This window comes from Trachurus trachurus (genome assembly GCF_905171665.1).
Source record: "Trachurus trachurus genome assembly, chromosome: 7".
NCBI classification, from domain to species: domain Eukaryota; kingdom Metazoa; phylum Chordata; class Actinopteri; order Carangiformes; family Carangidae; genus Trachurus; species Trachurus trachurus.
This window is the reverse complement of record NC_139901.1, coordinates 5927884-5999972: the sequence shown is the minus strand read 5'-3', so window position 1 is coordinate 5999972 and position 72089 is coordinate 5927884. Positions and strand designations below refer to the sequence as shown.

At 42.0% G+C, this 72089-nt stretch overlaps 4 protein-coding genes across 5 annotated transcripts; 2 read left to right on the top strand and 2 right to left on the bottom strand.

Annotated features, from left to right (window-relative positions):
- The first annotated feature begins 686 nt into the window (after positions 1–686).
- actr8 (actin related protein 8) lies at positions 687–12590 on the top strand. Its single transcript, XM_083975864.1, has 13 exons — positions 687–911; positions 1954–2124; positions 2290–2400; positions 4340–4444; positions 4550–4723; positions 4915–5008; positions 5929–6061; positions 6252–6405; positions 6560–6655; positions 7012–7152; positions 8666–8975; positions 11052–11215; positions 12231–12590. The coding sequence occupies exons 1-13, from the start codon at positions 789–791 to the stop codon at positions 12372–12374; spliced, it is 1920 nt and encodes a 639-aa protein (XP_083831990.1). The 5' UTR covers positions 687–788; the 3' UTR covers positions 12375–12590.
- Positions 12591–13556: 966 nt separating this feature from the next.
- On the bottom strand, positions 13557–15512 carry selenok (selenoprotein K). Its single transcript, XM_083975593.1, has 5 exons — positions 15437–15512; positions 14965–15055; positions 14508–14582; positions 14078–14173; positions 13557–13899 (listed from the first exon to the last, which is right to left on the bottom strand). Exons 1-4 carry the CDS (start codon positions 15453–15455, stop codon positions 14083–14085), a joined length of 276 nt encoding a protein of 91 aa, XP_083831719.1. The 5' UTR covers positions 15456–15512; the 3' UTR covers positions 13557–13899; positions 14078–14082.
- Positions 15513–25730: 10218 nt separating this feature from the next.
- tmem81 (transmembrane protein 81) lies at positions 25731–28321 on the bottom strand (the record flags this gene model as incomplete). Its single annotated transcript, XM_083975717.1, has 5 exons — positions 25731–25811; positions 25944–26131; positions 26831–26946; positions 27842–27987; positions 28082–28321. 5 exons carry the CDS (start codon positions 28319–28321, stop codon positions 25731–25733), a joined length of 771 nt encoding a protein of 256 aa, XP_083831843.1.
- Positions 28322–41611: 13290 nt separating this feature from the next.
- On the top strand, positions 41612–71227 carry cry3a (cryptochrome circadian regulator 3a). Of its 2 annotated transcripts, XR_014595513.1 has the most exons (16): positions 41612–41744; positions 45174–45337; positions 56287–56395; positions 56537–56679; positions 57705–57889; positions 59846–59934; positions 60020–60160; positions 60269–60580; positions 62018–62169; positions 65670–65872; positions 66429–66539; positions 66646–66873; positions 68090–68170; positions 68335–68459; positions 69244–69961; positions 70078–71227. XR_014595513.1 is itself a non-coding variant. In XM_083975863.1 (15 exons), the coding sequence occupies exons 2-15, from the start codon at positions 45180–45182 to the stop codon at positions 69250–69252; spliced, it is 2046 nt and encodes a 681-aa protein (XP_083831989.1). In that variant the 5' UTR covers positions 41612–41744; positions 45174–45179; the 3' UTR covers positions 69253–71227. The 2 variants fall into 2 exon arrangements, 1 of the variants encoding a protein (XP_083831989.1); XM_083975863.1 differs by having other exon boundaries at positions 69244–71227.
- Positions 71228–72089: the final 862 nt, after the last annotated feature.

The following is a 72089-nucleotide window of genomic DNA, read 5'->3' as shown; positions in this document are numbered from 1 at the left end:
GCGTTGAATGCCGTGGTGGTAGCACTTAACTTGTGTGTACTTGTGCTACAGAACATTGTTTAACACTGATCAGACTGAAACAGTTTTGTATCTGTAGCCTCCATTCATGTGCACGTTACACACAGTAGAAGTAGGCCTACATCCTGGTAAGGTGTCTGTCACAGGCCCATCACAGAAAATCAACACCAACAGTGTCAGAAGTCTGTCTGAAGCTGGTGGCTGATGGTGAATCTTCAGTGTCACAGAGATAATGGTTTGTAAATCATCAACTAGATTTATGTTGAAAGAAAAACATGATTACGTTACAAATAATATTTGTAAGCTAATTGTAATTCTGTGAACTTTTTATTTAATCAGGAATCCAAGTTAGAATAAAATATTATTTTGAGTTCCTAAAATTATTTGAAAAAAAATAATAAGAAAAGTTCCTCAAAATCTATTCAGAATGTATTAATTGAGTATATCTGTGGGTCATTTTTATTTATTTTCTTGCTTTCTATTGGAATTATTGTTAATATATATTTAACTTATACATGTACTTATTTTGTATATTCTTTGTAACAAAGAATAAAGAATTTGAAAAAAAAAAAAAGTAAAGTAAAAAAAAAAAAAAAAATCCATGGACCAACCTATGGGACCAACAGAAACCGCGGCTTTGTACCATGTGACCAAACGCGGAAGTACAATCCGCCGCTGCTGCAAAAAACGTTGAACTGGGTTTGGAGGCTGTGTACAGCGGGAGTTACCATAGTTTAACTGTGAATATTTGGGCTGAATTCAAAGACAGGATGACACAGGCTGAGAAAGACCAGGACAGCGGGAAGGAGAAAGAGAAGGAGAAAGAGAAGGAGCAGCAGCGCGGGGTGAAGAGACCGATCGCTCCTCCGGCCATCCCAGAGCCAACACAGGAGGTGAGCTGAGTTCAGCTGAGTCCATCGGGTCTATATAGCCTATCTGTGGCTCACTTGTGAACATGCCTGCATTTTAATACTAATAATAGCCTAACTGTCCATTATTTTTGGATTTTTAACTGACTGCAAGTGTTGAATCCAGACGGTCAATACTTTATTGCTTTAGTAGTTACTGTAGTGTAGGTCACAACTGTCACAACAGAGTTATGGATATTGTTTAGACACCAAAAAGCAGCATTAAGACAGTTAATTAAAGCCCACAACACAAGACAGCATGCATGAGCTGAATGATTAAACCTCAGTTCTCTAAATGTAATAAAGTACAAAGGAACAGCCTCACAACAACAGTAACAACCATTTTACTCACAGGTTATAATAGAAGCTAAGCGCCACCAGCTGCTGTTATTATAGTTGTAGCCTAATGTAGGAGTCAATAATAACTTTAGGAAAACCTAATTTAACCCACATTATCTGAGGATCAAGGACTATTGCCATGCAGACAGACACTAACCTGTATGCACAGTCTCTGATCTCTTCATGGAGGTTCTGAGGCTGACTCTTTGTTTCATGGTTTTCAACAAAAATGTAAACTTAAATCAGTATTGAGGGAGGCACAATCGCATTCATCATTTTGTAGAGGTATACTTACTTAAAAAGCTAACCTGGAAATCATCCACTCCAGCCTGTTTGCTCAGTGTCCCATCTTTTTTTTTTTTAATTCAAGAATCCAGAACAGCTCCTGCTTCGTATTTATTGTTCAGTACTTTTTTTTGTCTTTTCTATTTTTTCTCTTATCTTATACTCAAATGGCAGGCCAAACCCCATTATAAATTACAATAGCTGATTTCCTCAGATACCTAATTTTACCAACTGTTTAAAAACCTGTCAAACATCCCACTCAAACTTTGGTCCATTGAGTTGAACAGTTGTCAGCTATCCAAGTCTCATATGATCCTCCTGCATGTTGCTGTGTATGTACGTTTGTATTTGTCATGACGTGATCAGGCTTCTGATAACTCCTGTTTATTTTCGTCTTTTACAGCAAATACAGAGTAATTTTGTGGTGGTCATCCATCCTGGTTCGAGATCGCTGCGTATTGGCAGAGCAACAGACACTCTTCCTGTGACAATCCCACATGTGATAGCACGCAGACACAAGCAGAGCGGACAGCCCAGATACGAAGATGCCTGGCTTTTGAGAGAAGGTCTCAATGTGAGTCTAAAAAAAAATCACAATTGAAATGGAAATCTAAATTGAACACGAAGGGCTGCAGTCCATGAACAGTCTTAGGCACTGTCTTACTATACTGTTCAAATTCATTTCATATCCAGGTTATTTTGCCCTTGACCTTCATACCCTCTTCATTCTTTCCACCAGAAGCCGGAGAGTAAAGAGCAGAGGCAGAACGGGCTCAAAATGGTTGACCAGGCTATCTGGTCCAAGAAGATGTCAAACGGTGTGCGGAGGACTCCTGTGTCTGCTGAGCAGGTGTGTTGTATGACAGAGTGGGAAAGAGACGTGAGAGAAATGACACTGATGCAAAGCAGTTTAAATTGTATTTCCTATACGAAAGGTGCAATTTTTTATTTTTTATTTTTGGGCTTTTTATGCCTTTATTGGATAGTATCCACAAGTTTCCGAACGTGATCTATGGTCAAAACCGGAAGCCGGTTTTGGTGGAATTATATGTTACGTTTCCATGGTTTTTAGTCGTTGTCATAGTTGCAGTAAACGCATGGATCTATTAACACTGGCTTTTAACACGGATGTCAATTTGTGTGATATCCACTGTTAAAAGCTGGTGTGATGATCCATGCGTTTTACAGATTTTCATTGAAAAAAAAAAAAATCCATGCATTTACTGCGACTACTGAAACCATGGAAACGTAAACATAAAATTCCACCGGAAAAGCAAACCCGGCTTACGTTTTTGACGTTCGGAAAAAGGTGGATAGTTGAGAGAGACAGGAAGTGGGGAGGCAGAGAGAGGGGGAATGACATGCAGTAAAGGGCTGCCCGATGCAGGATTCAAACCGGGCTCAACCCACTGCGCCACTCGTCGCCCCAGGTGCTATATTTTTATTGGCTTATATCAGGGGTCTCAAACTCATTTTAGTTCAGGGGCCACATTCACCGCAATTTGATCTCAAGTGGGCCAGACCGGTAAAATAAGAGCAAAATAACCTATAAATAATGTGTAGTTAACTCTTAATGTTCCTCTTTATTTTAGTGCAAAGAAGTACATTATTAAGATGTTTACATTAAATGAACAAAACATGTTATGAACAACCTGAAATTTCATGAGAAAAACACATGCAATTTCAACAATATTATGCCTCTTCTGTCTTTAATGTAATTTTCACACATGGCAAATTCATCCCACGGGCCGGATTGGACCCTCTGGTGGGCCGGTTTTGGCCCACGGACCGCATGTTTGACATCCCTGGCTTATAAAAAGCATGGGTGATTGGTCTAGTGTTTATATCAGTGCACAATGTGACCTCTGTTGCTTTTGTGGTGTATGTAGTGAACTTGTGGACAATAATTAAAAACATTTCCACACATCAAATAAAAGATAAGAAACCAGAATGAAGATAAAATTACAAACAGAGTTTTTAACTGTTACTTTTTACGACGTCACGTTTCCAAAAATACTAATAAAGCACAATAAAACACAACACAAGCTAGGCCCTTCATAATCCAGGGGTCATACTTTTTCATGTCAATACTTTATTTATTTATTATGTTAAAGGAGCATTATCGCAAATCCAAATTCTTAATTCGGCCACTAGATGGAGCCAGGCGGAGCATATCAGATATAAACAAGTGGGCAGCTGTCAGAGAGAGACAGGAGCCTCGTTTAGTCCTCCCCCTCCCCCCCTCCTCCCTCCTCCTCCCTCACCAGGCTGAATGAACGTGCAATCGCGGGAAAAAGAAAACTCGCTAGTGGAAGCGGCAGCTCTACTCGCGCACAACGGCAACAACAGCAACTGCAACTTCCTCCTACAAATGTATGATCGTTGGTGTGACGTGCAGACCGCAGTGGGACGATTCAGTGACTGTAAGCAGCCTAACACTGCTACATTACAATTTACTGTTGCATTTTTCCGGTTCGGAGGTCGGATTTGCCAGTTCCAAGTGCAATTGAACGCAGCAAGCGCCGGGCCGGCTTGGATCATAACAAAGACAAATGCTGCATTTGCCCCACGGACACTATACTGTTGGCGATTTTTTTTGTAAATTTAGTTATGGCTCCCCCCGACCCATCTTTTGCATATTTCAGCTTGTTTTATGCTATTACTGCTGTATTTGCGATAATGCTCCTTTAATACTCACTGTTGTGACAAAAATATTACATGAAAAAATAAAGCTTACAGTAGACATTTCCAGTACATGCCCTTATCTGCATGTCTGTGTCTTTGTGTAGGCCAGAGCATATAACTGTCAGATCTGTCCAGCTGTGCTAGACAGCAGCTCCAGAGTGAAGTGGACCAACACAGCCCACCATCCTCCTCATCTGGTGGGAGAAGAGGTCAGTGAACGTGTCTCAGCAAGGTTTTTTTTTTTTATCTTATATTATCTTACATTTACCTTGAGTCTCTCTCCCTCTCTCTTTCTCTCCTCCGACAATCTCCAGGCTCTTTATGTGAATCCTGCAGACTGTTATAACATCCATTGGCCAATAGTCAGAGGTCAGTTCAATGTGCACCCCGGTCCTGGAGGCTCACTGACAGCCGTCCTGGCCGACCTCGAGGCGATCTGGAGCCACGTCCTTCAAAAGCTCCTGGAGATCCCCCTCAAAGATTTAAAAGTAGGAGAAACATCTTCACCTCCTCGTATCACTTCACTCTGTGGAGGCAATGATTAAAGTGTTTCGCTCACCGAGAAGACATCTGTCAACACACTGAGTAGAGAAAAAGAAAACATGGTGGTCTGTAAACCTGTTGATAGTGGAAAGACTTCTCACATTAACATTTCACCTGTGCACTGGTTCCCTGCCAGTATTACAGATGCATTCTACTGGTCCCTGATATCTACAACAGACAGCATATCAAGGAACTCGTCAACATGCTGCTGCTTAATATGGGCTTCTCAGGTATTACACACACACACACACACAATGTACATGTAGGACAGTACACACAACAAAGATCATCTTTCTCTTTAAAGGGGAATTTCAGTTTTTTTACAATATGGATCTTATTTTTTAGCATAAAATATGATCATCTACCCACTCAGATAACTTTGGTGTCATTACAAGTTGTTCCGACGAAATTAGATCCAGCCGAGAGCCGCGTATATCTGTATAATGTGAGTCTATAGGGCAGCAGAATGCAGCCTCTAAATAACACATTATCTGCCGCGAAGCTCGTTCATTTGACCAATATTTTGTTCTGATAGGCTAGTGCTATTCCCCTCTGAGTCCGGGGTTAGCTGTTATCAACATCCGGGGTCTGTAGGTTGACCTACTGACCTCTGACCTGGATGATGTCATCTCTGAGCGCCGCGCGGCTCATTCTGATAATAATGATTCCACTTCGGCATTTGGGTCCATTTTCAGTGCAACTTGCCGGAGCTTTAGTAAGTCCAGGTTGCGGAGAGGAAGCCTGGGGAAGCTGAATTTCGTCCAGCAACAAGCCGCGCAGCGCTCAGAGATGACATTATCCAGGTCAGAGGTTAGTAGGTCAACCTACAGACCCCGGATGTTGATAACAGCTAACCAGCTAACTCAGAGGGGAATAGCACTAGCATATCATAACTAAATATTGGTGAAATGAACGAGTTTTGCGGCAGATAATGTGTTATTTAGAGGCTGCACTGCGCTGCCCCGTGTTCTCGCATTATACGGATATACGCGGCTCTCGGCTGGAGCTAATTTCGTCAGAACGACCAAAGTTACCTGGGTGAGTAAATGATCGTATTTTATGCTAGAAATAATGTCCAGATTGTAAAAAACTGAAATTTAATTTAACTTGATTTAATTTACCTTCCGTGTGTGTTTGTGTGTGTGTGTAGCAATCATCGTGCACCAGGAGTCGGTGTGTGCTACATTTGGCAGTGGGTTGAGCAGCGCTTGTGTGGTGGATGTGGGAGATCAGAAGACCAGTATCTGCTGCGTGGAGGATGGAGTGTCTCATCGGAACTCAAGGTCAGTCTGTTTGATACAGCTCCATGAAAAATGTCTTTACCTTGGTTTGAATACAAAGACAGCGCACGCTTCTATACCTGAACACCAGAACAGTGTTAGCCACAGTGTTTGTGTTTGATTGTGTTTCTATTATATCTTCATTTCGATGTGTGTTCCACTGAACGTTCCGCCGCTCTGTTGGGATCCTCAGGTTGTGTTTGGCGTACGGAGGTTCAGACGTGAGCCGTACATTCTTCTGGCTCCTGCAGAGGGCGGGGTTTCCCTACAGGGACTGTCAGCTCTCCAGCAGGCTCGACTGTCAGCTGCTGCAGCAACTTAAAGAAACCTTCTGCCACCTGGACCAAGTGTGTGTTTTTCTTGTGAAAATCGTTTGTGAGAATAAAGCATCAGAACTGTTTCTGCTTAAACAGCCATAGTTGCTCTTAATAGTGGAAGAGAGAAACCTGTAGGTATTCTGATTTATTCAAAAGGTGTGTCTCCTCTACGTGTTCTCAACAGGACACGTCAGGACTACAAGATCATGAATTCAAGACACGTTTCCCAGAAGCCCCAGCGCGGCTCTACCAGGTTCGACTAGGGGATGAAAAATTACAGGTACAGTTTTGAAAAAGTGTCTCCAGCTTGTTGAATAGAATTATTCTTCATCTATGGTCGTGTTCATCTGTCTCACGCCAACACCTCCACTTCCACTACCTTAGCAGTTTTGTGTGAGCCAGAACATCCTGGAAATTGTGTACAAAAGCATAGTGAGCCAGTCAAACAGCACCTGACATAGAGTCAGGTGCTGGTAGGCAGCAGGAATGTAAAACATAAACTTGAAATTGAATTGAAATCCTTAATCAAATCAATGAAACTGAAGGCACATTCCCACATTGTGGATGATTAAATTGTTTTATTTAATCCTATCCTATGTTTTACTTCCCCTGTTTGTGTGTGTGCACATGTGTTAGGCACCAATGGGACTTTTCTATCCAACCACATTTGGCATCGTAGGTCAGAAGATGACATCGCTCCAGTACCGTTCCCAGGGCGACTCAGAAGATCCTCATGATGAACACTACCTGCTGGCCACACAGAGCAAACAGGACCAGGTAACACACACACACACACACACACACACACACACACACACACACACACACACACACACACACACACACACACACACACACACACACGGACGTAATTTTAGGGGGGGACGCAGGGGACATGTCCCCCCCACTTTTTCAAAACGCCGTTTTTGTCCCCCGCTGTTTTTACCGTCCACAAACAATGTTACACTGTATTAACACTAGCACCGCCATTGCACACTATATACCTATAACCGCCATGAGTCGTTCATTGGACGAACTGTAATAAAGCGTTAATTAGTGCTGTATAGGTGTTACATTTGTCGTAGTCTTTTAACAGCTACTCTGGGCCATGAAGTAGGCTGCACCCCGCAGCCTCCGCGAGGCAGGGGGGGCGGGGGGGGGACATACCGTAGGAACCCCGCCCCCGCCTGTAAAGCCGGGTTTCCACCGTATAAACGACCTTTTTTTTCTCTCTCTCCCTTTTACGGCAACATCCATAGTCCTTAGTGATCTTTGTTTGATATGTCAGGTGGAGCTGCCCATCATACCGACGCAGGATTGCGCCCCCCCTCCCCGCGTGCGCTCACGTCGGCGCTTTACATGAAGAGCACAGCGACTCTGTTTTTACACTAGTTTGCTCCTAAATACTGGCTTTATAAAACGAATTTCGTTTTCTTTTGATATCATATTGATATTTCCCCCCTGAATGTAGGCTACACCTCTTCTACAACTAGTCTGTCCAGTCTGGAAAATAATTTCTGCACCGTGCGTGTGCATCTGCGCAGCCTGCGCACGTGTACACACAGAGATACACATTAACACGCACGCACGCACGCACGCACGCACGCACACACACACACACACACACACACACACACACACACACACACACACAGAGAGAGAGAGGGGGGGGGGGGGAGAGAGAGCGCATAAGCCCAATAATGCCGGCGCAAATCGGTGAATTCTCTGGTCGTCCAATGAACGAACGTGGCGGTTACAGGTAAAAATGAGAAAACATGATCGATATTTTTTTGTGTGAGTAATATTGATTGTATTTAACAAAACGGGGTGCTGCCCAACATCATTTTAGGAAAGGTCACAGACTGGTGGACTTCAATGTATTTTTTAAATAAAGTTATGCACAAATGAAAATCAAAGTCGTCCAATGAACGGCAGTTGGCGGTTCTAGTGTTCATAGTCACAGCCATAGTCATTGTTCAGTCATTGTTTTATGGTATCTGTGCATCCCTAGTAGAAAACTAAAAGAACTGCTAGAAAACTGTAAGAAACTGAAAGAGTTTGGGTTTTATTAAAAATATGTCCCCCCCACTTCTAAAATCAAAATTTCGTCCATGCACACACACACACACACACACACACACACACACACACACACACACACACACACACACACACACACACACACACACACACACACTCAGACATATATCTAGCACACTGACTTGTAGATAGACAGATGCTCTCTGCTCCCTGACCTCTTTTGCTCATTCTCTCATTTTGTTTCCAACAGTCCTCCAAATCTGCTGCCGATCGAAAGGGTGTCTCCAGGTCGGGTGGAGCTCTGGATGGTGAGATGAGCAGTCAAGGTGGGATGGGAGAGCTGTCTGACCTGCCCAGGGGCTGCGGGAGTGGTGGCATTGGAGGAGGGCTGCAGGGAGAGATGGAGCTTGGGTCTGCTCAGGGAGAGTGTCTGATGGGGACAGGAGAGGTGGATGAACCGCTCTCTGCTCACCTCTCCAGGAAGACTGCAATAATGAGCCAGTTTGAGAGCAAAGCACTGGGCCTTGATAAGGCCATACTGCATAGCATCGACTGCTGTGGTAAGTGGTATTTCACACACACACACACACATACAGTCATACATATATCCATACAGTCCTGTAAAAAAGTATTTCCCCCTCCATATTTCTTAATTTTTTTTGCATATTTGTTGTAAATGTTTAAGATCGTCAAACTAATTTTAATATTTAACGAAGATAACCCAAGTAAATATAAAATGCGTTTTTTAAATGATGATTTCATTTGTTAAATGAAAAAAGCTATCCAAACCTACCTGGCCCTGTGAAAAAATAATTGCCCCCCCTTGTTAAATCATGAACTAACTGTGATAAACCAAATTCTTTGGAAAGCTGAGTTTATTTTAACTACTATCCACACCGTGGCCTGATCACTGTCAGACCTGTTGAATCAAGAAACCACTTCAATAGAACCTGTCTAAGGCCCCGTCCAGACGAAGCCGTTTTTTTCTAATCCGGATAAATACTTTATCGGATTGGCCTCGCGTCCACACGGATCCGGCGTTTTCAGGGGGTGAAAACGGTATTTTTTGAAAACGGGTCCCAGAGTGGGAAAATTTGAAAACGCCGCCCCAGCGTATCCGTCTGGACGGCCAATACGGATTTTTTCAGAAACGATGATGTCATGCCCCCCGCCGCTCTACCTGTAACCTGACACACACACACACACACACACACACACACACACACACACACACACACACACACACACACACACACACACACACACCGCTGCAGCAGCTGCTGCACACTGACAGTCTATGCACGTAACAACAACAACGGCCGACTAACGTCGCGTCGCTCAGACGCTGCGGCTGAATCGCGCCTGTTTAATCATCACTGATCATCATATTTACTCTGACACGACTCCCTGTCAACATTTAATCCCATGTCTGAGTTTGAATACAGCGGGGAACTTCTTCTATTGAATTACAGCGGGGACTTCCCGTCTTCTTCAGCTGTCTTATGTGTGGCAGGCAGCGCTACAGCGACACACACGCTCCACACACACGCCTGCTGTATGTAGGTACTACAGCGTTTTGGGTCGTTTTCAGGTGATCGTGTGGACGCAGATATTTTTGAAAACGATGCCGTGTTTACGGAGATTTTTTTCAAAACGATTAAGAAAAAGATCGGATTCGGTGAAGCCGCGTATTCGTCTGGACGGGGCCTAAGAATGTGAAGTAGGCTAAGAGATCTCAAACAGCAACACATCATGCTGCGATCTAAAGAAAATTCAAGAAAAGATGAAAAAACTAAATCATTGACATCTACATGTATCACTCTGGAAAGTGTAACAAAGCCATTTCTAAAGCTTTTGGACTCCAGTGAACCACAGTGAGAGCTTTTATCTACTAACGGACCTTGAGGTCATGAACTGGCGGCCGGACGTTCTCCTTCAGGATCTGCTGGTAGAGACCAGAATTCATGGTTCCATCAATTTCTGCAAGTCGTCCAGGTCCTGAAGCAGCCGGCAGCCCCAGACCATCACACTACCACTACCATATTTAACTTTTGCTATGCTGCTGCTCTTTTTGTGCACAGAAATGCTGTGTTACTTTTACACTGATGTACCAGGACACACACCTTCCAAAAAGTTCAGCTTTTGTCTCGTCAGTCCACAGAATCATTTCTCCAGATTTTTGGTGATGATCAAGATGTTTTTTTTGGAGTGTTGTTTTTGCTCAGCAGTGGTTTTCACCTTGGAAATCTGCCATAGGTGACATTTTTGCCCAGTCTCTGTCTTATTTTTGAGTCATGAACAGTGACATTAACTGAGGTCAGTGAGGCCTGCAGGTCTTTAGAAGTTGTTCTGGGTTCTTTTGTGACCTCCTGGAGGAGTAGTCGCTGCGCTCTTTGAGTATTTTGGGTGGGCGGTCACTCCTGGGAAGATTCACAACTGTTCCAAGTTTTCTCCGTTTTGTAAGCATTCAATAAGGGGGCAAATACTTTTTTCACAGCATTGTATATAGACATAAAGATATCTGTCACATATTGCACACATGTTAGTATCTTATTGACAAGAAAGTAAGAAATAGAATATTATCTGATGCCATCTCATTATTATTATTGATGTTTGTATGATTATTGTTATTACAGCATCAGACGAAACCAAACGAAAGATGTACAGCTCCATCCTGGTCATAGGAGGGGGGCTCATATTTCGTGGTGCTCAGGACTTTTTGTTGCACCGGATAATCAACAAGATGCCACCGTCCTTCAGGAGGCTGGTGGACAATGTGGAAGTTGTCACCAGGCCAAAGGTAACCAGGTCTTTGTTTCACATCGTCTTATAAAAAGACAGAGCAGAGCTGCAGTAGTAGGTGTTCAGTGGCCTGCGCTTTAAAGGGATACGCCGACATTTTTTTTTTACGTGTCTTACCTCACTCCCGAGTCCATGACAAGCAGATAGACACCATCCTTTCGACTGTGCGTGCAGTAACAAGGGAGATACTGAGCCCGTATCGCCCGTAATTAGCTTAGCTCAAACGCTGGAAGTGCATAGGTAATGGTAGCCTGCCTCCACCTAAAGTCATCAGAGACACTCTTCAGCAACTCTTCGTCTCAGAGCTGACAAAACTCTCCGGTAAGGCATCTTGAGCGGTCAAATGCCGGTAACGGGACGAGATCGGTCAAAACGGAGGGTTTATTTTGGTTCAAGCTAGCTACAGTATGTTGAGGGTAGGTTAGCTTCCTATTTCAAAGTAAAAGCACAAACTCTATCGTCATGGTTTTCTGTATGTAAAGGGCAACGGGTGTTTTATTTTGTGAAAGTAACCGGAAGTGCGTTGGTCACAGCGGCTAGCTTGAGTAGCGCCGAATTCGTCCGAACAAAATTGTAAACAGCTGGTATTTAGACAAGTTAACGACACACTGCTGATCTAAACGGCTACTTTCTCGCCTAAAAACGTTTGAAATGTTGATAAAGTGACATATTTACAGGGTTTAGAGCTAAAATGAAATCAGCTTCTGACTGCTGATTTTAGCTTGGGTAGGAGGCAGGCTAACATTACCTATACTGTACACTTCCAGCGTTTGAGCTAAGCTAATTAGCGGTGTGCCAGCTCTGCCCGTATCTCCCATGTTACTGCACACACAGTCGAAAGGATGGTGTCTATCTGCTTGTCATGGACTCGGGAGTGAGGCAAGACATGAAAAAAAATGTTGCCGTATCCCTTTAAATATGACTATACTGTACATACAGCGTAGAGCGATGATGTAATGCTACACACAGCTCCTCTAATGTACTCTACACTGATTGATGTACATATATTCTAGGACATGGACCCTCGTCTAATACCATGGAAGGGGGGATCAGTATTGGCATGTCTGGATACCACCCAGGAGATGTGGATTCACCAGAGGGAGTGGCAGCGCTTTGGTGTCCGAATGCTCCGCGAGAGAGCCGCCTTCGTCTGGTAAAGGGTGAAACCAAACTCAGCAGTGCATTGTGGGAAATATGTTGACAGTATTACTTCAGTCAGTTACAAGAGTTACTGCTAACATCAAAACCTTCTTCAGTAGCGTGAGCTGGATGTTGGCCCAAAAACTGGCAATTAATTTGAACAGCATTTTAATGGGGAAGGAATTTGACATGTAAATATTACTTTAAACTGTCCATGTTAATGTAAGTTTGAAACTGTAAATAAACTTGTTACCAATCGATGATGGAAAAAATGTGTCTTTCTTGGAATTATGAGCATATTGGACTCTTATCTTTAATCCAATGCAAGTCAAGTGTCTTTGCTAGTTTCAGACCAACACAGTTGTCATTGTCTCATCCAGCACCCACGTTGTTTGAATAGGAAATACACCTGCACCTATCTAAACACCATGTGTTCAGTGTTTAAACAAGGCATGGTCAAGAGCATTGTTGATGCAGTGTGAAGTGATTGGATAACTGACCAGCAAAACCTTTATCTGAGGTCAGTGGTGCAGCATTTCAAGACACACAAACAGTGAGCTGAAAATTACCTGTGACGTTACTGTCAGTCAGGTGAACATTATCATGCAGTCTCAGAAGGTCAGAGCTTCTTTGTAATGTGTTGTATAATTTGCATGAGCCACAGAGAAGCTTCCTTCTTATCACTTGGTAAATCATCAGTGTTTCCACTTGTCACCTAATTGTGTTCAATTTTGTAACAAACTCAGGATTTATACTATTTTCATCATATATTTGCTCAGTGCTTATCTGTCAGTCACAAGTGGCCATGGTTAGAATCTGATTCCAGTTGTGATTGGTTTATTGCATGTTCTAACTAAACCGCTCTCAGGAATCATTCATGCACCTGTCGCAGGATGATTTCCCTGCACCTCATAGCTAAAAATAAACATCCCTAAGCATTTTCACCGTATGCTTCTGACAACGGGCTTTGGACTATCAAAATGGAGTTTTTCAAACCCAATATTGTCTACAGTGCAACCCAAAAATATTGTAACAAACCTAGTAATCCATTGCTTTTAAATCTCCCCAGGACTTGCAGCTTTAATCCACACTATGGCATACAGTATGTATGTATGCTCATTGGGCAGTATTATCCAGCTCTAAATAAAGGCAAGTTGGTCATTACCAGGCTTGAAAATAATGGAGCAAGACAAACTCAGTAATGTCATAACAGTGCACATTTTTTATTCAAACAAAGGGATACAAAACACAGACAAACTAGTTGAATGATTCCCCAGAGGATTTACCATAACCAAGATTTCAGTGAGGCAAGACTATAGTATAGAATACTATAGAAGACTATAGTGGAAGGGTAGAAGCAGGAAAAGGGAAGTATGCAGCTGGCTGCTTCATCAACCCTTCTGGCCCCTACGTGTAGGAATTCCCAGAAAGGCATCAAGGAGCTGCTCAGGGCAGCGGCAGCCAATGAAGAGGGGCTTCAGCACTGATGCCAGCAAATGGACAGGCAGAGCCCACGCCTACACATTCAGTGTAGACGTTTACCTAAAGTGAGGGGTTTAACAATGAAGTAATGTTGCATTAATGTCATGTCCAAATAGCTGTGGGACAATTAAACATTACATCAAACAAATTACATTTTGAACCAGATAAATAGAAGCTAAAGGATAACAAGCGGTTTATCCAATGAGCTTTTTTAATTCAGAAAACAACAATTTTCTACCTTCCTCATCCTCCTCCACCCATTGGTGGAGCGTTCGGCCCTGCATTGTGGTTTACTCTTCCCATACGCTTTCTGCCACCAGGGGGACCTGGAGGACTGCAGGAGCAAAACAGAGGCACAAAAGAGAAGAAATAGGCACAGTAAGTGAAATATTCTTAAGTAAGGCTAATTACAATAATAATAAAATAAATATTTTTGTATTATTTTCCCTAATGTCACATGCTTGAAACATGTACACAAGAGACTCTGCAGTCAACTATGTGCACTGGGGAGTAAACTCTAGCTCCTATGTATTGATCAGGTACATGCCACAACTGTAAGTAGGCTGCAACTCTCAGATTAAGTTATCTTCATTGTTTGGAACAAATGGAAATGAAAGGCAAGTCATATCATGTGACAGTAGGGGAATTACTGCACCCCAGGGACCTACCCTCTGCCATCAGTGAAGCGTGTTGTACTCGAGGTTCCATCCTTTGTCAGGTCCGGGTAAATCAATGTCCTGAAACTGGTAGAAAACACACAAGTGTTACATACAGGTTTACTCAATTCTTTGATTTATGACTGAGTATCTGATAAGTGTCATGCACATTGCCATCAGATAAATGATCAAGCTAAATTAAGCTAGTGATGAACAATACTGGACTTGCCAAACATCAGATTGGATTTACTTATACATTTCTTCTGATTACATAATTTCCATCTTATTAGACGATGGAACTTGTCTGCTGACTAACAACACCTGAAGAACAATATAACTAGACAGCCAGACAGCTACCAAAACATTTCATTCTTAATCCACCTGTGGATCGAAGTGTTTCCAATATCACGGATCCATTGTAGATAATAAGCTGGACATTTGGTAACATGATTGAGTGGCTCAGACTTACAACAGGCCGATAAACTCCACTGCGCCCCAGAGGAGATCGGCCAGCAGTGACAGTCGCCATGGCGACTGGGTCCTGCTGTCTAGGACCTGACCTGAGAACAGCAGAGATCAGATGGTGGATGAGACGTGATGTGAAACGCACTGTTTTAAAACTCGTCTTTGGTTTACCCTTTACGGCGTCGACGGTTCGATTTACTTATTGACTTAAACTGGCCTTCGATAACTTACTGTTTACCAAAACACACTGAAGAAACGACTGCTTTAACACTGAAAGTGAATGACGCTAACACTGGAGCTGGGTATGCTGAGGCTAAAAGCTACAGTAGCTAACAAGCTGCTAGGTAAAAAGGACCGCTGGTCTCACACATGTAACTGTTGTTGTTATTAATGGGAAATGTTAGATTATATTTGCAATAAAGATGGAAACGAACTGTAAATGTGCGAAAACTATTGAAACAGGAGAAGCCACTCACCATTAGACACGTACACCATCTTGTACAGAATAACACAGCTGGGACTAGCTGTTTACTATCGGCGTTCTACTTCCGGGTACAGCGTTGGTTGACGCGCATGCGTAGTACACATGGATGTATTGGAGGCGGAGCCATGGTAGTACCACAGTCATCTGAAGAAAAAACTGCTCGTTTGTTGGACCCATAGACTGTAAAAAGTGTTGGACCAAGTGCTTTTTATATCATAAAACAAAAGACGTACACTTGTTCCCGCGATAACTGAGTGATTTATCTAGAGATGATATAAATACAGTTACGGTTTATAAGATAAAATCCATATCTCAAATTCAAATTCAAAAGCTATTCATTCAATAGGAGGCAGGTGGTAGTGCCATTTTATTCAGATACAATCAATACAACCTACCGTCAACACATAAAACCAACAACTTTATTTTAAAGTGCAGTTCAATGGAAGTAAAGATGTTGTCTGCACAGAGCCTGCTGTTGCACCGCAGTGAACAGCTGTATAATTAACTGTGAATGCTCATAACAACTCAGGAAGTTGTGGAACAAGATTTTGCATAATATTGTAAAATCGGTTAAAAACACTTAGTAATCACCCTTTAAAAATGACATAGTGCAAGTATCAAAAGTGGGTGCACACAGTGAATTAGACAACAGTAACCCATTTGTTACTTGATTTGATTTTGAAAGTACCAGCTTCACATGTGCTAATAGCTTATTTACATCCCATTCTCCTGCAACAGCTATACCAGCATGCAAAATGTAGTAGACAGGATAATCACATAAGGTGAAGAACAGAACTCTCATCTCAGTATAACCATCATTGATGAACAAATCAAAGCATTATTTGTAACAACACAGTAACATATTGATACTGTTACACATTGGCTTGACAACCATTTTCCATTATTCTGGCTAATTGACAAATATCTACATTGAGGTTATGTTTGTTTGTAATCCAGGAAAACAATGAAAAGTGTCAGTACTGCAGTAGAAAAGCTGAAATACAACACATAAGATAATGTTATTCCATTCCACCCTCTTCGTATTTTTGTGAGTTGTGATCTATTTCATCAGTCACATCCTGTGCTCTATTCAGAGTTCGGGGTTAGCCTTTTGTGCGCTGTCTTCACTGACGAGGGCTTCTAGTTGTGTCCTCTCTTCAGACTGTGCTGGTGTTGTGCTCTTGCACTATGCTGGGGTTCAGATATTGTTTTGTCTCCCACAGGCTGCAGCTGTTCACCACTCTTTGACACTCTTACTCTCATCACTAGGTTTTTGTGTATCACACTCCTTGTCAATTTCAGGTTTATTGTTCTTTCCATCTGGTCTCTTTGTGACAGTGTCAGTCTGAGGTTTTTGATTGGCTGCTCCTCTAAAGATACCAGCTTTGTGAAGCTCACGTCGCACAGTTTTCACTGACACAGAGCGAGAGAGGTGTCTGTTCAACTCTGCGGTTATTTTTGTGGCCGTATACTCGGGGTGTTCATCGACTATCCTCAGAAGTGTCTGCCTGTCCTTCTCAGTGAGCTTTGACTTGCGTCCGCTGTTCTTCTTCGCCGATGCCGTTCGTCCATGTTTGATGTATACAGTCATAACTCTGGACACTGTTCCTCTTGCCACATTAAACAGCTGTGCTGTTTTTGTGACAGATGCACCAGAGAGTCGTGCAGCAACTATTTGGCATCTTTCAAACTCTGTCAAGTCACTCATAGTGTTAATTGACTTTAGTGGGGCCAAACCCAGAGGACAGACAGGAAGCAGGCTCTGTAATTAATGTAAATAGGTGGTCCAGAATCATCTACCATAGGTGTTGTCATTATACAGTCACAGGGAACTGTTGTTGTGGTCTCTCTTTGCTGCTCTGCAAAAGAAAGAAATGGGATGATTAGGAGAAAAAAAAAAGCAAATTACGGACACTTGCTGTCACTGTTCCCTCTAAGGTGTTTTACTGTGCAATTGCTCACTGCTCCCCACCTCTTTGCCCAGAAGACAAAAAAAAGTTGCACACTCAAATATCCCAGACTAGTTTACTCCCTAATGTGTGCTTCGAATTGTGAAATGTATGACCTTAACCGTGGTCTGTAGTGCAACTACGATTGAAGTTTTTGCTTGAGAATTATTATTACTGTTCATATCAAGAATGCTTCTGCGCCAAGAGTTGATGACACCGACTTGATGTTAGTTATTTTTTGACATAATTGTTCATATGGCAATAAATGCAAACTCTATTTTGCCAAAACAATATAGTATTTTGTTATCATTAACTGTAACTGGAGTAGCCTAGGTAATGTTGTCAAAATAATCTGTTGTTAATCATTATAGTAATAGCCAATAGTATTGATATTTGGAGTTGGAGAGGGGAGGCCATAGCACCAGCATGTGGGTGTACTGTGTATGCTCAAGCTTTCGCTCACAGTCGCTCAAGCAGGTCATCAGGGAGTTGAATTTCTGCTCAGGAGCTTTGAAAATTAGAGGGAACGTTGCTGTAGTCTATCACCATGAGCCCCCTGTCACTTTACACATCAGTGTAGTCAGCTGTCAGAGACTTCACCTGCTGTAAATAAACTTGACACGCTTCAGACTGTGAAGTAACCAGCAACTACAACGCATTAAATAAGCATTTCGACATAAAAAACCACTCGCCACCAGCTGTTTCCGCTGACAGTCAGAAAATGTTCAGTCAACTTGATGCACACGTCGATGTTCGATGCTGCAGTGTACGCTAGCGGTGGCGGCACGCTGGCGGCACGGTGGCACAGTGGTTAGCACTGTTGCCTCACAGCAAGAAGGTCCTGGGTTCGAATCCCCCGGCCGCCCAGGTCCTTTCTGTGTGGAGTTTGCATGTTCTCCCCGTGTCTGCGTGGGTTTCCTCCGGGTGCTCCGGTTTCCCCCACCACTAAAAACATGCCAGCTAGCCTGATCCTCCAGTCAGCGCCCCTGACCAAGGGCACTGGCTCACAATCTGGAGTTGGTCCCCGGGCGCCGCACCGTGGCTGCCCACTGCTCCTCAGGGATGGGTTAAATGCAGAGAAAGAATTTCACTGTACTAGCTGTATATGTGACAAATAAAGTACCTTTACCTTTACCTTTACCTTACCTAGTAGCCAGGTGTACGAGATTAGCTTCTGTCAGCAAACTGCGACGTCACAGTTAACTGTTATCGTTTTACCGCCATGGAAAATTATACATTTCTACGCAGAGACTTCCGCATTGAAATAATATTTGTTATATTTTACTTACACTTGTGTCCAGAGGCCAGCCTGTCCACCGCTCTGCCTCACCGAGAGTCTCATCCGTTTCATCACGGAGACCACACATCCGGTAAGATTTTTTTCAGAATAAAAGCACGCGGTCGGCTGTGACAGTTATCGCCTGCTCACTTAAAGGGGTAGTCCAACATTTTTGGCAAATTCGCCTATTGCCATAATCCCTATTGCCATAATCCCTATTGCCATAATCCCTATAGTTATAGGAGTAGGTTGATTACCTTTAATTATCGGTGCAAGTTGTTTTGAGATCGGCGGGGCAGAGATGCAAGCTGCTCAGTGAACACAATGGAGGTGAACGGTACAGGTCCCGTTTCCCTCATCAAATTTATCACATATCCAACAACTCCAAAACACTCTTGTGGAGAAGTTGTGACCTGCACATTCACCACAAACACTATAGCCACTCCTGAGGTTCCCTTTTCCAGTGGTGCAACAGGAGTAGACAAGGATGTTCATTCTAAGGTACACCAATTAGGGCTTTAATTAATGATTTTCACGCCAGTGGGAGACTTATCAGTTATGGAGAAACAGCTCTGCAGTGCTGCTTCCATTGGTCTACGAGGGTCAAACCCTTTAAAGGTCCTCAAATCAACTTTTTAATGCTGTCATCCCAATGGTTTATCAACATAAAATCAGAATTTTCATTAAAACTATAACTGGTAACAGAAAGGAAACTAGATAGGGAAGGGGTAAACATACAATATTTTTGCATCAGTATGTTTATATTCAGTAGCTCCTAGCTAAACAGTTACAACAGTAAAATGGTGATTATCTAGTGATGCAGTACAATTTAAGAATGCACATTTCAAAATCTCTTTCTCTGGATGACTGTGAGAGACCAATGAGGGTTATCTGAGGAATCAGTTTACAACTTAAAAGGCTGTGTTTGTAGCACTTCCACATAACTGACACAGGAGGGGGATGAATAACAGAAAACTTGTATTTTCTTTTGTTGAAATCATTGCACAATACAGATTCATGTGTAACACAGAGAAACATTTTTATGAGTTAAATAGACAAGCCAGGGTTAACTTCAACACCTTCAGCTTCTCTCTAAATTGTGTCTACCCCCTTTTAGACTTCTCCTCCTCTGTCTCAGACAAGATAGTGATGCACAGACCAAACTACTCCTTGTCAGTGGTCTGAGATTCAGGAATCTCTGTTTCTTCATGTTTTTGTGGGTCGATCCCTGGGTCAGATGATGGTTTTCCAGTAGCAGCTCCATCATTAACTCCAGCTTTTGCTTGTTTGATCCTTTTCCTCTTTGTCTTGTGCCTGTTGTTCCTCTTTGCTGATTCCATGTGTCCATACATGTTATAAACACTCATGACTTTGAGAACAGTCCGCCCAGATACATCACACAACTCCGCTGTCTCTCGGACAGACAGGCCTGCCAGCTGGGCTCCAACTATTTGGCCTCTGACAAAGTTTGTTAACTCACTCATAATGCAGTGGAGGAGCTGAACTGTCTCTTCTGCAGCTTTTCTCTGTTGCTGTGCCCGAGTTACTTCAAAGCAGCAGACGTCTTCCTTCACAGTGTTTCCCTTCCCTCCTCAGCCACATGCAGAGTGCAGGGGCTGATCCAGATTCAGGCCTACGGAAGAGACAAATATGCAGCGGCTCTGAGAGCTCAATGCACTGCGGCTCAACAAAACACATAAACAAACACAATGCAAATACAGAATACATGTGTGCAAACTGACGCACCACAACAGAAGTGTTTCTAGTGGACGTGCTGAACTTGCTAATGACTTTATTCAACGCTCAACTGTGACTTAAAGCAGAAGTAAGCGGAATATTTGTGTTAATATAAGTCTTAAATAGTTATATCTTCCGACAGCAATCACTTACATAGAGTGTTTGGTCCGAAACACGGGTCTGTCAGTCACTCTGCTCTGCTGTAAGCAGAGGAGAAAACTTCTTGTATACTTCCTTGTATCCTACAACCTTTATCCAATGAGGAGAGAACGGCATAAAGGGGCGGTCCTCTCTGTGTGTGCAGCCAAGGGATGCGCGTGAATGTGGTGACGTAGGGACGAGGACCAATAGATCCATGACGAGGGCGGGGGCTGCTAACTCCATTGGCTGACAAAAAGTTAGCCAAAACGACCGGATCGCTTACTTCTGCTTTAAAGGGATAGTTCAACATTTTGGCAAATTGGCCCATTGCCATAATCGCTATAGTCATAGCAGTAGGTTCATTACCTTTAATTGTCGGTGTAAGCTATTTTTAGAACGGAGGAGCGGAGCGGCAGGCTGCTCAGAGCTACGCTATGGAGGCTAAAGGAATTTCTTGGTTGATGAATTTGCCTCTAAAACAGCTCAGACTCGTAACGTTCCATTATTATCTCATAGCGTGGGGATTGTGCAGCTCACAACTTGTCCACGACAGCCTTTTGGAGTTGTTGGGTTGTGTATTTGATGAGTTTGATGAGGAAAACCAAGAAATTCCCTTAGCCTCCATAGCATAGCTCTGAGCAGCCTGCCGCTCCGCTCCTCCGTTCTAAAAATAGCTTGCACCGACAATTAAAGGTAACGAACCTACTGCTATGACTATAGGGATTATGGCAATGGGCCAATTTGCCAAAATGTTTAACTATCCCTTTAAGTTATTGTAATAGAAAAATTGAATACTTCATTTTTTCTTTTAATAATTAATACGTTGGACTTGTGCTCTTTATTACTTTCATTGATGTCTGCTGCTGCAATACTGGAAATTACCCTGCCATGGGATGAATAAAGGAATATCTTAGTGGAAATTAAAAAAAAAAAAAAAAAAAAGATAAGGAGTAGCCTGTCTAATCTAATATTATCTTTTCAAAAATGCTTCCTTCAACAAAACAGTAACCCTCATGTAGCTACCAAGTAACATCTGTAGCCTAGGCTACTGACCAAACTTCTGTCAGAACAGCACAGGACCTTCAACAAGTCATCACTTTTCACAAATTCAAATTTAATCCTCGTCTCCAACCAGATAATTACACTATGGTTACCATGGTCAAAATACATGACAGCAATTCTTCCCTTGTTATTGTAAATTGATAATGATAAAAACACAGAATGTCACAGCTGAATGCAGAGGTTCTGAATCTAGTACCAGTGCGCACTGCGCAGTGTCAACACGCTACTACAGAGGACGGGCAAATATAAACGAAATACTTCACAGTTCACTCACTCGGCGACGCTTATTGTCGAGACAGGAACGTATTTAAAGATAGCGTTGGCCAGCAGAGCTGCTCAATAAAGAGGGTTTATATTTATTGCCAAATATCGGCCTACTTACATCTGGCCTTGCGCGCACTAGTCAGACACAGCGCTCGGCTTGCACAAGAAGACCTGCATCCGGTTAGAGCTTTTCAGATTAAAAGCGTCGTGACTATGACTACCATTGTCCATTTACAAGTCCATGTTTATAAAATGCGATCACTCAATTGCTTGAGACGTGAGTGAATTGGAAAATACCCAGACAACGTTTAGTCGAGTCATAAGGTAATGCATTTGAAAATGAATTAAATGTTTTTGCATTGCAGTAGGCCTGAGTAGGCTTTTCAATGTTAAAACTTCTTTGCTTTTCAAATATTTTTATTGTGAAGCAAACAGTATGCAGAATTTTAAACTGGATCAAGCAGCAAGTGTGTTTTACATTTGTTTGTGTGTTATATCAGGCTTTCCTGAAATTGTGTGTGTGTGTGTGTGTGTGTGTGTGTGTGTGTGTGTGTGTGTGTGTGTGTGTGTGTGTGTGTGTGTGTGTGTGTGTATGTGTGTGTGAGTGTGAGTGTGTGTGTGTGTGTGTGTGTGTGTGTGTGTGTGTGTGTGTGTGTGTGTGTGTGTGTGTGTGTGTGTGTGTGTGTGTGTGTGTGTACGTGCATGTGTGTCCCCTGAGCATTTATATAAGTGTATGTGATACTGTTTTGATGTTGCTTTGTTTTGTCTTTAAATTGGCACTTTTTTAATTGTTTGCACTATTATTGCATTGTATTATAATTGTTTAACTATTGTAAAGCGCATTGAGTTTGCCCTGTGCATGAAATGCGCTTTATAAATAAAATTGAATTGAATTGAATTTCCATATCCTCTGCTATTCCCATACCCAATTTTACTTCCCAGGCTTCCTTTATACATGTATTCCATGTTCACCTGGTCTAGCTCCTGAAATTAATCGTATATAACTGAAATTGCATTCCTCTCCATTGTGCAATCTCTGAGACACCTGCTTGTCAGGGGTGGCGTTTTCAAAATGGTCCAGGTGTGTTCTTACAAAGTGTCTGACTTGGAGATATCTAAAAAAAAAAAAAAAATCACATTTTAACAGACCATATTTTTCTTGTAGTTGTTGAAATGACACAAATGAAGCACTAACTTACAGATCTCCCACACTGTGCAGTCCAAGTTATTTCCATCTATTGAAGCCTGGCATCTACAATGTTATAACTTCATAAAAGCTGTAAAGAATAAGGTCCTATACTTTGGCACTACTGGCTGCTTTTTATAAGACCAACGAGGTCTCTTAAATAAAATGAAATACAGCCCCCTTACAGGTGTGAAGACCACATTAAATGTCCTTATGCAGCAAGAGCGTTAGCGCCCTCTGCTGTTTGCAAAGAAAAGTGAAAAAGTTTACAGCTCCTGATATTCCCAGGTGGTCTCCCATAAATAACCAGGCCTGAGTCCAACCCTGTTTAGATTTTTTTTCTCCTTACTTTTCTGACTTTATAATATTGTAATAATGACAAGACGAAAAGTATTTGACCTTGTGATGTAGGTTATGCAGTTTTCAGGGGTGTAACGGTCACATATAATGTAATGTGTGTGGTTGCAGTTGCTTTAGGACCCAGTTACGGACTCAGGTTATAAAGTCATACATGTATTTAACTTTGTGATGTATGCAGTCTTCAGGGGTGTAAAGGTCACACACACACACCACATGAACTTCTACAGGTTAGCAATAGAGAGCATCCTGACCTACTGCTGCACTGTGGAGAACAGGAGGGCGCTGCAGCGAGTGGTGAGGGTGGCTGAGCCTACAATAGGAGCACCACTGCCCGCCCCTCCTCCGAGACACAGTCTGTTTTCCCAACTGCCCTCTGGAAGCAGATACACACTGATCAGAGCCAGGACCAACAGACTGAAAAACAACTTCTTTACTTTAAGGAGTTCTTCACGGTTACGATTGAGGCTTAATTTTCCTAAAATGATGCAGTAAAAAATGTTTGGTATTGAGTGAGGGAGTAGTCAGGGTGGTCCTGAAGTCAACTGTACCAACCATTGCCTGAATTTATGCACCAAAGTGATGTTATTGTACAGTAAATATGGAGTATTAGACCTTTTTTCATGTTTAAAAGAAGCTAAAAATGCAACTTTGAGGCTTTATTTCTCAAAAACCATGGAGTAAAATGTTTGATAATGACTGAGGACGTGGTCCTGAAGTCAGTTTTCCTGATGGAAAAAAGTGATGCTATTGTACATTATGCTGCCTTTGGGTCAAATTCTACAGAATTCTAATGTCAACTATCGCAGATGACACACAGATATATCTCGCACTGTCTCCAGATGACTGCAGTCCAATAGAGTCAATTATGTCACTGTTTAGAGCAAGTCAAAAATTGGATGAGCCAATATTTCCTTCAGTTAAATCAAGAAAAAACTGAGGTCATTGTTTTTGGCAATAAAGAGGAGAGGGTTGCTGTCAGTAAACACCTTAGAAACTAAAGACCAAGTCCGAAACCTTGGCGTGCTGAGGCGTGTGACTCAGATCTGACCTTCAACAGCCATATCAAATCAGTCACCAAATCAGCCTTTTATCAACTTAAAGCAGAAGTAAGCAGAATATTTGTGTTAATATAAGTCTTAAATAGTTATATCTTCCGACGGCAATCACTTACATAGAGTGTTTGGTCTGAAACACGGGTCTGTCAGTCACTCTGCTCTGCTGTAAGCCGAGGAGAAAACTTTCCTTGTATCCTACAACCATTATCCAATGAGGAGAGAGAACGGCATAAAGGGGCGGTCCTCTCTGTGTGTGCAGCCAAGGGATGCGCGTGAATGTGGTGACGTAGGGACGAGGGCGGGGACTGCTAACTCCATCTGCTGACAGGAAGTTAGCCAAAACGAGTGGATCGCTTACTTCTGCTTTAAGAACATATCCAGAATTAAGGGTTTTATGTCCCAAAATGATCAGGAGAAGCTGATTCATGCTTTTATCTCCAGTAGACTAGACTACTGTAACGGTCTTCTGACTGGTCTCCCCCCAAAAAGTATCAAACAGCTGCAGCTCATTCAGAACGCTGCAGCTCGAGTTTTAACCAGAACAAAGAGATCAGATCACATCAGCCCAGTTCTTAAGACCTTACATTGGCTCCCAGTCAGCTACAGAATAGATTTTAAAGTTCTGCTACTGGTTTACAAATCACTGAATGGTTTAGGTCCAGAATACATGAATGACATGTTAGTAGAGTATAAACCCAGTAGAGCTCTGAGATCTACTGACTCAGGTCAGATAGTGGAGCTCAGAGTTCAAACCAGACAAGGTGAAGCAGCATTTAGCTGTTATGCTGCACACAACTGGAACAATAGCTGAGCTCTTTTTAAGAACTTTAAACTTTATCTATTTTATTTTATTTTACTTTTATTTGCTCTTGCTTTTAACTCTGTTTTTAGTGTTTGTTTTTATTCTGTTTTATGCTTCTCTCTTTTTTTTTTTTTATGTTTTGTCTTTATGTCAAGCACATTGAGTTGCCTTGGTATGAAATGCGCTCTATAAATAAAGAGGCCTTGCCTTGCCTTACATTAGCAATGAGGATTTCTGAAGGAACAGCTTTACAAATACATCATTTTAACTATATCAAATGTTCCACTAAAAACAAGGCACAGTATGTTTAACTTTAACAACAGAAAAATTATCAACAGATTTAATAAAATAATCAGAATAGAAGGTTTTTTTCAGTATTATGACATGTACAAATGTCCTTTAATGTTTAAAATGATGGATTGGCTGGGGGTTCAGGATCACTCTGCATCTATCAGAATGCTTCTGCCCTCTTGTGTATTCTGCCCACTCTAATGAAGAGGTAGGCAACAACCAGGAGAACCAGTGCCACTGTCTGCGCGCACACACACAACAAACACAGTGCAATGAGAAATATCATTATTTCACATTAAGTGACTTCAGCTGATTTTAAACAACTGGCAACAGAAAACCACCAAATACATTGGTGCCATATACCCACACTTACCATGTAAAAAACAAACACTGAGTGGACATGCTGGCCTGTCACAGTCTGGTTCTGCTGGTTCAACTCCCAGTTGGCCAGGGAGCTTTCATAATCCAGACTGAGGATACCTGCAGGTAAAACACGGACCCCCCAATAAACCCTCTTCACCCTGCGGAACACGGCATCCTGCACATCACAGCGATAAGTACCTGGAAGATCACATTATTAGTCAGGAGGTGTTTTTGTGTCTGAGTATCCATGTGCATCCATGGCTAGGTCAGCTGGCAGCTGATTCACAAGCTCCTTTATCAACAAATCACATCTCGTCCTCTATCAAAACACATTTTAATTTCTGCAGTCAATTCCTCCTCTATTTCAAAATCTCAACCTTGCTAAAATTTGCCTTTGATTTATTATTAGAGCCATTTTTCTTTTTTGAGGTTTCCCTCCGTCTGCCTCGAATTGAAGGGAGAAGCTGTAATGTTTCTTGACCACTTCTCTGTTGTGCCTGAAGGAAAATAAAGTTTGTGCTTTACCATCATGGATTTGCACAACTGTAGAATCAAAAAAAAAAATAGAAAGAATAAAACATGTGCAGGTGAGGTAGAAACCTACTCTGGGCTTATCTTTAAACCTCACCTTTACAAAGTAATTCATTCTAATCTGACTAGTAATTTTTGCTTTCTGTGATATTTTTCTCAACCTAGACAGGTGTTTTCTTAAGACACCAGCGATTCGGTTGGCAGCAAAATATTCAACAGGCCCAAACAAAATGGCAGCGCCCAGGAGAGAAAGGATGGAGGAGGACTATAATCTAATAACACAATTGTTGCCTCATGTTGGAAAATGCTGTGAAAAAACTGTACACAAGACAAAAGTGCCGCACACTTCGAGGGGTGGGGGATTACCTGCGTCCTCCTCTCTGACTGGGTCCAGAATCACTCGGTCCAGATGAAGAGCCTCATAGCGATCAAACAGGGAGTTGTCAGAGCTGATGATTCCTCTGGCATAACGCCACAACACTCTGAATCACAGGGACAACAGTCACATGTTTTTCCAATGGAGGCTTTAAGACCTGACATGCTTACAACTCTAGCCTAATATCTAAGGCAGAGGCTGAGAGAGAAAACTATCAAAATAATGTACTAATGTGCTTTTAAGAACAAAAAAATCCATATAGGCTACACCAAGTTGGCAACCAAGGAAATGTCACTTCCTGTCAGAGCCGTGGGGGAAAACAAACCATTCCCCCATAGACATACGTGTGAAAACGTGGCATTTTAAACCTTTGTCTAACGCTTGTCCGCTGTCATGTCTTAGTTTGAATCACTTATGCTGACAAAGAGCTATACATTAAAAAACTCATCATGATCGGGGTCACTTTTAAAATATTGGGTCTTGGGTCAGTCACATGTGGAGGAACTGTTTGTCTTCCCCCACGGCTCTAGACACTCGGAGACAATGCCTAAGAGTTGTTGTGTACCATTTTGCACCGCAAATAAATGGAAAAACCACAACCTGAACTTTTATATCTTACCCAACCGTGTAACGGCTCTGACCAGAATAATGTTTCCTTGGTTGCCGACTCGGTGTAGGCTTAGTGACTGACCCAATATTTTAAAATGTACGGACAACAATCGACCCGGATCGTGATGAGCTTTTTAATAGCTCTTTGTCAGCATATACAAGTGATTCAAACTAAGACATGACAGCGGACAAGCATTAGACAAACGTTTAAAATGCCGCGTTTTCACACGTAGCCTATGTCTATGGGGGAATGGTTTGTTTTCCCCCACGGCTCTGACCGGAAGTGACGTTTCCTTGGTTGCCGACTCGGTGTATAGGCCTATACACAATCCAATTAAAAGTCAGACTAAAGACATGCAGTAAGCCTTGCTCCATCTCTCCTGTGTTGTTACCTCCAGGAGAACTTCCCCATCGCCTCCATGACTTCTCCCAGACAGTCAATCTCCACCCTCTGTCCTGAGGTCACAGTCATGGTCCTGAGGCCACACTGCCACGTCTCCTGACAGTTCACCTTACGGACACGACACTTCTCCGACACCTTCCATTCAGCCACATTTCCACATGACTGTGTTACCATCTTACATTTATCTCAAACATTCAGTTTTGAAATGTTTACAGCATGTCTGCGTTACCCCTGTCCTGCTTTTACTGCCCACATCTTCTTCCATCGCCATCTCACTATCTGTCATTAGACACACGGTTTGGGTTTTAAGCCCCAGCCCACATGTGGCGCTGCAGGGGGAGCTGTCCACAATGACCTCCACTGGCATTTTGTCCACCTCCTCTAGGTCATCTGAGGTCAGAGGCTGGAAGAGGAGGACAAGGAGGAGGAGGAGAAGCGGTAGACGCAGCCCTTGGGATATTTGCTGCATCACAAGTTTGATGGTAAATCTGCAGAAAAGAAGGACATTTTTAGGTTTCCACTCAAATATTAGGAAGAAGAAAGAATTCTCTCTTATCGTTGAAATATGATAGCAGTTATACACTGTATATGCATAACAAATGTGTTTTTTTTTTATTGAAACTACATTTGTCAGTAGGCATGTAGGGTCACTGAAGAAGATGTCAGCTATAGCAGTAGCTCTTGACAATCATCAGCCAACTGCAAAAATTTCAAAACACACACTTCATCTCAACACAGACTTATGGGTCCTCTAGAGGAGAAAAGAACTGCTGTCAAAACTTTGCAGTAAATGATGCAGGAACAAGACAAGAGATTGAAGACACTTTGGACACAAGGGGAGGATCTTGAAAACCAAAGTAAAGGGAGCATCAGGCCAGTGGGACTGAAAGAAGGCAAAGAGGGCACAGTATGTGGAAAAGATCATCTCGCAGGCTCTCGGTCTTCCTGGTAAGACTGGAGTTTAAATGGAGCATGCCTGTTCATTTGGCCCCATGACCGACAGGAATGAGCTTCAGAGAATGAATATACGCTTCATTCATCAGATCAAAACAAGGTACTGCAGGTGATTAAAGAGAAATGTGGAATTTCATGGGAGGACTGTAAGATGTATTTAAGGATCTGACAAGAAAGGAAGGAATTTATCCCATTATAAAGAAATCTGCAAGAACTGAATGTGAATCACAGATTAATATCTTCAACCACTCATCTTTTAAGGGGCAAAAGAAACATTCAGAGGCAGTAGCTGGAGAGAAGAAAGGAGTGAAACAGAGCTGCGCTCGCTGTGCTAAAGTGTCTGCCTGGGGTTGTGTCCTTTTTATTCATGTGTGACTTGTTCATAAAGACTTAGGTCACTTAAATATTGAGTGGTCTTATTGCTTTATTAAGAAACTTCTTTGTAAAAGCTTCTGTGATGATGGGCAATTTTAAAGCAATACTAAAGAACTTTCAGTTTTGGTTGAGTTTGGTGGCGCCTGTGGACCAAAGCGGTAGTGTTTTGCTTGAAGGAAGACTCCATTTCCCATGAACACTAGCATGAAGCCCTGTAAATATCCTGCATTAAAATTAACAGAAGACATCAAAACTAAGTTTCTGTTTCCAGTGGATCATTTCAAAGTGAAAACACAAACATAATCCATTGCTAAAGTACCATTTTGCCTGTTTCCTCCTTGTTGTGACTCGCAAAAGTGAAAGTGAAAGTGAAAGTAAAGTGAGAGCAGGGTTCCTACCATGCTCCTCAAAGCTGCTTAGTGCCAGAGAAAGAGATACAGACCCCCTCAGACCACGACAGAGGTGTCATTCAACTTGTTGTAAGTCGATGTATCATCACAAAAGTTATGAAAATATTTTATGAAGGTTGAAAAGTTACTTAGTGCTGGTTTAAAATCCAAGAGTCAGCACTTATTCAGCATTTATTCAGGAATTCCATATAATGGGAGATAAAGAGGCTGGGAATTTAAAAATCCTGGGTTGGGAGAGTTTTTCATAACTCATATAAAAGGAGAGTACAAAAGTAAAAGTTCACTCACCTTCTTTATGAAGCTGAAATGAAAGGCAGGCTGAAGGAAAAAATATGATATAATGAGTCCAGACTGCTAACACTGCTTGATCTGATGAGTGATTTTGAATTGAATGCTGTTACCCCAGCAACCAACCTACTGACTGTTTCTGCCCTCAGTGCATTGATGCTGCTCTTCTTTCGTCCTCCATCTTTCCCTGCCCTGCTCCAGTCTGCCACTGGAGGGCAGCGTGGAGCTGTCAGGGAGACTCACTGATTACTCAGTGTACAAGCATGTACAGTATCTAGGCTTGTGTGGTGTCCGCCTTTTTTTTTTCTCAACTGGCAAGTGCCTCTTGTGACATTAGACAAAGATTTTCTTTATACACCTTTTTCTTTGGTAAATAAGTGACTTACACTGTGTAAGCAGGGAAACCACTGGAAACATTTTATTTTCACTATTCTATATATAAATTAACTATGGTCAAATTCTCTGTACAGCTGAAGGACCCATTTTCAAAGTCCCTGGCTTCCTCCTGTTGGGAACAACCCCTTCCTACAAGCCTAAACAAAGTTTATGGATTACAGTAATTAGCAGACAAAAAATGAGCATGGGTATTTTTAAACAGCAACTGATACCGGGAAACGTACCAAAACACAAAGGCACATAAACAGAAATAATGCATGGAGAGAGTCACGAAGATGACTCAGCATCAGCGGGGGACTGAAACATGTCCAGTAGCCAGTAACATTGGCCTAGTTGGCAGAATTTGCAATGTGGTCATCACCACATGCTTCAGAGTGTGCGTTTGTGTGTGCACGCAAACGGAAGTGTAAAATTAAGAAGAGGAGGAGAAAGTAGTTGGAGGGAGGAGGTGGAGTAAGGCAGAGGAGGGTAAATGGCTGTGATGGAGGAGAGGTTGAGGTTGGAAAGAGGGTAGTTACATAAGAACAGAGGGAGAAAGAGGAGGCATATGGCAGCTCAAATTACAGCCATGTTGGACAATGATTCTGTGCCTTGTAATTCATGCCCAATGCTGTCAAGTTCCAGTGTGAGTTGTGGTGTGTCATTAATTTAGCCAGGCAAGTGGAGGAGTGGAGGTGAAGGTTGGGCCGGAGGTGGTGGATGGGTGTGCCTCGCATCTTTTGCTCACTCTGGTACAAATTTCAGCAGCTGTAGTTTTATGTTTGACATGATGTAGGTCTTTGTGTCAAATAATTCTATTGAAACAATTAGACTACCTCTCTGTTCCAGATCCATGAACAGGGTGGTAGGGCCCAAGGTTCAGCAGTGTCTGTCAGAGTACAGTAGATTCATATGGGTAGATGTCTTTTTAAATTATGAAACAGGTCATGTTTAAGTTTTGTATTAATGTTGTGAAAGTATCGGTTCACAGAGAAATGCACACAGCCTGTATTCAGAAACTGGGCCTTAAAACAAACCATCAGGGCTTCTGTAATTTTGTGATGTCACAACAAAGCAGTCTTTGCCCCGCCCACCATCCAACCTGGCAGGATTTGTTCTTTCTCAGTTTCACATTTGGATTACATCATTCACAAAACAATCAGCTGATCAGGTCAGTGGGCTTACTGTTGCTAGAGAGAGGAGACTCAGTAAAAAACATAAATTATACACACACACACACACACACACACACACACACACACACACACACACACACACACACACACACACACACACACACACACACACACATACATATATTATTGATCAGCATTTCAAATGAAACACAGTTAGAGTAAAAACTATCATACCTTTAAAGAGGAACTGCACAAGTCTGATCGCTTTTCTGCTGTTTTGCTAACCCTCCTGCCATGTGCATGAAGCTGACGAGAATTCAATCAGTGGAGAGATACGTTATACATCATATAGGCTACGATGTTACAACATGTATATTTGTGTTGTCTTATCTGTCATAAACAAGAGATTACTGGTTACGGGGCGCGTTTGTGTTGCGGTGCACAGAGACGAGAGGTGGGACACCGGGGCGATCTTGCAAAATTGTTTTTCAGCCAAGAGATGCAATAAGTGACACGCACGTGGAAGTCTGAGAGCCTCCATTCTCCCTCGTAACATGTTAAGCCATTTATTAAACCGTGACATTACTCCAAATATGTTTAATTAAAGCAGAAGTGAGTGATATATTTGTGTTAATATAAGTCTTAAATAGTTATATCTTCCGACAGCAATCACTTACATAGAGTGTTTGGACTGAAACACGGGTCTCTCAGTCCCTCTGCTCTGCTCTGAGCCGAAGAGAAAACATTTATCGTATCCTACAGTTTTTATCCAATGAGGAGAGAGAACTGCATGCAGGGCTGTGTGTGCAGCCAAGGAACGCCGTGAATGTGGTGACGTAGGGACGAGGACTGTTATGGTGCGTTCAAGGAAACTCGTATTTTTCCGACCGTGAAGTGGTACCAGTTCGATCTGGTACGAGTTCACTGGTCGGAAGTTACGAGTGGCCGTTATAGTGACTTTCACCGGTAAAACAGGTCGGAAAAACACGAGTGGGTTGCCTGAAACGCTACAAAGTCGTAAGTTGTGACTTGAAGCTGTAATTTACGATTTCAAAAGCCTGCCTGGAACGCAGCATTAGCGAAAACGACCGGACCACTCACTTCTGCTTTAAGGTAAAAATGTAGCATAACTAAGCTACAAATCCTGCATAGTTCATCTTTAACATTTTTTGTTTAGTTTTTTCTAGTCCATTCCAAACAGTTGGTCAAGGGCAGTTTGATTATTTGTGTAGGAAGAAAAATTACAACTTTTTTAGGTAAAAATTAGGGCTGGGACTCGATTAAAAAAATTAATCGAATTAATCAGAGGCTTTGTAATTAATTAATCGCAATGAATCGCATTTTAATCGCATATAAATATTTGACCTGAGAACAGTGAGAAGCATTCTTTTTCCACATGGATTTTAGTATACCATTGAATGACTGAATACATAAGCTTAAGCATTCAAGGTGGTACTTAACCAAGACCAACAGACTAGGGATGCAAATTATTGATTAATTCATTAATCGATATTTGATACATACAGATTAAATGGTCTTTCCTTCCAATACACTATGATGATTACTGTAGTATTTAACTAGGCTACTTAAATCACAGTAGCATAAACTGATTTGTTGAACTCAGCCTGATGTAAACATTAATAAAACTAAGTAACCAATCACACAGCAGCTCCATGTTGTCCCTGTGTGATGTTCAGGGACAGGTCAGGACAGTCTGAAGACAGACAGCTCTGGTTGAAGTCCTATCATAATGAGATGAGCTGCACCTGTGACAGTGACAGGTCATAGATATAGCGCTGCAGCTGAGCAATTAGCGCGATATAGCGCATTTAGCGTGCGCCCGTGTCTGTGTATCTATGTGCAGGCAGAGATCAGAGATGGTGTTTTAAATAACCATGCTAGCGTTTCACCAGCTCTCATCTCTGCCAGTCAGCCTCTCAAACTGCCGCCTCTCTCGCGTGTGGGCGCACCGCACGTAGACACACGAGAAAAAAAAAAAAAAAAAAAAAATGAAAATTTGAAAAAAAAAAAAAATTTAATAAGTGCGTTAATTTTTTTTTTAACGCGTTAATTTTTGTGTAGTTAATTAATCGCAATTAATGCGTTAAAGTCCCGGCCCTAGTAAAAATGTCATCTCTTATTTCCTAATGTTGTGAATATTTTGTGTAAGAATAGATTTGTCTACACCTCTGTGTAATATCATTCACTTCACATTTCACATTTTACTTCACTTCTTCTCCACAGCCTGGATAAAAAGAAAACAAATGGCAGCTGTGGGATATAAGACATTTAACTGTCAATGAACAGATGGATGAAAGGATGGAGGGATGACACAGTGAACTTTGTGTCCTCCCTGGAAAGGTTTCTTTCATATCTATGACCAGGATGAATTATTAAAGAGCACTGGACTGTGTGGTGATGTTTTACGTCACTAGCACATCCAGCTTCCAACGGCTGTTGCCACTGGAAACGGGACCTAAACATCAAGGCAATCTGCCCAATGGAGACTCAATACTGTGCATCTTGCTGGCCAACAAGGTGATTCAGATTAAACTAATGAATGAACTCATGAGACTGTGGCTCAGTTCTAATATAGGCTACTGTATGAGCAACGATAAAAACTCCATGGGGTTTGGCTTTTGTTAGCGTATTGAGCCATCCATCGTGATGTGTTGAAATGTCAGAGATATTCCCTTTATTATGATAATGACATATTCAATAAATTAGTAAAACAATTAATGACCTATCACAGAGGGAAACTCCTGCACCCTGTTTAACTTGCATTTGGTTTTAATAAGAGTTGCAACGTTTCGGTCAGTGGCCATGCTGCACTGTACAATAGCAAGTAGTGCAAATAGACAATGAGGTAGCACCATGAAATACTGTAAAAAGCAAATACTGAATAAATATGTGTTTGAAAGAATGTACATTCTATGTCTTACTCTATGTATATATAATTTACTGTAGAATTTGTATTGACAATACATACAGTAAGCTGGATAACAGTGCTAGTGTGTGATGACATTAAAGGGACAACGAGGAGTTTTGGAAAAGCGAAGCGTTTTCACACTACATTTATGAGCCTCCGCGTGCACCGTACATTTCTTTGACCGGGCGCAAGACGGACTCATGTTTTCATTCATCAATAATTAAAGTCAGAGGTTCAAAGAGGTTCACATACCACCGTAGTTCCGACCATAAACGGCGATGCGGCTGCGTTATTCTCATGATTCGCAACGAAGGAAACGCTGGTCGGCTCGACCAGCACTTCCGCCACCACTAATAATAACAAAATAACGATAGAGACGGAACGATATATTTATCGAAAATGGGCCCATTAACAAGTGTGGGTAGCGGAGACTCATCCACATTAACGTGAGACTTTTTTATAACCGAATAGAAACTCCTCGTTGTCCCTTTAAATGATTTTAAAATAAGGGAAGTGGATGTATTGGTGTCAGATGATTATTGACACTCAATGGCATAATGTGTTCATCAGAGTGCTGGCCTGTGGGAATATATCAAATATATACAATACGGTCCGAATGGGTCAACTTTCAGTTAATGGTCTGCCTATATACAGGCCAAATCCCTGTATAAAATCTAAGGCTATTTGTAAGTTTTGCCTGCAGCCAAACAGTTGGTTAGCATGCTAAGTCAGAGAAGACCGTATCACCTGCATGAACATGGAATCCAGTAAAAGTGAACATCTTGCATGTTGTTTGGTTGACAGGTGATCTCTGAGAAGAGTTGGCAGAAGCTTTACAGATAAGCTAGAGTAAAGCTGGCACAGATAGTATGCTATCCTGTGAGTGACAGAGAGTGGCAGGCGGTGAGGAGGAGAGAACCCAGGAGAAGGAGGACTAGGAGGAGCCAGAAGGAGCAGTGTGGTTATTGAAACGGCTCCTCGGTGTGAGAACGAGGTGTGGAGCATGGCCGCTACAGCTGCCAAGCCAGTCACACACATGATGTTCCCATGCTTACAACAAGGTGTGTGTCTGTGTGTATATGTGCCATAAGGCAAATGGTGTGTAAGTGCTGTTGGATTTGTGTGTGTTTTGAATGTGTTCCAAACACAGGCACATGGATGTGCATGTGCCTTGGAGACATGAAAAAGGAATTCATCTAACAATGTAGCTTCACTGTCCTCAAGTCAAGAACTGAGCGTTGGTTTGAAATGTATCATAAAGCCATTTTATTGATACACCATGTCTATCAAAACATGCTTATTACTCTAATTACTGATATTAGCTACATAATCATTAGAATGAAATACAAATATATCAGCCCGATATCTGTTTACAGTTCTTTTTTTGTATTTTAGCCGTTAATTGACCGGACAGTAGACAGGAAAGTGAGCAGAGAGACTGGAGGAAATGCATGCAGGAGAGACTGGCACAGTCAGGAATCTATCCAGTGATCACTGCATTGAGCATTGCCACCATGGGATGTGCTGTTAACCACTCGACCAACAAGCACCTCTAAATTCCCAGTTTCAAATTCCAAGTTCTCTGTTTTAATGATATAATGGGGACATGGGATGTCACCTCGCTGGGGGGGAAAGAGCCTGAGCTTGTGCAGGAGGTTGAGCGGTACCGGCTAGAAATAGTCGGGCTCACCTCCACGCACAGCCTGGGCTCTGGAACCCAACTCCTTGAGAGAGGCTGGACTCTCTTCCACTCTGGAGTTGCCCATGGTGAGAGGCGGTGAGCTGGTGTGGGCTTGCTCATAGCTCCCCAGCTCAGCCGCCGGTGAACGAGAGGGTCGCTTCCCTGCGTCTTCGGGTCGGGGATAGGTCTCTCACTGTTGTCTTGGCCTACGGGCTGAACAGCAGTGCAGAGTACCCGGCCTTCCTGGAGGCCCTGGGAGGGGTGCTGGAAAGTACTCCAACCGGGGACTCCATCATTCTGCTGGGGGACTTCAACGCCCACGTGGGCAGCGACAGTGTTACCTGGAGAGGTGTGATTGGGAGGAACGGTCTCCCTGATCTGAACCCGAGTGTGTTTTGTTATTGAGCTAGCCACAGTTTGTCCATAACGAACACCATGTTCAGGCATAAGGGTGTCCACCAGTGCACGTGGCACCAGGACACCCTAGGCCGGAGGTCAATGATCGACTTTGTAGTCGTGTCATCTGACCTCCGGCCGTATGTCTTGGACACTCGGGTGAAGAGAGGGGCTGAGCTGTCAACTGATCACCACCTGGTGGTGAGTTGGATCCGCTGGCAGGGGAGGAAGCTGGACAGACTTGGCAGACCCAAGCGTATCGTGAGGGTCTGCTGGGAACGTTTGGCAGAATCCCCTGTCAGGGAGGTCTTCAACTCCCACCTCCGGGAGAGCTTTGACCGGATCCTGAGGGAGGCTGGAGACATTGAGTCCGAATGGACCATGTTCTCCACTTCCATTGTTGACGCGGCCGTCCGAAGCCGTGGCCGTAAGGCCTGTCGCAATCCCCGAACCCGGTGGTGGACACTGGAAGTAAGGGATGCCGTCAAGCTGAAGAAGGAGTCCTACTGAGCTTGGCTGGCTCGGGGGACTCCCGAGGCAGCTGACGGGTACCGGCAGGCCAAGCGGACGGCAGCCCGGGTGGTCGCGGAAGCAAAAACTTGGGTCTGGGAAAAGTTCGGGGAGGCCATGGAGGAGGACTACCGGTCAGCCTCGAGGAAATTCTGGCAAACCATCCGACGCCTCAGGAGGGGGAAGCAGTGCTCCGCCAACACTGTTTACAGTGGAGGAAAGGAGCTGTTGACCTCGACTGGGGACATTGTCGGGCGGTGGAAGGAATACTTCGAGGATCTCCTCAATCCCACTGACACGCCTTCCGTAGAGGAAGCAGAGGCGGAGGACCAAGAGGTTGATTCATTCATAGCTGAAGTCACTGAGGTAGTCCGGAAGCTCCTCAGTGGCAAGGCACCGGGGGTGGATGAGATCCGCCCTGAGTACCTCAAGTCTCTGGATGTTGCAGGGCTGTCGTGGCTGACACGCCTCTGCAGCATCGCGTGGCAGTCGGGGACAGTGCCTCTGGACTGGCAGACCGGGGTGGTGGTCCCTCTCTTCAAAAAGGGGGACCGGAGGGTGTGTTCCAACTATCAGGGGATCACACTCCTCAGCCTCCCGGGGAAAGTCTATTCCAGAGTACTGGAGAGGAGAATTTGTCCGATAGTTGAACCTCGGATTCAGGAGGAACAATACAGTTTTCGTCCTGGTTGTGGAACGCTGGACCAACTCTATACCAGTGTTGTTTTTGGCAGGCATATTAGATTTAGTCTCAGTCTTTAAACTAACTACTGCTAACTAAACTACTGAAATACTTATTAGTTATAGTCAATTCTAGTCCAGTTTTAGTCTACGAAAACTCCAAAAGGTTTTAGTCCAGTTTTTAGTAAAAAAAAGTCTTTTAACAAATTAATTCAATAAGTAGACTATTGGAGATTGCTGTTGGGCAGAAACCTTTTATCTCCATATTATACCTTTTAAAACTTTTTTTCCAACATACTTCAACAGTTTTTTTTTTCGTGAATTGATCATCATACAAGAGTGTCACACCTAAGTTGTGAAAATAGCAGATATAAGTTCAACACATTGCAACACATTGTGAGCTTGTAGATCAGCTATTTTCACCAATAATTACAATAATAAAGGAATGATTTTACACATACAATGTTTCCACCCAAAGGCAAATACTTTCTGGTCTAAGGATTATGCATTAGCCTACACACAGATAAAGTGGTAACAGTAGTGCATTCAGTTTTTTTTCTGCTGGCAAAGCAAATACAAAACATGTTGTGAAGATGCTCCTCACTTCCACCACTTTCATGTTATAAAATTACCTGAAGGCTACTGTACATTCGCCTACCTACTCAGAAAACATAGAGTGAAAGGATGGGTATTCAGTCATTTGCAATCTGCAACCTCAATATTAAATCCTATGCATTAGTCCTAAATATGTAACAAATTTTACCAGGGAGAAACAGAACACAACAAAATCAACTTTTTTTTTACTCAACATTCCATGTCTGTTTAGATCCTAGAGCAAAGGATGGGGATGATCACAGACAGTACGGTCTGATATCGGCACATTTCTATTCCTGGCCTCAGCTCACCAACCGTGACGCTTGGAGGCAGCAGTGTAGGAGGCCTCCAACCAACTCATGTGGGCAGGGTGACTGAGCACCCTCTTTTAAGCTCTCTCTTCAAAGCGAAAAAGCTAGGTTCTGCCTGTGCCATGATGTTATGTCCAATACACTCTGGGCACGTTGTACCAGAACATGTAAGACACTTAAACCTCTTTGTGTTTTTATTTTATTTTATTTTATTTTTTTATGATGTTCTCCTTTACTTGAGCTATGGAGAGGGCCTAATAGTGACTTAAAGAAAACACCAGTGCAGTTGGGGTGAAAGGTTTACCACAGACATACATGACAGCACTCCAGTCTGAGCAAAGAATCTGCTGATTTTGCAGAGGTAACGTCAAAACGTCTCAGGGCCTTGAGACAAGACGTCAGCACCCCCAGTAAGCAGGAGTTGCTCAAGGATGGATGATGTTTCAGCTCTATGCTTCTGACCCTGCCCCTGCCCCTGGACTAATGTAAGCAAACAGATAATTGCATCACAGCGCTAGTATGTTTTCTGACTGAGGTTGAAAATTAGGAAGTCTTATAAGAAACACGACACAAGACACATTATCTGGGTCATCCACGGCTGTGCTCTGATGAAGGTCAAGGCCATATGACTTAAACCTTATCTTCCTAATGAAAGTGAAATCATACAGTAATGTCACTCTATTGTTTTGTTGTACCCTCTTCATCTCTTTTATTCTTCTACAATATTCATTTTAATTCATCCCTTTTGTGATTTTTCTCTCCGTAAAGTTCTAAATAAGAAATGCCTCATTTGTTGTGGGTGAGGAATGAAATGCATCCATTGTGATAAAGAGAAGTCATGATTATTCACAGAGGATGACATTTTATGAGCTGGCTGACTGACAACATGTTGTTTGTGATGGTGCCATAATGGCAGATGTAGGAAGACTCATATTTGGTTTGAGTCAGGGTTCTTCTAGTCTCGCTCGCCAGGTTCTTCAAACAGAAAACCCTCAACCATCTGCTGACAGCGAGGGAGGGGGGCATTCACCAGAAAGTTGGTGAATTAAAGTATGTAGAGAGCAGTGAGAGAATGAAGGCTTGAATCAAAAAGTAAATCAGGTTAAAAGCCTAAAAAAAATCTGCTCTAAAAGCTGACATCCAAGGTTAGCCTTAAACTCTTATAAGTTTTCATGCCTCTGTGCCAGCCCCATGTTTGTTTGGGGATTCGACCAGTCTTACATGATTAGGATACAATATGTTGGTGAGGTACGATTCAAATACACGAAATGAAGTGATAACATTTTATATCCAAAAGTATATTTGTATGCCTGTATGCATAGGTTTAAATGTTTAACAGATATGCATAATAATACATGTAATCTCATTCAGGATTTCGCATTTACAATTTTAATAGTTTTTTCATGTGATGAGGTTTTATCTATCCAGCAATCAATCAATCCATCCATCTATCTATGGTTATATTATATTTACATACATATTTTGTAATTGACTAAATTAAATTAATTGCATTGGGGGCGGCACGGTGGTGCAGTGGTGAGCGCTGCCAGCCGTTCTGGGTTTGAACCTGCCAGTCGGCTTGGGCCCTTCTGTGTGGAGTTTGCATGCGGGTTCTCTCCGGGTACTTCGGCTTCCTCCTACAAACCAAACGTCCCCAGTCAAGACATGCAGGTTAGGTTAATTGGTGACTCTCAGTTGCCCATAGGTGTGAAAGGGAGTGTGAATGGTTGCCTGTCTGTATATGTTAGCCCTGCAATACACTGCATGGTCACCTGCCCAGGATGTAGGCCTACCCCGCCACCTTTCGCCCGAAGTCTGCTGAGATAGGCTCCAGCTCACCCGCAACCCTAGTGCAGGATAAGCGGTATAGAAAAAGGGAAAAAATCTGAAAGCGGAGGCTCTACAGGTCGTCATTTTAATTTTAGTTATATATGTAGAAGTGACCGAAAACAAAGATAGGCCTATGTTTACGATGCTAAAATGCCTCAAAGTGTCATAGTCACAGCTTTTATGCAAGAACCATAACTTGACCGAAACATACAACATGCAATAGCAGAGTTGTTTTTACTGAATGTGAATATGAAGTGCTTGCAAGATAGTGTTTTCTTTCTTTCTTTCTTATTCATCACATCATAGATAGGCCTATAGATTATTATTTTTTTTTTTACCTGTGTTTTTGTAGCCTTCTTCTCTTTTCAATGGCACCTAAGGAGGATTGAACGTCTCAATTTATTTGTGCTTGTTGCAAAGACGATAAAGACATTCTATTCTATTCATGTTACAGTTCTGTTTATTTATGTCTATATAACAAAAATAATTTGATGGTAATGAAAACATGGTTATTGTCTGATACACAGTTTAGCCTGGCTTGACAATTCACAAACTATTGTCTACATGCCAATTCAGTTCCTTTTCTGAAGACAGCTTAAACTTTGCCAACGCCACTTTGGGGGTAAAACGATTTTTCATATGTCTTCCTCTGGTTGAGCATCTTCTCACAACCGTGTTTGCCTCTTGCTGCTGTGTGAATGGACTTCCGTCTTACCATGCTTCTTAAACGTGACCTCGCATCCTACATGTGACGGCAAACCGACCAATGGGAACGCCGAATCCGAAACACGTCGCCGATCACGTTGAGCAAGGCTTCTGATACATTCAGGTCCTATGGGAAAGTAGACATGTCTGATGTTTGTAACGTATCCTCACGCTTCATGTAGCCTACCGGGTAAAAGAAATACCGAAAAGTGAGCTTCTGATCGATGCACTGATTCTTTCATAATCGTTTTCGCAGTGATATCTGCTTGAAACCTCATGAAATGTCATTTTCTCAAATAAAACTAAGCAATTCTAGCATAAGGAAGGGTTTTATTTAACTTTGGGTCAGTATTCCGAAAAATTACAAACAAGCAAAACCGTTCTCGTTATCTTTCCTGTTAATTTCCCTCTAATAACCTCAAAAACTCCTCTGACGCGCGGTCTCTTTGAACAATTATACCACAGGAACTGTTTTTTCCTGATGTGTCTTGAACGCGCCAGGAGAGTGGGATAATACGGCGGAGCATGCGCAGTACGCCAAACTCTTATGAAACAAAGTAGTTCAGCAGTGGAAAGCAGGTACAGGGATTCTCTAACCAAGGCAAAGCACTCACCCGGCACACAGCACTTTCACATACATCAAAAACCGAGGGAGGAAATGCTTCTTTCTTTGGGTTTGACATAGCCTAAATATCACCCCTGGAGAGCCAGAACAAGGTAAGCTGTGTCTTTTTAGTTTTGGGTTGGTCTGGGGCGTTTGTTTAAAGGTTTAAACGGCTATACTTATATAAACAGCGCCACCCCTTACATAAAGAACGCTCTGATGACCCCGTTTTGGTCTAACGTTACAGAGATGTTTCTTTGCCAGAGACTTCAACACAGCTAAATGTTTTTCAAATGCATGTGTGACATGTTCACTGGCGTTTGATTGTTGCGTTATATGCGATATTAAATCAGGGGTGAAGTTCATACGAGGTGGGTCAAGTTAATAGCTCCCAATGAGAATAGACGGTGTGACCTAATTTCCATTTGGAGAAGTCATAAGGGCCATGGCAGTGGTTGGACTAGCAACATTTTTTCTCTCTATTTATTTATTTATTTATTCATTTATTTATTTTATTTTTTATTTTTACTGAGGTTCAGTGTCAACATTACAACTGAATGAAATAAATTGAAATAAAAACCATATGTGTTTTTAAATTTTTCAGCCTATTTGTTTTGGTGTTTTTCAACAGAGGACAATTCTGTTTACAGTTGAGTGTTCCAGTGTAATATTTCATCAATACAGCATTTATTAATTGTGACATGGAGAGAGCTTTTAAAATACCTTATTTTTCCCATCACGTGATCATATTTGTAAATATATCATGAGTAATCTAACTGACTGACTCCCTCCCATTGTCTGAATGACAGTATAATGCTTTTTAAGCCTCAAGGCAGTTTATAAAAACCTTAATCTCCCCCTCCCTCTTCTCCATCCCCATCAAATATTTTAACAGAGGGATCCTGAAAAATCTGGTCCGTTTTTTGGGGGGTATGTGTTGTGCCAGAGTGTGAGGAGTTGTGTTTCTTTTTGTGACAAATGATTATGAAGTGCAGCAAAGTTGGGTCTATAAAAGTTAATGCAACAAGTAGGTAGATCAGATGCCTCAGAGCCATATCAGCCTTTTTTCTTCTTTTTTTAATTATTATTTTTTTACATCTATGATAAAAGTCTTCATGTCAACATTGCTTTTACCCCCTTCATTGTGTTCACAGTGTTTAAAAGATTCTTTCATCAGGCTGGATGAATTGTTGTAGCTTGTGGTTTGGTCCAGACAGAGGCTTTTAAAGTCGTACAGTAGCATTACAGTAAGCAGTGGCTAATCGCATTGTAGATGGTGTGTTTGTGATCATTCATGTCAATTAAGTGCTGTTATCAGTTAAAGATATAGCCTATTGCTAGAGATCGCACATCAGATTTGTATTTAAGGTTACGAGACTCAGTTTATCTGTGGGGAAAAAACATTCTTCTCTTTCACAAATTTTCAGTTTATTATTATCCAGTCAGTGAATTCACACATTTGTCACTGACTATGCTCTTTGATCCCTTGCACAATAAAATAGTGCTTTATTTGCACTTAATTCCGACATGAAGAACAAGATTTTTAAATGTTAAAAATGTAAAGTTTTTCAAATTCTACTATGTACAGTACTGGAGCAATAAATCCTAAGATCCATCCTGTTTGCTTTGTAACATTTGGGCTTGAACATGACTTTAAATACCCTGTCAGGAACAGCAGGTTTACCGAACCATCTTAACTCGAGATTGAGCTGCTACAAGTTTCCTCAGCTGTCACCATGAGATCTAATCCTCAATCATGATAACAGGTGGCCATATTTGGACCCTTGTACTTTTTATTATGATGCTGATCATAGTTGATCCTTCACTGCATAAGTAATGATTAAAAAAGAAAAAGAAAAGGCATAGTGCTGCAGTCCACTCATGGTTTTGAATCATTCCATCATACAAATTGTGAAAAGACGTGGAAGTGAAAAGCAGAAGTTATTTATATTAGAAGCTGCACACAGGATGGATGGATGAATCAATGAATCAATGGACCATATTTTTTACTGCCTCCTGTTGAGAAGAGGAAATGAAATTGCTTCTATTAGTTTCTTTTTAATGTCAATTGTTCTATTTGAGTCTGTTTGATGAATGAAATGTGCAAGCCAACAGCCAGCTAACTCACCCAATCAGTCAGTCAGTCAGTCAGTCAGTCAGTCAGTCAGCCAAGACACACAGTTAATCTATTGAATTAGCCTGCACTCTCACCGGTCTTCAATGTTTAATGCATTGGCATTTGTGGGACTGAGGTCCAGCATATGCTCACTTGATCATCACCAGATCAAACTGGTAATCCAGTAGCCTGGCCTCACACAGGCTGCAGGTTGGCTGCTTGTACAGAGAATATAAAGTGGCGTTGACAGAGTATAGCCAATAGGATACATTGACATAAAAAAAAAATCCTTATAGCTGTGTAAATAATGTATTAATCTTTTAAGAAGAATGTCACATTTTTGTGAATACTTCCCCACTGCAGCGTGAATGTGTTTAATACCTCAGGCTTGTCACTTATTCTTTGACTAGATAATTTTATGGGCTTTATAGAGCACAGTAAAAAGACAGGAAGGACTGGGTCAGAGCGATACGAGGTGGGTGACATGCACTAAATAAGGTCTCTAGCTGGACTTCAACCAACAGCATTGTACTGTATGTGTCACAGTCAGCTGAGCCCCCACAGCACCTGGAGAAGTTGTGTGCAGTGATTTGTTGGGCTGCAAATTAGAGTTGCTTGTTTTGTTTTCATTTCCTATTAAACATTAATCATATGTTCTAGTATAAAACCACTCACACAAGAACTGAAAGCACCACATTACACATTCTACTGTTGCCCTCTATTGATCAGCATTACTAAACTATACACACTTGATCCATATCTGTATGTTGATTTGTAGCAGGTCTAACTAATAATTCAACTGCACTGTTAAGGCAATACATAGACCTGTGTCAGTGCATAAAGTGCCTTGATTTTGGTGTATCTATTTAAAATGCCCGGAGACCCGGTTCTTAAATGAATATAGGCTTATAATAGAGGAAATATTGTGTTTGATTTATCAATATAACCTATACTAAAAATATTTTTCATTCAAGAATGTCCTCACGCCCCAGGAAATGGCAATTATTTATGTGATGACACCCCAGAAGTTTAGTTTCACTTCACTATGGGTTCATTTCAGTAATGTAAAGCATCCGTCCATCCTCTTAATGCCCATAAATGGATCTGCTGACAATAGGAAGCAGAAAAAAAATCTCTGGGCCCAGAAAAGCGATAGTGTTCCTGTTCAGATTGTTCTATTCCTGTCTCATCCCACAGTGTTGGCAGCCGATACAGGTTGGATGCATCTATTGCCTCTCCTGTTGGGAGATGCTCAGTTCTGTAGTCGTGAGTGAAAAGTAGCTGACGGCAGCACATTGGGCTCTGTACACACAGAGCTGACGTCTCCATTCATTCAGCTTGATGAAAAGAACCGTTTAACTACCACTCAGTCACTTCCAGCTCTTCACATTGAAAACCTCAGTCATCCTCTTCTGCCTTTTATCAGAACAAGATGGCCCCAAACTCAATCCACTGGTTCCGGAAGGGCCTCCGTCTCCATGACAACCCAGCGCTACAGGAAGCCATCCGTGGGGCCGAAACAGTACGTTGTGTTTACTTCCTGGATCCGTGGTTTGCAGGCTCCTCCAATGTCGGGGTCAACAGGTGGAGGTAAGAGTCTGTTTGTTTGCTACAGTATAATTGTAATATACAAAGTAGATTTCCTTCTTGTGGGTTCTTTATTATTTATGTGTAGAATAATATATGGCAATTTGTGACATCACTATAATTCCCATCATCCACAGTTCTATCCACCTTTTTCCGAATGTCATGGAAACGTAAACGTACAATTCTGATTCTGATGAACAAATGCAAAACTGGCTTCCAGTTTTGACCATAGATGACGTTCGGAAACTCGTGGATTGACAGCACTGATCTGTAAGATGTGTGACTTTGAGAACAAAAATACATCTCAGTGTAGTTTTACATTTATTTTCTCAGGCTTCACTGTAGAGTAACAACAGTTGAGTGAGCCAATCAGAGGAAAGGCTCTGATCCTCTCGCTTGTGACATCACAAGTTACCAAAAATCCTGATGGCTCATTTTAAGGCTCAGTTTCTGAATATGAATATAGGCTGCCTGTTTCTCTATGTGGACTAAGCACTTTGGCACTTTCACAATACTGACATAAAAGTGATAAAACCCAGACCTGTTTTATGAATCTCACTTTATACAACATCAGACCTTTAAAGAAGGTGGAAAACCAGAGACAGATACATAAAATTGTTACTTTTTTTAACTACACTCTATCTCTGCTCAAGATGACTTTCAAATTATTTAAAAAAAAAAGAGAAGAAATAAATACTCTGCTTGGTCTAAATAAAGAAATACTTATTTTGTCCTAATAATGATGGTGAGGTGACTTGCTGTGAGATGAAAAACAGCAAGAAGAACCATAGAGTTGCAGTGCTTCAACACACAACACGATGTCAGCATTTCTCTCATGTTGAAATCCCCTCCCTTGCTCTATGTGGACTGGGATCGGCAGCTGGGTGCTTTCAAGCACCACAGCAGGTGAAACAAATATGGCTTTGCATCTTTGACCTGGTCGGTTTCACAGCACACAAGGTGCCCTTTTGTTGGAGTCTCCGCTCACATAATCCCCGTTCGAGAGGTCAGTCGGCAGGTAGACTTAGGGCTCAGTGACTGGATGAATAGGCTACAGCAGGAGACTGCCCTCTCAGAGGCAGAAAGCAAGGGACGTTCTCACAAGTAGGTCATAAGAATAGGAGTACAAGGATGAGTTTGTGTGTAAATAACTGTGTGACTGCAGACTGGGCCGTGTGGGTGTGTGTCACGTTTTAGATGAAGTTGATGAAACGCGTGTGAGTTCACGTGAGTGCTGAGATTGTAAACTGCTCTGCAGGGGAGAGGGGGCATCGATATCACTCACACGGTCATTGCTCTCCGGCCCGTCTCTTGCTCTTTAGTGCTATTTGTAGTCCTTCCACAGGAATAGTCAATATTGAAGTCAGTGACCTAGTGATATCCAACTGATTGTGATACTAAAAATGTAAACATATCTGCTGTGGCCGTGGTGATGGAGGCGGCATCAGCCAGCCAGGAAGCACACATCAGTGACGCACATCAGTTTGCCGGTCGCAGATTCCAAAACATCATTTGTAGGTCACTGGTAAAGCTGGTTGACTTCAGTCTTATTGACTGTCTGCCTTTATATAAAAATTAAGTTGTCAAAAATGTGGAAGTAAAAGTGGAAGCAGATTTAAAAGATACTAAAAACAGGAACAAGTTTACAATGATGCTGTTTCTTCTATCTGTTGTGCTATTTAACCATGGGCCGGTCTGAGATTCTGACAGTATGATAACCTTGAGCAAAAATTTCACAGTATTGCGATATTGCCATTACAGCTCTAAAAATGTGTTGTTTTGAAATGTATAGGTAAAAAAAAAAAAAAAAAGTTTCCATTAAACACAGTCTTGTATTTTTAAACAATATATAGAACATTGGGTCATTAGAAAATGTGTATAAACTTAAAATAAATAATAAAATCATAAAAAAAAATTCTACTCAAATTTTATTTTTTGGAAACGGGCCCCAGATTGGGTAAATCTCAAAACGGATCTTTTGTGAATCAGTGCCTGAAACACGTCCGTTAAATCAGCATAGATCGACATGTTTGGACTGGCACGACTCCCGGTCAACATTTAGTCGATAATGTTTGGAGTTTGAATACAGCGCACAGCTTTCACGTCTTCTTCTCTGTTGGTATGTTTGTGTGGCAGCGCTACAGCACCACATGTGATAGTCTGTGCTTTTTCTTTTTTTTTTATATATATATTTTATTTTCACTTTTTAAAATATTTTTTACAAAAAATGGAAGAGAGAAAAAAAAGCAACAACACAAAAACCTACATACAAAATGGGCATACAGCACCTGACATTGTTAAATGAAATAAATGAAGTAAGAAAAGTAAAGACAAAGGCTATATGAGGATATATACAATAAGCAAAGTAGCCCAGTGCCTTCTGTGACCTGAGGGATTTCTGACCTGCACCTTCTCTCTTTGACGAGAAATTAAAATTTTTTTTTTAAAACATAGAAAAACAGCTTATACCGCAGGAACGGTATGATGGAAAATTTTAGCGGTTGTGAAACCGTGACTTTTTCATACTGTGGTATACCTTGAAACCGGTATTCGGCTCCATGCCTACTGCTATTTATTCATATTCAGAGGAAAATGAGAAGCTGGAACCAGAATTTATTTCGCTTTATTGTTTGAAAAAAAATATATAATGACTGAACACAATTCACTTAAAGCAGATATCAGTGGAATGTTTTTGTTAATATAAGTCCTAAATAGTCCTATTTTCCGTCAGCAATCACTTACATGAAGTATTTCAGCCTAAACACGAGTCTCTCCGTCACTCTGCTCTGCTGTAACCCGAGGAGAAAATTTTCCTTGTGGGATACAAGTGTTATCCAATGAGGAGAGAGAACGGCATGAAGGGCTGTGTGTGCAGCCAAGGGATGCGCGTGAATGTGGTGACGTAGCACGAGGACCAATTGATGCCTGACAAGGGCGGGGGCTGCTAACTCATTCGTTCAAAGAAACTCGTACTTTGTGTTTTTCCTTCCTGTGAAGTCATACCAGTTCGATCTGGTACGAGTTCACGGGTCGGAAGTTACGAGTGGCCGTTATAGGGAACTTTCACAGACAACAGGATGGTAAAAACACGAGCTACGGGTTACCTGGAACGCTACCAAGTCGTAGTTGTGACTTGAAGCTGTAACTTACGGTTTCAAAAGCCTGCCTTGAACGCAGCATTAGCCGAAACGGCCGTGAAGCTGATATCTGCTTTAAATTAAATAACTGTCTTTTGAACTTTGAACTGTCTGTTGTAATTATCTGAAATAAAACTTGCCCGTAGAATAAAGCACTAGTTCTTTTTACGCAGCCCCTCAGACACCACAGCTTGTTGTGGTTTAACAGTAGCTGACTTTGACCACACTCCCCTTGAGACCACAGGGGTAGAGGAGGGAGAAATCTCTCAAGGCAATTTAAAGTAATTCAGGGAAAGATGACATGATTCATACTCTTAAGAGCTCTGTTCTTAAAAGCACATTCATTTCAAAGAACATATAGTGCAAAGTGTGATTTCTGTGACGGCAAGGCTCTCAGTCTGATTGTTTTCTCCCTTTGGAGAGGAAACAACAGCATCTTACTTTACTTTTCTTTTCTTTTTTGAGTGGAATGAACAAAAATTGTGGCCGGTGGCCCACTTATCAGGGTGAGGGCAGTGACACACAAAAAAACACTGCAGTCAGACTCAAGGCTACAACAACAACCGGTAACAAGACGTCTCACTGACGTTAGATTGAGACAAATGGAGCAGAAACAAGGTCACTGACCTGCACATGCACAGACACAAATACACTGCTATATTTTCATGACCTTGGATGTGACACGCATTGAAGAATAATTGTGAAAGTTATCAAATGTGTCCTATATTTACTGACACAGCAGGTGAGGCCAGGACCTCCAGCTGCACTGACACCTGCAGGTCTGTCCACAGCACACCATCATCCAATTTGCACTGTTATTTTTACCTGAAACTAGGACTTGAAACGCCTTGCAAGTCTGTTGTGTGTGGATTAAAACGCTCAGTATACCGTCCAAATCTCATTAATGCAAAATTCTTGTCACAGACTTTGAAGAAACTACAGTAGCTGGTGCTCTCACTTATTCATCCTCTCTGCTGTGACAGACAGTACATATGACAGATGCCTTTACTGACCTCTTTGGTCCTCGGTCTACCTCACAGATATTATAATATTAATTCCACGCTGCCTGTAAATAAAAGTCTTTAGATGGTGTGGGTATTGTTGTTAATCCAAACCCCAATCGGCCTGGATTTATTGGTCCAGCTCTGGTTGCTACATCACCACTGTGAAGACTAGGCAACGGTTGTTCCTGTACTTTCCCTCATTTTTTACTGTGACCAACAGCTGATGTGAGTGTAGGTCAGTTAGTCGGCTCAGTGTCAACAAAATATCCATATGTAGCTGTCTAAATGAGAGCAAGTGGATGTGTGCACATGTTAGAAAACCCAGGTTTTAAACAACTGAATTTAATTTGTCATAATCTCCTTTCAAGTATTATAATTTGAAGTATTCTTGATCAATAATACACTTAAATAAAAAAGATACTTAGATTCTGGGAAAACCTTAGCCTACTTATAAACGTATTGATAAAATGAAGCGAGATGTGCTTTGTGGCTAATGATGATATATTTCAATCAGCATCATAAACCCCTTGGCTCTGTCTGGTTGTTGGCTGATGTACAGTAGCCAGTGGAAAATCAAAGTATAACCTGTCACTGACGCCCTTTATTCACTATGAGTAGGAAATAAACAACCAACCAGCTTTCTGGGTCCTGCCCTGCACTGATGTTATCAGCTAACTAGCTAGCTCCCGGGCTAACAATTAATCTATCTCTGTGGAAATAACGATACTATTCAGTAAATATCAATTCAGGAATCATAATGAGTTTTTTTAATCATAAGAACTGTAACACAAAAGTGAATACTTCTCATCTCTATAAATAACATAGCTGCAAACAATACATTTGAAATGAGTTTAGTACAAATTACTTTTCTGCGTTATCTCCTTTATGTGTTCTTGACTGATTTTGTCAGTGTTTTGTTTCATGTAAAGGTTAGAGATGATAAAAAAAAGTTAAATTAGAAAAACAGGAGAGAACAAAGCACTGAAAACTAGAAACAAAATCTAACTGACATTGTTTTTCTTCTTCTCAACCTTTTGTTTCAAGCGGTAAAACCCTTATTTAATTGACCAAAATCCACATAGCACAATGTGAAGAGCTCAGCGTCTAGATTTTCCAGTTTGGGGATAATCAATAGTTTTTTCTATCTAAAGGAAAATGTGAGTATGGTCTGTGGGAGAGATGTAGGTTTGTGTGCCAGCGCATGAAACTTCTGAGTGGTTATGTGATCCTGACCTACTTGTGGTTAGGGTTTCCCATGTGGCCTGTTACCCAACAGATACAGTACATGATGTGGAAAACACTAGAGGTGCCGGCGAAGATAAATGAACAGCATCTACCACATCTTCTGAAACAGGTTGCATAGCCCATAAACGGAGCTGAGTAGCCGTTCAAAGTGTAAAAAAGCTGCCACTTTGTGTGAGGACGCAATCAGGAAATGCTCCGAATGCTAGACTGTCCCATTAAATAGGGTTAATGCAGCCATCTGAGGTGAATCCGAAGCGGTTGCCTCCATAGAGCGTGTAGGCTGCGTCCTCCGATTGAATGTAAACACCAGTACGGCTGCTGCAGTGAATACTAAATCTTCTTCCAACATGACAGAACCAATTATTCTAGGCTGGAAGTTATGCTTGCATTCTCTGGGGCCTCACAGTTACACCAAAATGAATCTTTGGTGTGTACATTAATCATAGAAGCATCATATCTAAAACACAACAACTTGAAAAGTTACTGTCTGATCTAAGACTAATTCCAACAATTCCTTCAGGTGAAACAAACATTCCTGGGTACAATACTTAAGGAGAGACTTCCTCCAATGTCAAATATAGGCTACCCAATGAAAATGATGTGTTCTGAATAGTACTACAATACAAGAATCCAACTGGAAAATGAAAATCTTCCCCCGACTTTGTTGGATTTTCTATTCACAAATAAAAGTAACTGTATGGACGTCTGGTGGCATAGTAACAAGATTTCTGTTTAGGGCTGAGCCCCTTGAAGTCAGTATCTCCTGACTCTCCTCCTCTAAACAAGTATTGAAATCAGCTATTTTAAACATAGAAGGAGGGAAATCACAGAGTGTTAACGACTGAGAGGGAAATTAGTAAATGACATAAACTCAGTTGAAGGACTTCTAATGGACTTGCATTTACATAATGTTTTTTCTAGTGGGATCACTTAAAGGGCTTTAGATTTCTAGTCCCATTCAAACAGCACTTCTTTCTACACATGTTGCACATTAGGTGCAACTATTCTGTGGGACAACTTTGGCGAAGTTGCATGTAATTAGCTCAGTCAGTGGGGCATGCTTGTAGTCAGAGCAACCAAAGATCGTCATCCTCATGACTCATGATGGTCGTATCATAGCCGTATGCCGACATTGTGCAACTGCAATCTGGTATGTAGCTGGCAACAAATTGAACTCGCTAACTCATTTGAAATGGCACTACTCAAGTGTCAAGATTAGTAGGACAAGGAAGAGAACGAGTGCAGTGCAAAGCCAGCTCCTCGAAGCAGCCGCTTGCTAACACTATGCACACTGGGCCAAAGCAATAACATGCAGCATGGGTGTTTTTATAGTTGTTGAGGACACAGTGATCACACACATCAAGCCCGTCATGCAGTTCCATCTTGTCTGCATTTGAGCCAACAGGTCACAGCGGCCTTTTATGAACAGACACACACTACTGTTCCATCTGCTGTCACTCTTACAGTGGAAGAGCTACGGAGATGGACAGAGAAAGAGTGTTCTCCACAGCAGGAGACTGTTCTGCAGACAGTTTTAGGAAAATATTCTAAAATAATGCAAAAAGCTGCTTATATTGAGTACAGTACAAGTGCAACACCTTATTTGTTATCTATTTTATTTGTGAGAGTATTTGTGTTGTAGTTCTGACGTAAAGCTGATAAATGGGTATTTATTTGAGATAATGTTTATTTTGATTTACTTGATTTACATACTAAAATGACCTTTTGTTATGGGCTAAGCAGTATGACGGGCTTATATTTTAAAAGGTATAGTCTCTTCAGTAAACCAGTGTTAAATATTTTGTTAAAATAGAAAAAGTGTTTCCTATTCCTGGCTTCTGCTGGACTGAAAAATGTACCAAGCAGTGACCCTAAAACCGAGGTACATACCAGACTTTTGGGTATCGTTGCACCCCAAACCCTACACAAAGATGTAAGTGCATTGGAATGTCTGGCTTTGAATGTAGTTGAGAGTAGATGAGGCAGCCAAAGACCCAAATTAACGTGGAATCAAGGTCACCACAAAAAATGTACATTAACACAATGAAACATACAGTAGATGAACATTTCAACCTGTTAACACCCACCAGTGGTTTGTATTGCTTCTACTGCATGCTGGGCCCAGCGGGCCAGTGAATTTTAAGGGGTTAAATAAATGGCTCAAATAAACAAATCGTCATTTGGATGTATTCTTTGCCTGTGATGAAAAATACAAAATAGTTTAGAATGTTTAACTCTGAAAGTCATCTTTGCTTCTTATAAAGGCTTTGCAGCTTCTCATTCATACTCCCTCACTTATTGTTCTCACTCTACTCCCACTGACAGAGCAAGTGAGCCAAAGGAAAAAAAAGTGTGTGTGCATGCACGTGCATGCACGTGCGTGCGTGTGCATGCACATGAACAAGCAGGAATGAGGTTACTAGGCTAAGGGATTGTGTTGTGGTGCGGTCGAAGTGGAGTGTGTCTGTACTGAGAGATGTAGGGCAGAACAGTTATATAAGGACAGGGCAGCCAGCAGGCGCGCGGACATACTCACACGCACATGCACACACACACACATATATATATATACGCACACACACAGAGGCAGGTAGCCAAGAACATCAGGAGGAAGCGGTTAACCCAGCAACAAACAGACACAAACACAACAGGACATTCAGCCTTTCTAATGTGGAAATACAAATGCACACGCCTTGCATATTGTGTACGTGTCGACTTGTGAAAGATTTGCATGAGTGCACGTGGGCATGCATGTTCATCCACTGCACGCGCGGGCTCATGCGCGTGCATATGTGCACAATTGCTGTTTAACTGCTGATAGTATCTCACTCAGAATGATCTGTTGAATGTCTCTGATATAGTTTTGTGCTCTTTGTCCAATGAGAGCAAAAGCAGAGAGATGCATGTCCGTCTCATTTAGCCTCATAAGCAAATACTGTTCCTTCGATGGTATAATATTGTCTTCAGAAAAAACAGCTGCACTTACATTTTCTGTTCCTATGTACAAGCTGATTTGGTTTTTACAATTTTTTAAAGACAGATTTTGTTGTATCTGAGACTTTTAAGCAACAACATTTAATAGAAATAAGATCTTTAGATTAGTTTGAGAACTATTTGTATGTACCAGTAAAGGGCCGGGATGAGGAGTCACTGTGCAGCGGCGTTAACCACAAATCCATTTCTGTGTCACCACAGTGGAGGCGAAGGTGGCCACTGCATGAGATGACTCAAATCATCGATTTCCCTCATAGCTGTTAAAATGTGACAGAAATCAAGGTCAAGTAATGACAGGAAACCAACTCAACTCTCTAACATGTCACATTTGAACTCTCACATTGTCTCTGTTTATTTGGATGGTTGAAAACTCAGTGATTCATCATTACAGATTCTCCTGTTGATGTGTGGCCACTCAAAGTTTTGTGTGCCGCAGAGGTGAAACAGGAAATTGTGGACAAAAAGCTAAACCCAGACGGCCATTATAGAAGCTGCCACACGGGCTTCATAACTCTGTCTAGCACACTCATAAGCAGGCACGTGCTCAAAGTGTGCGCGACCTTGCCGCCCGGCTCTGCCTGTCTGCCTGTCAGCGGATTGGGAGCAAACGGAGCTTTGCTCTGTGAGCGAGCCCTCCTCTGGTTTAATGATCGGGCCAACAGGGTCAGACAGGAGGGAACAGAGTTGAGCAGAACATTGTCTGCCCCTGGTGTCTGCTCGGCTCCCCGACTGTCTGCTTAGTCCAAGATCCCGCTCTGATTCTGCTAATGATCAGCACTGCAGTGAGGCTCAGTCTGCTGCTGCTCAACAAGTTGACCTTTGGTGACCTGGAGGTACATGCAACAGGAATGAAACCACAGGCTGATCAGTAGCTGTAACCTGTGCTGCCTGACTTATTATATCAGTGTGAATTAGATCCCATACTTAAAGTTTCTTATCACTACAATGCATTGAATGACACAAACAATAACTCATTTGTCTCATTTGCGGATATATCAAAAGCAAAACTAAATTGAGTTACTGAAAAATGATAATGTCACTCAGTAAGTTAACTCCAAGTAAAAACAGTGATGATACATCAGCAGCCAGTTTTCCACTGCTGGGTAGTATATAGAGAAAACACAATTGAGAACATAACAGATCCTTTGCTACTACAATAAAATGTCAACAAGGCAATATTAGAAAGGAGTGGTTAACATACCAGTTTATTGCAACATCCAAAAGTGAATACATGACAGCCAATAGAAACACTATTTCAGAAACTGATATTGCAGCACACTTGATGTGTGGAAGGTCTGGTAGGCAGATCAACTGGAAAGGTTGCTCTTTCCCTTAAATATCCAACCAAAACAAAGACACTTCTAAATCACATATCAAATGGACATTTGCATGGAGACACCATGCACATCTGGAGACCTTTGATCATCAGTGTGTGTGTCACATGACAATGAACCACTTAAACCTTTGCACTTCCACCACTTAGACCAGCAGACATGCAACATTCCAAGTGGACTCACAATTGTTCTTATGAGCCTCTGCAGATTCAGTAGACTAAATCACAGATGATTGATTCATATAATCAAAGGTTGAATACGTACAAAGTGGTTCCTCCCAGTCTGGGGGAAACTTCCGTTGTTTCATTACCACAGTAAAGAAGCTTGAATTCAATTGATATGAACTGAATGGCTTGTTGCAGCCAAAAGTCTTCCATGCAATCAAAAAAGGAAAAAAACATAGAATATGACTTTGTTAAAGAACAAAATAGTTAAGTAGCATTAGGAATATGTGATGCAAGAATTTTCTATATTGATGATGAGAATCAGATCTGAGAGTCAACATTACTGACACAAAACTGTAGAAAATCTTCCATGTGGACTGAGAGGTCCCAGGTCCCGGCCTGCGTCATTAACTGCTGTTAGAATATTCCTGACTGGAAGCAGCGATTTGTACTGTGGACCAAAATGAATGTGATTGTGTGTCACAAACAGCCTTCAGACAGAAATGCAGAATCTCTTTATGACCTTTCAGCTTATAGCGGTAGCGGAAACATGTCAGAGCCTCTCCCACTGCTTTTTTGCCATGCATGAATAGGATGGTGCTGCTATGGAGACTATTTAATGTCGACAGTCATCATCGTACGCTGAAAACAGAACGCATTCATTCTGAGCCCACGTACAGGATGTGCACTAATAGGTAAATGCTAATACACTGAACGTAAAAGCACTAAAATACATCCATTAGCACCAACATGACGCTTATTGAGGTGCACACTGCATGATCCATTAAGGCTTCAAACGTGAGGGGAATATGCTCTCAGTGGGTGGTGGCATGCGTCATGAAGTTCGAAACACACAGACACACACACGATCGCTATTTTTAACACACTATTTCAACAGTTCCATTTCAGAACAAGTTGATGTAATATTGCTGTCAAAGCCTTGGTACTGTTTTTTACACACACCTCCACACCACGAAATATCAAACGCCTGCCGAAGAAACGTGCAGTAAAGGGAATGAGGAAGTACTCCAAGCCTAACTCAGGTGTTCCTCCTCGCTGTTTTTCTCTCTCCAGGTTTCTCCTCCAGTGTTTGGAAGATCTAGACGCCAACCTTCGGAAACTCAACTCGCGCCTTTTTGTCATCAGGGGCCAACCAGCCAATGTGTTCCCACGGCTCTTTAAGGTCAGCAACCACAGAAAAAGTAACAACGATTTAAACAAAGGGTCATCGGTTCCAGCTTCTCTTAACGTGTGGGCTTCTTTTTTTTCAAATGCTTGAAATGAAAATGTTAATAGTGAAAGTCCGTCTTTCTGTCTGCATCAGGAGTGGAAGATCTCCAGGCTGACCTTTGAGTACGACTCGGAGCCTTTTGGGAAGGAGAGAGACGCTGCCATCAAGAAGCTGGCCATGGAGGCGGGGGTGGAGGTCAACGTCAAGATATCGCACACCCTCTACGACCTGGACAAGTGAGGAGAACAATAACAGACATACACACAGTTCTAAAGACCCCTAGTGTATGATGGTGGATTCATTTAGTGAGACCTGCAGTTATTTCCTGTGGATTTTGTAACTAATATGTTGGTATAATACAACTTCTCTAAGGAAATGAAAAGAATTTCAAAAAATAAATAAAATCAAGTCGTTGCTTTCCATCTCTTAAATATACATTTGTTACAAAGATATACATTTTAAAAAACTATTTTAAAATACTTTTAACTGTTAAAAAATGTGTGGGGCGAGCAGCATATGAACAATTCGAAAATGACATCACAACCCTTTAATATTTAGTTTTTCAAAAAGGAGATCAAGTACAGAATGATGTGCAAAAACACACTAAAGCTCTGGGAAATAAAATAATCATGCAAAGGACAAGTCTGTTTACAAATAATGAATTTATTATAGGTAGGTAATATGGAGTAGGTGGATAAGCAACATCGTTAAAGTCACTGGTAAAACATAATTTCAAATGTCAAGATTTGAAAAATCTTCCTCCATCATTCTGAATAGCACAAGAAGATCATTTCTAAGTCATATTCCCTGAACTTTATTAGTAAAAATCCAAGTGTTAACATCAGGGTCTATCAACCAACGTCTGGCTAATTAATGTTTATTCTCTAATGCCTATAATCGTTTGATTAAATCGGGCGATCGATTAATTGGTCGGGCCCAATTTTAACCTCATACTTCATGTAACTGATACATTTTAAATAAATGGGATTTATCAGTCAAAATGAAATCTTACAAATGCATGTTTAAATTCCACATTAAACTGCGGCAGATGCCAGACTTCCTGCCTGTGTCCCAGTGCATTCAGCAGCGCCATCTTGAGTCCATGAAGAGGTAGACAGGAACACTAACTGACAGATGGCAGTGGGAACTATATTTCTTTTTATCACGCTGTCCTCTGACAGACTTCTCAGTTCTTGTCCAGATAGTGAGCTTCATTTTAGATGACTGTGTGACTCATCTCTGATCCCTGTCTGCTCCCCAGGATCATAGAGCTGAACGGCGCGCAGCCCCCTCTCACCTACAAGCGTTTCCAGACCCTGATCAGTCGACTGGATCCTCCCGAGTTGCCCGTGGAGACACTGTCGGACACTCTGATGGGCCGCTGTGTCACCCCCGTCTCTGACGACCATGGAGACAAGTACGGGGTTCCATCCTTAGAGGAGCTGGGTGAGGACAAAAACACACCTCAAACGTAGTCAAGTGCAGATCTACACTTACTTCACAAGAAAATACTGTCACACCTCCTCAGGCCTGAGTATTTTAGCACCACTGAAACCACAAACAACCCATAATGACCACTTTTACTATCAATGAAAAATAAATGAACCTCAACTAAAATAAGAAATTAAGCTGACATCTGTCCCTAATAAAAGCACACTTAAACTAAATGAATATCCCTTCCATAATTAACACTGTGCATTCACTAACACTCCTTAATCCAGTTACTCCATTTAAAGGAACATCTCCTATTAACTGTCTCTATTGGATTAATCAGGTAACAAGCTAAAGTTTCTGTCCACGTTTCTTCTTTCCATTCACAGAAGGTTGCAGTTCATTCATACAATTAGCTGCACTGAAGCCATCTGCTGCTTCCACCTGTTTATAGATAAGATTTTTAAGTTTAACCCTCTAATCCCACCAGGAGGAGATATCCGCTTTCTCTCTGTAAAGGTTTTTACTCCACACCAACTGTCATCTGTCCCTTAAATCAGCCTGGTAACATGTAAAGCGTTTAGTGAGTCCAGCTGTCTGGTTTCCATTCACACACTATCCTCTTCTATCCATTCACAACCTGGTGGTGCCGTCACCATCTGCTGCTCACACATGTGCACAGTGTCACCTCACCTGCTCAGAACCAGTACACGCTCAGATCAATTTAATATTGATACAAGATTGGAAATAGATTGTGGATAGAAATATGGATTGTTAGATTAATTCCCATTTTTGTCACATTGTTTCTCCAGAGGATGTGATTTCAAACCTATGGTCATGTGTAACTGTAAAGATAATCTATTGTAGAGTTCTCAACAGGCCTGAATATTATATCCCGACCCGCGGGTGTTTAACCCTGAACCCGACACGGCCCAAACTCAGCCAAAAAAAAAAAAAAAGCGTCATTATTGCATTCTAATACAGGCACACGGATAATGATAGTGATGATGACCAGATGGAAGCATTTTCTACTCTATCAACCTTAATGATGTAATAATGCTTGAATGAAACACCAAATGTTTTTTTGTCGGACTTCATACAATCAACGCACTATAAAATACAGAGGACCATCCTTATGGAACAATCTACCGACAACACTAAAATCAATATGGCTTTGTTTAGTTAAGATTTGTAACGTTTCTGGATCTGTCAATTTGTACCTTTAATTTTTTTATTATTATTATTATTATTATTATTATTTTTTTTTTTTTATTAATTCAGTAACTTTAATTTTTCTATGTTAATTTGTCTTTTTTTCTTTTCTATTTTTTCTATTATGAATTTCTGTATTATCTTCTTACTTTGAAGACCACCGCTGTTGTTTTTTACATAGGAGAGGTATTTTTATAAGCCTTTTTTGGCTTCTACCTCTCCTGCACAACGTTTAATTTTACTATTTTTATTGTTTATGCAGGTTATATAATGTGCAAATAAAAAACTAAACTAAAACTAAATGTGACTGGACATACTGGCGTGAGAACCGTGCAAAAGCTGAGCTAACTTCTACATTCTTCTGTAAGCAGACAATTATCACCAAAATGACAGTGGTGATTCAGTGTATTTCACAATAAACAACACACAGTAAGAAAAAGATGCGTCTTATTTTTTTTTTAAAGAAATAGGAAGCCCGAGGGGCGACCCCAGTCGTTTGTATATATTTTTAGCCCAAACTCGTCAGAACTGAGAACTCCAATCTATTGTAATGTAATTGATAGATATAATGTCATAAATGATATGAAATGTATTTCTCCTAAAGAAAAGGTATGACACAATAGTTATTAGCTGGAAGACTTTGCGTTGTGTAAGATTTTATTTAGTGTATGTGACATAACTGAAGGATTGTTGACTCATCCAACACGTGGCCACGGCGCTGTTGTAAACCAGAGAGCTGATTCATGTGAACGTTTCCAGGCTTCGACACCGAGGGCCTGCCTACAGCCGTGTGGCCGGGCGGAGAGACCGAGGCACTGACCAGGATAGAGCGCCACCTGGAGAGAAAAGTCAGTAACAGTCATTTTGGTCATGAATTGTTTTAGTCATACGATTCTTAAGAATGCAATAAATCTATTTTTCTTCCTTTTCCAGGCATGGGTGGCAAATTTCGAGCGCCCCCGGATGAACGCCAACTCTCTGCTGGCCAGTCCGACAGGCCTCAGCCCCTACCTGCGCTTCGGCTGCCTCTCCTGCCGCCTCTTCTATTTCAAGCTCACTGACCTCTACCGCAAGGTCAGTGTGCAGCCTACCCAACTTTCAAAAACCAGCTCCAGCTTCCTGTGGCAAAATTTAGTATGGTTGCATCTGTATTCTTGATGTGTTTGTATTCTTCTGTCGCAGGTGAAGAAGAACAGCTCTCCACCGCTCTCTCTGTACGGCCAGTTACTGTGGCGCGAGTTCTTCTACACCGCGGCGACCAACAACCCACGCTTCGACAAGATGGAGGGCAACCCCATCTGTGTACGCATCCCCTGGGACAAAAACCCGGAAGCGCTCGCCAAGTGGGCGGAGGCCAAGACGGGCTTTCCCTGGATAGACGCCATCATGACTCAGCTGAGGCAGGAGGGCTGGATCCATCACCTGGCCAGGCATGCAGTGGCGTGTTTCCTCACCAGGGGGGACCTGTGGATCAGCTGGGAGGAAGGGATGAAGGTGAGTGAAGGGATGAAGGGAGACTGAATTGATGCGAAAAAGAGAAGAGAAAGTCATGACAACATCTTTGAAGAAATTCCCCCGACATAGTATGGTGCAAATGTTGACTGGGGAATTAAAGACGATCTGATTAGATTACAATCTCAATGAATAGTGCACTTTACCTTTGGCTCATTCCCTGAGAAATGGCAAATCACAGGGGGGTGTCCATGTCATCCTCCATTTGCAAATTTATTTTTAAACCACTGACTGGTTAAAATACACATCTCATCTCATCTCATCTCATCAGCCACATTGCAGGAAATATGGTCACACTCTCTCCTGAGTGACAGTTGAATAAAGGCCATCATGACACCACTGTGAGGTTGACCTTAAAGCAGTAGGTGATTCCTCAATAACAGGAACTTCTGACCTTTGAAATCTTGAAAAAAACAAAATTATTTTAACTCTGTTGTTTTCTATTTTAAAAAGCATTGATTGTCCCCCCCCTCCTCGCTGAGGTAATGACGTCATTTAGCGACTCCTAGCGACTTTTACGACAGCCAATAGGGACTTTCCTTACTGAGGGGTTGGCAACACTGGGTGCACCGGTAATTAGCTTAGCTCAAACGCTGGAAGTGTATAGGTAGTGTTAGCCTGCCTCCTACCTGAGCCGAAATCAGCTGTCAGAAGCTGATTTCATTTTAGCTCTAAACTCTGTAAATACATCACTTTATCGACATTTCAAACATTTTTAGGCGAGAAAGTAGCCGTTTAGATCAGCAGTGTGTCGTTAATTTGTCTAAATACCAGCTGTTTACAATTTTGTTCGGACGAATCCGGCGCTACTCAAGCTAGCCGTTGTGACCAACGCACTTCTGGTTACTTTCACAAAATAAAACACCCGTTGCCCTTTACATACAGAAAACCATGACGATAGAATTTGTGCTTTTACTTTGAAATAGGAAGCTAACCTAGCTAGCTAGCTTGAATCAAAATAAACCGTCTTTGCTTGAACCCTCCGTTTTGACCGATTTTTCAGAGTTTTTCAAGCTTAGCCCCAACAAATTCAATCATGTTTTTATGAAAAAAATTTTCTTGAAATTTCACCCAGGGGACAAAAAAACCTTAATTGAAGAATAAGCCATAATAATGTCACTATTTTCACAGTATCAGTATTTACATTTTAAAAGATACTGTGAAAATTTCATCAGTTCAACCTTGAATCCAAGAAAATTATTGTTTTTTTGAGATATAACATTGAAGAGGCGGAAAATGGGTTTCATGAGGTCACTGTGACCTTTTATCTTTGACCTTCGACCTGCAAATTTTGAATCAGTTTCATCTTGGAGCCCAAGGGGATGTTATGCATCATTTCTCACAGGTTCATCAAGAACCCGCCAGTCAGATATGGTGTAACAAACATGTGGATGTTGTGTTGTGTCGGTGCTGCTGCAGGTTTTTGAGGAGCTGCTTCTGGATGCAGACTGGAGCGTGAACGCAGGCAGCTGGATGTGGCTCTCCTGCAGTTCATTCTTTCAGCAGTTTTTCCACTGCTACTGCCCCGTGGGCTTCGGCCGGCGCACCGACCCCAACGGGGACTTCATCAGGTTGGTCACTTTCCTGGCCCCACACCCTCTTGGTGCCAACAACTAATCCCCACCCCCACCCCCTGCACCCCCCCCCCCCCTCCCATCTGAATGGTACCTCTCCTCCCTCTGTCTCTCCGCACTGCACGAGCATAAAAAGCAAACAAACAAAGACTTACTGCATATAAACACGTGCAAAATCAGCCACTCACATAAGACCAAGAAATAAGTAGAGAGTGCACATCATTTTAACAGGATGTGTTTAGGTGATTCAGTACAACACACACTTATGTACAGACACACACAGCTGACAGATTGAAGTTATCAGACAGTGGGAGGGAGGGAGGTAGGGAGTGATAAAGGGAGACCTCCAGATGATTGGGTAAGTCAAGAGACTAAGCATCCTTCCCTCCTCATCTTATTTTTGCTCATTGGTCCGTTGTGTCTTCTGTTCAAACTTCAGCACTTTTGGAATCAGGCATGTCTTTTGTAATAACCTCAGCATTCACAGTGTACTTCTCTTTTTTTTTTCTTTTTTTTTCTGTGAATATCTACTTGGTGATTGTGTGTGCTCGCGTTATTCTGAGTTAATCGAACTGTTGTCAGCAGATGATTTTTCTTTTCTTTTTTTTTTACTGCAGAGGTGTAGATGAATTCTCTCTCTGGATGTGGCACTGTGTTTCTGTCTTGGCTCATCAAGGGGGACTGGGGGAAAAGCTCAGCTATCCCTCTCCCCTACTAAGATGGTAGCTTATGGCTTTTAAGATGATTGGCCGTTCTCAGCCAGGAGCTGTCTTGGATGGAAGCCGGGGTTTGAGCTGAGACGTTGCTTGTTTGTCTGTGTGTTGTTGTTTTTTTTGTTTGTTTGTTTGTTTGTTTTTATGTATTGTGCAACCCTGAGGGACGGGACTTTGCTCACGCCCCAGCAGCACCCTCTAGGCAGGTTTATAACTCGGTAGCGTCTCATTTCGTCAAAAGGGATTCTGACCGCTTGGTAGGGAAATGCAACCGCCTTGCCTGCATTCGTTAGGTAGAGGACTATGAAGCATTACCCGGAGGGTAGTGGGGAGAGGCGTTGCACCGGCTGTAGCTCTGCCAGTCGCAGTGAAGCACGGTTGGCGCCGGTACTCGTTACCCGTGCTGTGCCCACGCGAGTCGGTTCACTGTCCAGGCGCTGGGCAAAGCCCCTCATCCGACCCTTTGTGAAATGTTCAGTGGTGCTCTGCTTTACGTTAATGCAGCCCTGCTGGTTCAGGTGGACCTGGAGAAGTGGCTGGTTGATATACTGTAGGCCCTGACAGAGAGAGAGAGAGAGAGAGAGAGAGAGAGAGAGAGAGAGAGAGAGAGAGAGAGAGACTCACACGCACCTTTCATGTTCACATAGGTATTCACAAATCACAAACTAACTCATATTTTGGACAGAAAAGAAAAAAGATTAAACGATTGTTCAAGAAACTGATCTATTCTACAGTCTATTCCCTCATAGTTTTACCCTTTAGATTCTCATAATGTCACCACTTAATTCTAGTTATATTCAAATGTATTCTCAGATTCAGTATGTGGCCCTAATACTCTACATGCCACAAGCCAATGGAAGTGTCCATTAGTTTGTATGTGGCCAGCAAACTGACTGTAAAATACTTGCAAAGGCCAAATTCAAGTCAATCCACAGTATCAATATTAGAAACTATCAAACTGACAACGTAGGGCTAGTTAATCACATGAACAGAAAATTGCACATCATATAAAAATATTACAATACGAGCAAAAAAAAGCATATAAAACTCTGCATCACATCCATCCGCTGTCCTCTGCTGGACCGCTTGCTACTGGCAGGTCGTGTGTCTTCCTGGCAAAAAGGTTTTGGTCCCTTTTGGTGAAAATGAGGGGGCCCCCTAGTGGGCCAGTCCAGAGTGTGGTGCTGTGGTTGTGGGAGGGTACAGTCAGCAGGGGGGCCGACAACCACTACAGTCTACAGAGGGACGGGGTGGGGGGGTACGTGGGAGGGGCAGGCATGAGCTCTTTTCTCAGTCCACCACTGTCTGATCAAGGGTGGGGGTGGGGGTGGGGGGGGGGGGGGGGGGGGGGGGTGATGTATAATGGAAGACTTCTGTCACTGAGCAGGGAGCTTCAGTGTTGTTTGACCTAGATGTAGCTTTAGTCTAGACACAGACATGGACACGTAGATTCCAGTTTTTTTTTACTTTGCTTTTTCTCCAGTGTTGCCCTTGAACTCATAAACAGGAACCTTTTTTCATATATATATATATATATATATATATATATATATATATATATATTATTATTATTGATAGATAGATAGATAGATAGATAGATAGATAGATAGATGATAGATAGATAGATAGATAGATAGATAGATAGATAGATAGATAGATAGATAGATAGATAGATAGATAGATAGATATAGACTGTAATTATATAATGTATAAAGAAAGAAAGCAAAAGACAGATCTGTCCTTTCCATCATACACCAGCTCTGGTCAGGGGTTGGGGTGGTGGGGGATGAGTGGGGGGGGGGGGGGGGGGGGGTCAATACACACTGCTTTCTAACCGCGTGTTACAGTAGACGTCTCCTAGCATCATCAACCCAATCGGCAGCGATCTCTCTCTAGTGAAGGAGGGGTGGAGGGGGGCGGTCTCCGTAAGCAACCGGAGCGCCGTCCGTCAGCCGCACCATCCCCGCCCTCTCTCTCTGCCTGTCAGCGCCTCACTCGGACTCGGTAAGGTCGGACCAAGCGCAGTAGGTAGGTTGCCTCTCTTTGTCACACGGAGCAAATCCACGACAGGCTAAAGGACAGACCTAAGCACACAAACTCCAGCAGGTTGGAACGGCACTGTGAGCTGAATTCTCTGCTTTTATTGGCTCCGTCTCCTGGAGGATCACACAGTATTTCTTTGTCTGCGGCGTGGCTGCTATCAAACCTTCTTACTGTAAAAAGTTGTTTGGGACCACAGCCTCTTGTTTTTCTTGACCTATAGTCCTCACTGTGCACTGTGGCACTAACTCACCTCAGTGCCTGAGTCTCCAAAAGTTTCACAGTTGCAAAGCAGTGACTTTGTACTCATACTCATGTACTGTAGCCATACTGTGCAGTGTTGTGGTTGTTTGTAGCTTTCATTTTGTTGCAACTATTTTTCCATAACACTTGTAAGCATGAAGTGCTGAAGACCAGCATGCTGTTCTCAGTTACAGAACATATATGGGCTATAGAAATATATAAATAGAATGCATTAGAATATCATGAGGACATTATCTTTTTTCTTTAGAGACAAAGAGAAAAAAAAGTCTTACTGAATGTTCTTAATAGATACTCTATTCCATTTGTTTAATACATATCTTCACATGGGTTTTACCTACTATAAGATATTTTTCTGCTTTGTTTTGAAAGAATAACCTTTTGCGTCACTCCAGCCCCCTCCCTCCCAGATTAACTCCACCTGTAACCTTCCACACCCTGTTGACACAAGCTGGAGTATCTAATGTCTCCCTGTGCTTCCAGACGATACTTACCTGTCCTCCGAGGTTTCCCCGCTAAGTACATCTATGACCCGTGGAATGCTCCGGAGTCTGTGCAGGCGGCCGCCAAGTGCATAATTGGCGTCCATTACCCAAAGCCCATGGTGCATCATGCTGAGGCGAGCCGACTCAACATCGAGAGGATGAAGCAGATCTACCAGCAACTTAGCCGATACAGGGGATTGGGTGAGAGAAGAGACTAATTTCTACCAACACTAATATTTGCCGTGGTGGTGTAAAATGCTCCATGTTTAATATGTGGGGTTGGGAATCAAACTTTGATACTTTTATGGACTAATTCAATGACAGAGGATGGAAATGCCTTGTTGCATAATAGTGAATGAGTAAATGCATCATTGCAGGTGACTTGCAGTTTATTTACACGAACACATTTGAGTGTGTGAAGAGAAATGAATCTTATGCAAAACAAAACAATTTACAGTAATTCTGTAAATGTATTTCATAAAAATTATATATAAGAAGACCAATAGCCAACCGGTAAAAAAAATATGATAAATAGTTTGGCCTCCACAACAGTAAGATACATAAAAACAAAAAGATGAATATTTGTTAAGATAATACGAAGAGAAGAATAAACCAGATGACTTGAAGTGGTCCCTCCAGAAAGTCAATTAAAAGTCAATTAAAAAAAACAATCATTAAATATAATAACCTCATAATATATTGATCTCTTCTCCAGATGTAAAAAACTAATATGTGCACATGTGTTTGTGTCTTCCAGGCCTGCTGGCATCGGTGCCATCCACAAATGGGAATGGGAATGGAGGAATGATGGCCTACTCTCCTGGAGAGCAGCAACCAGCAGGGACCAACAACAGCAACAACTCACACAGTAAGTCCATTTTAAACAAATAAGGACATGAAGATGTTTTCACCGAAGCTTTTGAAAAAATGAAGCGGTGCTTACACGTCTTCTTCTGTGGTGTTTTCCCCCCCAGTGCCTGGAGCGTCAGGGAGCTCCTGTGCAGCGGGTAACGGCAGCGGGAGCATCTTACTCAACTTTGACAGCGAGGAACAGACGGGGCCCACCAGTGTTAGGCAACAGCAGCAGCGACTCCAACCGCTGCCACAGCAACAACAACAACAGCAGCAGCAACAACAACAGCAACAGCATCAACGACTCCAACCGCTGCCACAGCAGCAGCAACAACAACAACAACAGCATGGTAGGTCTCTCTCATCTTATGACCTTTATTTCACTCTGTGATAGGTGTATTTTTCTGGCCTGTGCAGTTATGAAAGTACCTTCATTAATTGCTGGTAACTGTCTAGTAGGACCTGGAAAGAGTTCAGGATCATTGCAGCAGTCCATGATTGATCAGAAAAGAAGCAGCAGAGTTCACACAGCTTGATTCATTTTGTCCTTTGAATTTTTGCTGCAGGCTAAGATGTTTCAAATTTAAAGCAAAAACAATAATGATCAGCAGGTAAAGCAACTGGGATCAACAGTTAGTATAATATACATGAACTGTATTAAGCCAATCTTTAAAAAGCACAATGCATGCCTGTCACTTTCCCAATCAAGAGATCTCAAAACAACATGCACCGATAACTAAAGGTAATGAACCTACTGCTATGACTGTAGGGATTATGGCAATAGGCGAATTTGCCAAAATGTTGAACTATCCCTTTAACAAAAACCCCTTTAACGGCGAACTAGTGCCGCAGTGTCTGCGCCTATTAAATCTTTTTTTTTTGTATACTGCACGCAAGCTTTCCACGTCTTCTTCTCTGTTCTGTGTAGTTGTGTGTCACAGCGCCACACACAGGCCTGGCATGTATACTACAGAGTTTTTAGTTGTTTTTAGTGGATTTGTGTGTACGCATACATTCCTTGAAACGATGCGGTGTTCCTGAAAAACTTTCTGAGAATGAACGAGAAAAAGACGGTTTTGGGAAAGCTCCATTTCCATGTGGACAAGGCCTCAGCCAATCAGACGACCCCCAGCTCCCCTCACATTCTGTAGGTGCATTGGTGTTCATTTAGTAGCAAGAGGAGCCAAGAGGACTGCTGAGGCAGGAGAGGGTTTAATTAATTTGGTTATTCATGTGCAATTTGTTCAATAACAGTATGCACACAATTTTTTATATTTTTTTTCGTATTTTTATTCAGTTTCATAGGTTATTCAGTGTTTGAGGGGAACTATTAGCAGGCTACCTATCAAAGCAGAAAGACACAGGAAGTGTATGGTTAATGTGCACACTTATTACTACTATTTGCGTATTTTTCGCAAGTCATATTGTCATCGCAGTGAACAGTGTCATCACACATCTCACATTTTGCTCACATTGTGCAGGTCTAGTAATCAGGCTACTTACATGCTAATTAGCGCATTTAAAACAGTGTGATATTAATAATGGATTTGAATACATCTGTTGCAGGATACCACTCAGTGCCAGACGCCAGCCAGACCATCACCAGCAGCCGACTCTTTCACGAGTTCGCTGTGCCTCAACACCCAGGTAACAGAGATGCTTCAAAATGATGAATGTGGTTTTGTTGTTTTGTTGAATGGCCTCCTCCCCAGTAGCCGCCATCATCATGAGCATCACATAAGATGCCTGAAAGCAGACATCACTTTTTGCTCCGCAGTGTTTTAAGTCTTTCTCGTCTCCTGCTCACTCAGGTCTCCTCCTACACACCAGAGGCGGCATCACAGGAAAGCGGGAACGCGAGTCGGAACGAGAGGGGTCGGGGGAGGAAAGCCTGGCGTCCTGCTCCCTGCACAAGATGCAGAGGCAGAGTGCAGAGGTCAGACTTCTTCTCACTACCTTACCCAGGATCTTGCATGACACCTGAGATGAGAATGTATTACCATGCAATGATGTGCCACTTGCTCATATTTTCACCGGCAGTTCGAGCGACATAATCAGGTGTTTAATATTTATGTTGAAGGGGAAAAAAAACAAACAGCCGCTGACTCACATACTGTGTCTCAAGCTCAAGGAAAAGTTGAACAGAATAAAAAACAGCATGAAAATAGCCGTTGACGCAGGGGAATAGGAAGGTTGCGTAATTGGATGACACACATCAACCCACAGCGACATGTCATCGCCGGCCAGTGTACTGTACGTGTGTGTGTGTGTGTGTGAGAGAGACAGAAAGAGAGAGTGCCCACAGAGGGGAAAACATGTAGCTGTAGGCGGTGTTGATGCCGCCGGTGTATGTTGCCCTTTTATGCTTGGTAATAAATCATACATGCGATCACTGAAGGGCGCCAAGTTTTAAATCTGACGAGAGATACACGAGACGATGGAGACTTGCTGGGCGTTATGATGAGTCTCTGCTCCCACTCCAAGATAAATATTTTCATCTTCACGCAGTCTGTCAACAGAGGGACTCATCTCTGTAAATGTCAGCCCGTCGTAATTTTGCCACGCTTAACAATAAAAAACGCAAAACAGGTGTTTGACTGCAGGGACACGATGCAAAACAATGGTTGAAGTCGGCAGTGGAAACAGGGGAAGTCACCTTGCTTTCACCTCAAATGCTCATTCGTGTGTGTGTGTGTTTTTTCCCTGTGTTTTCCCTGCAGACCACCTAGAGCCTGTCTCAACCCACATCAGTCATCAGGCAGCACAGAGAGGGGATCCAATCCCAACGTGGCCATCTGTCCTCCAAACACAACGCAGCTCCAGACACGACCGGCTCCTCTTCCGACAAACCTGAAACTCCACTTTTCTGTCTTTTTACAGAGACCTCCACCCCCGCCCCGCCCCGCCCCCCACCACCACCAACACCCCACAACACTGGGGTGTACACACAAAGGTGAAAATGTGATCTATGGCATTTGATAACACAGTCCGTTGACGTCTTCTATAGTCGTGTACAGACGGGTGTGTCAAACCTCAGAAGGATGCGCAAAGAAAACGCCTCAAACTCGGAGCACGACAAATAATTTGTCAGAATATAAATTAATAAAAATACATAAAAAACTACATTATTGTCTTAAAACTGCTGCCACCAGCCAGTATATACTGTACAAACACTGAAGCAGCTACAAGTGTAAGTAATGAAATATTTAGTGTTTGTTTGTTTTTTTGGATGATGCAAAATCTCCATGCAAACGTCCAAGCAAGCCAACTGTGTCAGGGTTTACAGAGATGTTTTTCTACTTTTACTACAGCTTTGTATTATTTACCTTTACAAGGAAAACACAACACATTCACTGCATCGTACTTGATAAAACATAATTCCATCACAGTTCAAACTTACACTAATAGTGTATTTGTTGTGGAGATAAAACACTTGTAGTTTTTTCCCCAGGAAATAAGAATCTCTATTTCCAAAAAAAAAAAGAATAAGGACAGCTTTTAGTAACTGTTTCAGTACTGTTATCGCCTCTGATTTTTATATTTTACCAGACTAGAAGCACATGTTTATTCACAGTAACAGCCTGGCCCGCTGATTCAGGGACTTCAGTCTTAGTAGTGTGCATGTGAATACTAATATAAATTCTTCAGGTACCAGAGGGTCTAACTGAGTGTGATAACCCTCCTCAGTAACACAAGTGCAGCTGGTCACAGTCCATGGGAACATCTACCACTGCCTGCTCAGCATGTGTGATCTCCATGCGTATCGGCAGCTAAAAACAGTGTTTTGTTTTTTTGTTTTTGTTCAGACAGTTTTTAAGACATATAGTGCGTGCATCTCAGTCATGTATAAGGTTACCGGACTGTCTCTAAAGACACATTTAGAGTGTCTCTCTGTAGATTATTTAATGTACAGTTTGCCAACTTGGCTCTAAAACCGGCTATAGAAGAACAGCATGATGGGTAAGTTATAGCTCAATATTTTTTAGAGCTTAAACTTTTCTACAAAGGAACCATCAAGTAAACATGTTGGAGTTTCTTCTTTTTTTTCATATAAAACCATTTAGATCCTCATCAGAGATTTTCATGATTCCCATCAACATCAGTCCAAAATGAGCAGTTCTCTGTCATTGTATAGGATTTCAGTTTCTATGCGACATCTTCATCTTTAGTTTCAAGTGTTGCTTTTGTTATCTCCAAGGTTTCACACTGTCAGATTAACTGTGAATCAGTGTGGATTTGACATTTTCCTCGCAGCTGTCGACCATCAGAGCCTGGACGATCCATTCTGTTCTCACTTTTATTTCACCCAACTAAAGTCAGTCACATTTTCACCTTTGTCCCCACCCCGCCTCCCAACCCCCCCACCCCACCAACAAAACCTTCAGTTTCAAAAGTGTCTCAGTGCCCGCACAAATTTATAGACAAATCACTCTATCCGGAGTGTCAATGATTTTTGTTTTTTGTCGTATTGCTGTGTGCATCAACCAAAAGAAAGCAGATTTCAGTGTCGGTGTGGGAGAGGAAGTAGTTTGAGGTAACGTTCTTAAAAAAAAAAAAACAATCTGGAGGACACAGAAGGCAGTTGGTTCCAGTCTCCTCTCAGAGGTGTCACATTTTTTCTAAGATTTCTTATAAAAACCAAAAAAGAGTTGCAAAACAAACTGGAAGGAAGAAACTAAAAACTATAAGTTCGAGTCGACACAATAGACGACAGGCGACGACATCTGATCCGAATGAGCCTTCCAAATCTGTCGGTGAAACAGAACCCAACATTCCTCTGAAACAAGCAAGACGTCCTGATGAAGGATTCCTGCTACTGTACAAGGACTTGAACTATATATATAGAGAGAGATATAGACTGTATGACTACAGGTGACATTTTGCGCTCTGGGTTTAATTGAAACAAGTCTGTCTGAACTTGGAGGTGTAGCAGTGCTGCAGAACGGCTGGAAACGTGCCCACTGTGTGAGTCGTATAGCAAACATGGTTTCAAAATGGCCGCTGCAAAGTCATCTATGGGAGGATTTGTGTAACAACACTGATAAAAGTTGGTGTCTCATTAAGGCTCCGTCCACCCTCCACTGTCACCTTTCATTCACATGAGAAGAATGCAGTTGAAATGAACCAGAGAATGTAGGATTCCTCCTGTTGAGTTAACGCCCCCGCCCCACACACACACACACACACACACACACACACTGTAATTCTCCAATAAAACCAAAATACTACCAACACCAGAGCTAGTTAATCAATTAAAATATCTACTAATTTACCAGAATTGTTTTTTCCTGCAGGCTGGAGACAATAATTACACAAATGGTCAACAATTGACAAACTGGAGCAGAAACTGTGTGCTATACAAAATTAGAAGTTGGAAATAAATTATACAAACTTGGGTTAAACACACAACCCACTTAAACATATACATACACATTCAACACACTGCTACCACAAATTATTCAAATCCTTCTACCCATGCAAACAGAAGGCATCCTACAGACAGCCTTTGTAGTGGTGAGTTATGTAAGGTCTTTGAGGAAGCCCAGTCTGCCATCAAGAAACATAA

Excerpts from the sequence above, each read along its gene's own strand:
- actr8 (XM_083975864.1), top strand. The coding sequence starts at position 789 with ATGACACAGGCTGAGAAAGACCAGGACAGCGGGAAGGAGAAAGAGAAG. Across the intron at positions 4,445-4,549 it reads CTCATCTGGTGGGAGAAGAG|GCTCTTTATGTGAATCCTGC; the intron begins GTCAGTGAACGT and ends GACAATCTCCAG. Across the intron at positions 4,724-4,914 it reads TCCCCCTCAAAGATTTAAAA|TATTACAGATGCATTCTACT; the intron begins GTAGGAGAAACA and ends GTTCCCTGCCAG.
- selenok (XM_083975593.1), bottom strand. Across the intron at positions 14,583-14,964 it reads GTGGAGTTTATCGGCCTGTT|TTTCAGGACATTGATTTACC; the intron begins GTAAGTCTGAGC and ends GTTTTCTACCAG. Across the intron at positions 14,174-14,507 it reads CGCTTCACTGATGGCAGAGG|TCCTCCAGGTCCCCCTGGTG; the intron begins GTAGGTCCCTGG and ends TTGCTCCTGCAG.
- cry3a (XM_083975863.1), top strand. The coding sequence starts at position 45,180 with ATGGCCCCAAACTCAATCCACTGGTTCCGGAAGGGCCTCCGTCTCCAT. Across the intron at positions 45,338-56,286 it reads GTCGGGGTCAACAGGTGGAG|GTTTCTCCTCCAGTGTTTGG; the intron begins GTAAGAGTCTGT and ends TTCTCTCTCCAG. Across the intron at positions 59,935-60,019 it reads AGCGCCACCTGGAGAGAAAA|GCATGGGTGGCAAATTTCGA; the intron begins GTCAGTAACAGT and ends TTCCTTTTCCAG.